We start from the raw sequence: 70,407 nt of genomic DNA, 5'->3' as shown, positions 1-70,407 counted from the left end.
AGATAGTATAGAGCAAGCAAGGGGTCGATCCCACGAGGAAGTTTCAAGTCAGATTTTTATGTTGTATGTTATGTAATTAGGGGGATTTGGTTTGTGATTATCTAAACTATGGCAGCAATTAAACTAGCAAACAAAATCAATTAAAACTGAAATATATCAAGAAAACAAACCTTGGTCGCAAGCACACATCCACCTACAGAAATCAGAACTGATCCTTGAAACGAAACTCCAGTTTATATTCTGAATTTTTATATTTTTTTAATATTGATTAATTAACGGATCCGCCATATAACTAACCCTAACCAACAAACAATCACAATGTCCGCACTAATGATTTAATCCAATGGCAGCCTTAAGATCTAGATAAATTCATTAATCTTCACAACCAAGTTGTCAGCTTGTGTTGCATTTGATTGAATGTTCTCCCTAAGTTTAATAACGTAGTTCCGCTACAATTATCAAGCTTAGTTGCTTCACAAGTTTATATACCACAACTCCGGTTTTGATATCAAACTTAGCAATAGATTGTTCACAATAATAACTTAGAGTCCGCTCTAGCAATTAAGATAAACAATCATAGAAACTATGCATTGGAAAACAAACATACGCATTCATAATACAAACTGAAAATAAATGGAAGAATAAATCTCACAGTTCTTGAAATCTGAAGGTGTTTGCGTCCTTGCAACCAAGAAAACGAACTTAGCCTTGCATATCTATTGAACAACTACTCCTAAAGATGAAAGAATACATGATTTTTTGGGTTGTAGAGGGGAGAGTTTGTGTTTCTTCTCTTATGGCTGCCACCCTTCTTTCTTTGATTCTACTGCACTCTCTCTCCCTCTCTCTTGGCTCTCTTAATATCATGAACTTAGCTGCCTATTTATACACAAATTGTAAGTAAGAAAAATCAAAGTTCAAGTGTGAACATCAAGAGATGGTGGTAGTGTGAAGGCGGCTGGCGGCTGGCGGCTGGTGGCTGGTTTGTGGTTGGTGGTTTGAGGTTGGTGGCTGCCTTCCTTGACCTTCTGGATTGATGTTCTTGAGGAGCTAAATTGCTGAAATTAAAACTTGGATGTCGGTTTTGATGCTTCAGGATGTAATTTGGATTCATTTCTTCACGAAACCTGTTTGCTGGCAGAATTCAGTTGTCATCTTTGAAAACTCATATCTCCCTTATATGACATTTTTTTTGGCTGAAATTTGGAGCGTGGATAGGTCTTTGAATTAGGAATCCAAGAAAATTGAGTTTGCATCAATTGGACTTCTGTAGCTCTAGATATTAAATTTTGAATGGCCAAAGGTCAATACTGGCAGAATGCGAGATTTGACTTTGCAGGATGTGATTTCCATGATCTTTCTCCTTTTATTTTTCTTGCATTACATTTCCAGAAAGGTATGGATGTTAGCGTTTTAGTGCCACTGGAATTACTTCATTTCGATCTCTAGAACTCACGCTCTGCACAAAACATCGACTGAACGTCAAATCTGTCAATTACCTCCAATTTACTCCTTTTTGCATCTTTCATCCAAAAATGCCTTCAAAACATAAAACAAAGAATATCAAGGCATTTTATATATAAAACATAGGCTAAACACTAGTTAAATGTGGGTGAAACTATCGAATAATATGGTTACATCATGCTCCATTATTGTAACATTGAGGTCACCAAACCCTTTGAAGAAGCTTGGCTCTAAATTATTGTACCAAGCACACGCAGACCCTCAGAAGGTTATGGGAAGATTTTTCACATGAAGTCACTATTTTGGATGACCAAATTTCAAGTCAGTTAGGCCATCATAGTTATCCAGACTTATTTTTATAGAAATGTAGTCTTTAGAGAGTCAAGTATTCAATACTAATTTGGACAAAGAAGAACCTTTCTACTGATGGGGTTGTAAACATTCTCTAAGGTATGTTCAGATACAGACCATCTTTTAGTTCTTTGTTTATTAGGCTCTTACGAGCTCGAAGAGTTTATGATGGAATGACAATTACGATAACTAGTGTCCATCCCATGGTAGCTTAGAGGAGTACATTCATAGTACCAACTCTATGCATAGGTATTGCAATGGCACGAGTTGTCAATATCCCATCTTAGTTTTTTTTAATGTTTATTTTGATGTATTAATTTTTTGAATTCATATCATGAATGAAATTATCATCTTTTATTAATAAAAATCAAGACAAAAATAATTAAATAAAAGCTTCCTTCGTTCTCCCTTGTTAATTAGTTCTTCATTTGTTTTTTTTCTTCTTTGTCCATATTTTATTTTCTTTTCTGGTTATTTTTTTAAAATCTAAAATTAAAAAACCTTAGGTCTGTTTTAATAAAACAAATCCAATCTATATTAATTCTACACTAATCATTTATGTGTTTGATATTAGATTGATGTTTATATCAATATTTTTATAAATGTTTTGTTTATGTTTGTCATTTGTAAGACAGTAAGAGGTTTGGTTCTCTCGTAATCAAAGGATAGATATTCCTTTCTTGTCCGAGTTTTAGTCATTTTGGAAAAGGGTTTGACAATTGTATTTAGATAAGTTGACAAATTTTGGTATTGAATGAGGATCTTCTATTAATAAATAAAGTTTGGTATGTTGTTTGTTCCCTCATTGATTTGTAAAGGCTTAATCGTATTTGAGCATGATAACTGATTGTGCATCAAAAGTATCATTAAATATCTTATTTTACATATATATAATTATTGTTTTTATTTAGGTTTTGCATATAATTGATGTGCTTTTAAGGTAATGAAATTTGATTTAGTGTTTTGATAGTTGTTTTAAGCTTAAATGAATTATTTTTAGGGTGTTTTTGGGGCTGAATTTAGGCATCAAATAAGGTTACAAATGTATATATTATTTGGCCTAAAATTATCATTGAAACCTTGAATGTTTGGTGGTTGAAGTTTACACACAACATGAAGCAAGTTTGCGCAACTCAAACTCAACCCATAATTATACAAGTTCACATAACAATAACATTTGACTTGTTTTAGGTAATTTATTTATCAAAAAGGGAAAGCACATGGATAGAAAGCTAGAGGGGGAAATATTACATCATTTTGGGTCTAAAAGAAGAAAAAAAAGTCACAAAGAAGGAAGAAAATGTGCACCAAAGTCTTCTCGAAGCTGACCTGATTTGACTTTCCAGAATAGTTTTTGGTGTTTTGCACAAAACTTTTAATTTAGATGTCCAAATGAGTTGTTCTTTAAGGATTTGGAAAGATAACATAAGTTTTTATAAATATGTATATAATAGACGTCTCCCAAAAAAAGTGAAAATGGTTGAATTGTTGTCCAAAATTAGAGTCGGATTTGTGTTAAAAACTCTGCCAAAATTGTATCGTGTTCTTCTTTGAAGAATTCAGTTCTTTAGTTTGAAAAACTTCTTATTTTAATTTGATTCAAGTTATTTCATATTTATTATAGTGTTTATATACATAATGATGGTTGGATAGTCTCTTTCTTGGTTCTAAATCAAATATCATGTTCAACCAATAACACTTTTCATCTAGCTATCTTACTTGATAGGTAAGGCTTTTCAAAGATGGGAACAACTACTAAAGGAGTCCTTCAATGAAAAAGCAAACTTGTTCAAACTATTTACAATAAATTTATATTTTTTTGTGTAAATCCACTTGTCATAAAAAATTGTCTATGAGGCAAGCAATTTGTATGTAATGTGTAATTGATCGCAACGATGGTAATATAGATATATGTACATGTATATAAACATATATGTGATTGAAATCGATCGCAGTGACGGAAAACTGGTTCTTTAGTTTGAAAAACTTCTTATTTTAATTTGATTCAAGTTATTTCATGTTTATTATAATGTTTATATACATAATGATGGTTGGATAGTCTCTTTCTTGGTTCTAAATCAAAGATGATATTGGTGATTGTGGATGATTTTACCGACGAAATTACAATAGGATTCAAACAGGGATGTCCGTACAGTGTCATGTCTAATACACCAACAAAATCATCGATGGATTTATAGGTAGAATCATTTCATCATTAAATCCATTGGTAATATTTAATATAAGACCTAACCATCGACCCTCCCCTCCCCTATTTCTACTTCTTCTTCCCCACTGCATATAAACAACCCCCCCCAAAACATCCTTCCTCATCTCAACATAACTCATCCATCTTTAACTTTTCTAGTCATATCATCCTTGTTTTATTTATTGTGGATTTTTTATTTTTAGTAAGTAAATTTATTTTTTCTAATTGTAACACAATTTTAAAATGTCAATTTTATTATTGAATATGGATTTATAATTTTGTATATATATTTGTTTGGGTGTTTATTTGTTTTAATATTTTTTCTCAAACAAACTTGCAATATGGATTTATAATTTTGTACTTGTTGTGGTTTGTTTTAGATTTTATAAAATTATATTTGTTTGTAAATTATTGAAACTTATATCGAATTACCGACTTAGGTGTGTTGTGATGAAATAAATAATAGCTTGTTTAACAGGTTCGTTTTAATTTTTGTCAATTTTATTGTCAAGTTGTAATTTTCATAAATTAACGTGTATAAATTTGTATGCACGTAGATAATTGATAATGAATATTTAAAAGAAGTTTGAAAGTAAGTTGGATAATCTTAGCTAAATCAATATTTTTGCATATTTATTTGCTTAACGTAGTTAATTAATACATGTTGTCATCATTATTTTATAGATGTTCAATAGAAGTCATGGATGATCGTTCATAGATATATCAAGATTCACCCCAAAGATTGTAGAGTATTGATTATTGTAATGGAGCTCAGAGTTTTATTAATTTCGCAATATCTATTCTGAGAAATATTAGTGAAAGCGGTATTAGGTGTCCATGTAAAATGTGTAAAAATAAAAAGTTTCTTCATCAAGATGTCGTAAGGATGTATCTTCTACACAAAGGGTTCATGGAGGATTACCTATGTTGGTATGCACACAGAGAACTATTTGTTTATAACGAAAGCATGGTAGAAAGGATGGTTGAGTCAACTTCTGGTGCTAGCAATGTGCATGGTGTTATAAATGACAACAGTGATCCTTACAGGAATATGATTATGGGTGCAACGAGAGTGAATCAAGGTAATGTCAGTCAATGTCCAATCATAGAAGAAGAACCTCATGCAGATGCATCAGGTTTTGTTTTATCTATTGAAAGATTCTGATGAACTTTTATGGGATGGTTGCACAAGGCACAATAAATTATTGGTTGTTATACATGTGTTTACCATCAAGTCGGATTATGGGTTGAGTAAGGTCAGTTATGATAGAATTGTCGAATGGACGAGAAGCGTTTTACCTAAAGGGGACAGGCTGAAAGAGAACTTTTATGCTGCTAAGTCTATGATGAAACCCTTCGGTTTAGTATACTAGAAAATTGACATATATCCAAACTTCTGTATGATGTACTCCTTGAAAATGCTAATCTGACCAAGTGCATGACATGTAGGCATTCCCGTTAAAAACTCAAAACTGGCATGGGAAAGACTATTGTAGCATATAAAAAACTTAGATACTTCCTAATTATACATAGACTGCAGAGGTTATTTATGTCACCAAAAAGACTGTTGAGCACATAAATGACACCAATCACATGATGCGGTGGATGGAGTAATGATGCATTCTTCTGACGGTGAAGCATGAAAACACCTTAACAATGTGCATTCTCACTTTTCAGCTGAATCAAGGAACGTGCGTCTTAAGTTGTATACAGATGGATTCAATTCATTCGGGTTATTTGTTGCTCCTTATTTTTATTGGCACGGTTTACAACTTGCCACTGGGGATGTTATGGATTTTAATGTATCTATCTATTTTTTTTAGTATTTTGAATATATAGAGATAGATATTCAAAAGTATTTGGAGGAAAAAAAAAAGAGAATGATAGATAATCTAACATACAATTCATAATATTTCTGATTTTTAGATTCTCTTAATTTTTTATAAAAAGATTTTATATTGTAGTTGAATTTTTATAATAGGTTCTCACGTGATTGATCGGCACGCCAATAGTGTGAAGTTAAGTTTTGGGTTCAGAAATGTAAATCTTGCAAATGTAAATAATTTAACACGAAAAGACAACACTTGCATTTGTCCATTACAAAATGGACAAAACTGTCACCCCATCTTTCCATGAATTGCTTGCTAGCATTTGTAAATGGTCACCGTCTTCATAGACATGCTAAAGGAAGTATGCGGAGGGATTATTTCATGTGGTTGTCTGTTCTCTTTGCACGCAACGATCAAATTGGAACACCTTACACCTACCATTAAAAATGCGCCGGCCAAGAAAGTTAAGAATGTGTTTGGTAACAGTTTCATCTGAAAAATACTGAATCAATTTTATTTTATATATATATAAGTTTGACATCCTTGTATTAGAACCATCAAAAAAACATTAATTTGAAAATGTACTTTGAAAATCATTTTAAAAAAAAAAACTGCTTTGAAATTTAAATTTTACCTACCAAAAAGAGGGTTTTGAGGGGTCATCATTATCTTCCCTTAAAAATACATGATCAACATAAATTTTACTCTGCGCTAACCCTCTACCAGACATATAATAAACCATGTTTCTATTTTCGTACATTTAAATTTTTTATTAAGATATTTTCAAAATTTCTTTCCTACTTCTGTCTATTCTACCGGGGTGGATCAACAGAGCTGTTTTTTTGCCGTCCATCCGAAAGTCAAAACCCAAATTAATTGAACTAATCACTTCCCAAAAAAAAGACGAACTCTTGAATCGATTGATCAAAGAGAGAAGACAGAAGGAAACAAACTGCAATATCGTCAAACTGCGCGCGCGCGCACCCACACAAAAAACACCACACATTTCTGCTGGTGATGGACACGGATACAGTTTTAAATATGCAATGCAGCTTGCTTGCTTCATACACATGATTTTTTTTAGAATAGAAGTAATTAATGAACTGCTGCATTCATAGGACAAGCTCCACTCGTATGAACGTGATCTATATCACATGCGACTGGCTCTTGACGAGCCCATTGCCTTGGCCATGTCTCGAAGCACAGCCTTTTGGATCTTCCCAGTTGATGTCCTGGGCAGTTTTTCCTTAACAACCACTGTTTTGGGCACCATGTAATGTGGCAACCTACCCCTGCAATGTTCAATGATTTCCTTCTCCGTTGGGATCCTACAACAGGCCTCCTTCAAAGACACAAACGCACAGGGCGTCTCGCCCCAAAACTCATCGGGTCGTGCCACAACCGCCGCCTCGTTAATATCTGGAAATGTGTATAGCACTGACTCAACCTCTACGCTGCTCAAGTTCTCTCCACCGCTAATGATGACATCCTTCGATCGATCTTTGATCTCTAAATAACCATCAGGAAACATCACACCTACATCTCCAGTGCAGAACCAACCATTCTCTGTCATACACTTGGCTGTAGCTACTGGGTCCTTGAGATAACCCAGCATGATGCACCCACCTCTTAGAACAATCTCACCAAGTGTTAATCCATCTCGTTTCACGCTCATTCCTGTCACAGGATCCATCACGTCCACCTCAGTCATTCCAACTGTTCTCACTCCTTGCCTTGCTTTCAGCCTCGCTCTCTCAGTTGCGGGAAAAAGATTCCACTGCCGTTTCCAGGCGCACGAGACAACAATCCCACCAGTTTCTGTCAGCCCATAACCATGTCCCACTACGAACCCCAAGGACTCCGTGCGGGACAGTATGGTGGCCGGTGGTGGAGCCCCGGCTGTTATAATATGGACTGGATTCTTTAAAGGTTCCATATTGGTAGGAGAGTTTGATAGCATGTTGAGAACCACAGGTGCACCACACATGTGAGTCACCCCATGCTTTTTAATCAAACCATAGATGGTGGGTGCATCGAATTTACGGAGACATATGTTGGTTCCACCAACGGCAGCCATGCCCCAGGGATAGCTCCATCCATTGGAATGAAACATGGGCAGGGTCCACAAGAAGACAGGCTGTTTCGGGAATGACCAATCAACAAGCGAATCAAGGGTCACGATGAAGAGACCCCTGTGGCAGTGCACCACGCCTTTAGGAGATGAGGTCGTGCCTGATGTATAGTTCAGTACAATAGGGTCAAAGTCATTCTTGGGACGGGTCCAGTTGAAGGCAGGATCACCCTTCTCCAACAACCCTTCGTAAGTATCGTAGAAGTGAATGGTAGGTGATGGTTGTTGGGGGAGGACCTCATCATCATCGGTTATGAGGACGAGGAGTGGAGGTTTGGCGCTGGATGGAAGCAGGGAGATAGCTTCGTTGACTAAGGAGACAGACATAAGATCTACAAAGAGGAGCTCGGATTCGGCGTGACAGAGGAGGAGGGAGATGGTACGCGCGTCAAGGCGAGTGTTGAGGGTGTTGAGGATGGCGCCGGCCATAGGGACTGCAAAATGGAGCTCGTACATGGCAGGGATATTGGGGGCTAAGATAGAGACGACATGGCCGTTGTTCAGACCGATGGATGATAGAGATGAAGCCAGTTGGAGACATCGACGGTGGGTCTGGGACCAGGTGTAGGATATGTTATTGTAGATGATGGAGGGGCAATCACCATACACTATCGCTGCCCTGTCCAAAAAGCCTACAGGAGTTAGAGCATAGGAGTTTGCTGGTCTTGGTCTCAGCTCATCCATAACTCTGAGTCTCTCTCTCTCTCTCTGTGGAATAGTCTGGAAGTGTTGTGTTATAAAAAGCCACAAGGATCCGACGACATTTACTAAGAGTGAGGAGTGTATTTATGTGGAGGAAGTCTAATTATAATTCTATTGTGATTTATAGAGTACTAAGGGATTCTTTTACGATTTAAATGTCAATGCATGTACTTAACTAGAAAAACGTGACCGGAGAATAACTAAAGATATTAGATATTTTTTAACATCTTTTTTTAAATAAAAAAAATAGACACAAAGATATAAAAAAAATTCATGGTAAAAATATCTCTATATAAGATTTTTTTTTTTTTCTCATGCTTTCTTTGTTTTCAGACATGAAAAAACATAAAAGGAAGGAACCGTACCAAACAGGAGTGAGTTGTTGACTTAAAAAAATAAGATATTGATAATATTTTGATCATTAGAATTCGCAATAAAACTAAATTCTACAGTAATTAAAATGCATTTAATTAATTACATTATAATTATAATCCGAGTACAATTATAAAAAAAAAAAGAAATTAATATTTCATTATGGAGTCCGGCACATCATATTGTAGATGGAATATTTTACTATTCTTAACCAGAAAAAAACAATAGTATCACTATTAAAAGTAATACAATATTTTCATGAGCATCATTAATTATTACTAGATTGTTTAAGGATAATTTGATTTTTTTATATTTTTAAAGTGTGTTAAAATAATTAAATTATCTTTAAAAATAAATAATTAACTAGTAAGAAGAGACTTTTGCGAATTTTTAATTTTTAAATGACTAAATTACCTTTACAATTAAAAAAAATTTAAATTGGTTTTCATGGTCTTTTTCATATTTCTCTTTTTATTTTTTTGTTATAATCAAATTGAATAAAAAAACAATTTAATATTTTGATAAATATAAAATATCATTTAAAAATTAAAAGTGATTAGGGTATTTGTTTGAAGTGAAAGACACCCAAACTCTTTTAATGGTATGTCTGGTGTTTCTCGACAGTCCAACACAACTTTTCACGATTTAAAGGCACTAGTAATTAAATTCGAATCATCGCTGGTAGTGGAACTTGTTTTAAGATGCCCCATGAAGCCGGGAAAAGGTTTTATCTCCTGACTTGGAAGAGTGACAGAGGATATCCTGGGACAACCAGAAAAAAACATTTTTTTCTCCCGAATCAACCATAGTTTTTACAAAACCAATACTAAGATATACTTGTACTACTACTACTTGCGAAAGTATCTCTCTCCTCGCCTCCTGGATCCGGCAATCTGGCCAATATCCCACCAGATCGATCAGAGTTGAATATTGTCAAATATGGCATCGATGGTCACTGCTGCTCAATATTGTTCACCAACTACTTGTATGTCGTGATACGACAATAACTAAACCCATAGCATGTGGAGCAAACTGACAAGAGATACTTTCTTAAATGTGCAATTATCAGATAAAAGATAAAAGATTCATGCTTTTCTTACTGCACTTGGCGAAACAAGAAATTATAACACTTGACTTTGTTTGTTGATTTTAATTTTTAATTTTTTCTTTCTTTATTTGATTTATTTATTTTTTATTTAAATTGGTTTTTATTTTTTGTATTGTTATTTTTTATTTTTATTATTGTTTTCTTGATTTATTTTATTTTTTAATTTTACCTTTTATTTTTTTTATTTTTATATTAGATTTTATCTTCATTCTTTTGATTGTTATTTGTTTTATTTTTTTAATGTTTTTTTAATTGATTTTTTTTTAATTTTATACATCAATATTTGGATGATAGAGAATTTCACTTCGTGATTTTTTTGTGATCGCTTTTTATAGGGTAATTTCAATCTCATGACCCAAGTCACAAGTCTAATTTGACTTCGTTTATTTTTTTAGGTTCTTTTTTTAATTATTTTTTTAATTTATCATTCGACATTAAGTTATCAGACCTTAAGTTTCATAATCTTTTTCTCTTTCCTTTCTATTAGGTTATCCCAATCTCATATCTCAGGTTGCAAGTTTAATCAAGTTAACTCGAGTTTTTTTTATGTTTTTTAATTGATTTTTTTAGTTTCTCCTTTATTATTTAATTTGTTAGAGAGTTGAACTCCATTTTCTTATTCAATTTCTTTTATATATTGTTGTCTCGATCTCATAACCAAGCCATGAATTTAGCATGCTGACTTGAGTTAGGTTTTTATTTATTTATTTTTAGTTCATTCTTCAACATCTAATAATTAAGCTTTGGATTTTTATTTTAATGAGGTTATCCTGTTTTTATTTAATTTTAGTTTTGTTATCAAATAAGTTTGGTAGGCCTTTTAAGAATATTTAGAGGTATTTATTTTATAATATTGACAAGTATTTATTAATTTGTTGATTAGTCATTATCAATTTTTAATATATATTATTGACTTTTTTATAATTATATTATTAAATTAATCAAATTAATTTATTAAATTAATTCATATAAATGATTCGGATCCTAATCCTAGATTCTCTAGCTCAACTTAAAAGTTGCTATCATTGTGTGAATATGAATATTTTATAATGTTTGGAAAGATTTGATGTGATTCAGAGAAAAGGCATCTAGGACAATACAAAGGCCAACAAATCATGGTGGTAGTGCCGCTCGTGAAGCTCGTGAGATGGTGAATGATGAGGAATGCACTTCATGGAGCCCGCACTTCATGTATCCACTTCTTTTTAGTGTGTGATTGGTATTATGATAACACTTCTTTTTAGGGTGTGATTGGTATTATGATAATTTTTATAGTTGTAATTTTAAAAAAATAATTTTATAAAAAATATTTTTAGTTGAGGTTAGTTTGGTATTTATATATATTTGGTTAAAACTATAGTTGAAATTGAGGTTGAACAAAAATTAGTTTAATATGTTTGGTTAAAATAATACTTTTCAAATTGATGTTCAAATTGATGTTATAAAATAATATATATATATATATATATATTGACAGTTTTTAATTTAAATATTGTAGATTTAACTACTGTTATTATATTATGAAATAAATAATACTTATATCAAATATTTTTTATTATTCCATTAAACTATCTATAATTTCATAACGTATAAAATCCATCCAATAAGGACTACAGTTTTATTGGTTTTTTAAGCATGCAACAACATCAGGTAAAATATCATCAGAAATAAAATTGAGATTGCGATCAAATTATGTAAATGCTACGTTATTAAGCGATTTCCTTCTAATTTTTCAAATAAAATACAATTAAAAATTAAAATTAAATTTTTTTTTTAACTGGATCGGACCTTGTTAAATACATTTAGCTTATTAGTTGATGTGCCCAAAAAGAAAAAAGAAATGTCCTTACAGTCTTTTCCATTCCCTCGCCAAAGAGTCTTTTATTAAATAATGGAATGCTACTTGTTACCAAATAGTATTTATTGATCCTTTGGAGTTAGGACTGGCGGATGCCTCGAGGGAAAATTGAAGGGATGAGTTTTTGGGAAACAACTCAGCCAACCCGGAGCTGCATCTTCATCTTCATCATCTTCTTCTTTTTTTTCTTCTTCTTTATTATCTTTTTAATATTGTTATTATTACAAAACTACTTTTGAGTTTCTTCCAAGAATCTTAATTTCTTAAATTAAATTAATTCTTAGATAGGATTTCAAAACTTCATTAACTAAACAGTTACAAATCATGATCTTGCCGTTTCATTCAAAAGTTCAAAACTTCGATTCAAGCCTTTAGACACTATGTTCCAAATCATACATCAAATTTCATGATATCCAGAAAATTAAGGACTTCAGAAGTATTGGTGGTACGTAGTTTACATTTCAATCATCTATGTATATTTTTTCTCGTAGTCAATTCTCTCTTAATATTTATTTAAATATATATTATTTTGAATCCTTCAACTGGTATTTATATCAATTAACATGATGTTCTAGTAAGATCACCGCTCTCAAATATTAATATTGAAAAAGACTTGTTTATTCACAAATAACCAGACTATCAAGATAAATATTAATAAATAATATAAGGTTGTGAGAAAATACACAATTTCGTGTTCGCTATGCTCTGTCATGTACTTATTCAATTAAAAAATCTTTTATCATTTATAAGCTCATTAAATATTAAGAAAAAAACTCACGCTAGTTTTAATGCAGAGGACTGGGGTAGTTGCGTTGTCTATTTGAAAATAAATGTATTACAAAAAAAAAAAAAGGACTTGTGCAGAGGATGACACGAAATGGGACCGAGAAAAGAAGAAAACGGAAGCAGGCAAAAATCTAATAGGTCTTTAGTGGCCCAACTGACGGTCATGAGAACATAGTTTTGAAACCGGATCCGGTTATCGACCCGGTTAAGTGATCGGGTCACGAATTAGATGGGTTGATCCAAATTAACCCAAAAAAAACACAAATTAATAAAAAAAAACACATAACTGTAACTAGTTATAGCACATACATAATCCAATTTTAAATTATAAATCAAATAAATAGAATCCTGGCATCAGAATAAGCATAAAAGGCAGAATAAAAAAATTCTTTGAGTTCTCTCCACACAATAAAAATCCAAAAGAGCAGTCAAAGGCCGGCAAAATCCCTCTCTTCGCCTTCCCCAATCTTTATTTACTCTCTTTGTCAAACTCCATTCATATTTATAACTGTCTTTTCTCTTTGACACTGTCTTTTCTTGGTTATGTTATTCATCACAGAACCATTAGTCTCTCTCAAGAAAAAAAGGACTGGTATTAGACCAAGAAAGGCCATGGGCTGTGTACAGGGAAAGTATTTGGTAAATTCATCACCAACACCAGGAGGGTTAGAGAAGCTCAAAATGGAAAGTGGCTATGTGGGAAAAGGAGATATCGCTCGCCATAGAAGATCCACTGGGCAGAGATACTCTGGCAGGCTCCTTAAGCCTGAACAACCAACGAGGAAATATAATGGTGGTTGTGCTGCTAATGGTGAAGAGAGGAAATTGAGTGACACATGCCAAAACGACGTAGTTTAGTAACTGCCAATATAAAAAAAAATTGATCGGGTCTCACCCGGGTTTGACCGGATGGACCGGGTCCCGGGTCAACCCGCCGGGTCGACCGGGTTTCACCAGGCCAATTCTCAAGTGGGTTTTTGCCTCCACCCGGACCGGTCTCAGGCCCGGGTCGGACGGGTCCCAGGTCGACCCGCTGGGCCGGTCCGGGTTTTAAAACACTGCATGAAATGCTTTATTGGGTGTGTTTGCTTTTTAAAAAGTGATTTTTAAAATTATTTTTATTTTGGATGAAAAATAGTTTTTAGAAATTATAAAAAGATTTAAAAATATCATATTATTTACTGATTATGTCAAATTTGATCCTCAAACTTTGAAATGCTATATATTTTGTTTGAATCTTTTTTTTTCAAATTTATCCTTAAAATTTGATTTAATTTGATTTTTATATTAATTTTGTTTTTTATTTTTATGATTGTTATTTACTTTTCTCTTATCATTTTTTAAATTGAAATTTTTATCTATCATATTTGATTCTCATTCTTTTGATTATTACTTATTTTATTTAAAATAATTAATGAAATTGTAATTATTATTATTTTAATTTCATTATTTTTTAATTTTTTTATCTATTAGATTTGATTTCTATTATTTTTATTATTATTTATTTTATTTGAGATAATTTATGAAATTAGATTTTTTTTTAATTTCATTCTCATTCAACTTTTTAATTTGTAAGATTTGTTTCTTATTATTTTAATAAATTTTTTAAAAAAACATTAATAAATTATTTTCCAACTTATTTTTCATAACATAATAAAAAACTGAAAAGCATTTTCTAACTTACTTTTTATGATACTATCAAATATCAAAAAATAATTTATTTTTCTAAAATTTATTCTCTAAAAATTAAAACAAATTAAAAAAATTAGTTTCATGCAAATAACGAGGCCTTAAGCACAAAATAAAATATATAAAATTAAAGCACACTCTCTGCAGGCCAAGGTGAAGATCCAATAATGGGTCATAAAGGCCGCAGCTTTAACAAAAGTCGTAGAACCCGTTTGGCTACGTGGTGGCGTCCACGTTTCCTGCGGTTAAATTGTGCAAATTATTTGGTTAAGTAACAACTGCTTATTACTGTACATGGGGTCCATGCAATACTGCGTTTGAAACGCAGGAACAAAGGAAGCAGCTAGGAGCTGCTTCTTGCACGTTGCAACAAAAGAACCATGCTTCACTATTCAGTTAACAGTGGATGCATGGCTCCACTGTTCACTGAACAGTTTTTTTTTTTTTTAATAATCAGTGCAGTTAATTAATTTCACTCGCACTGAACATGAACAAAAAAAAAATTTTTGTTTTTTTTTTAAATTAGTTTAAGGTGTATTACATTTACTTGTACTATAATCTCAATTTTATTCCTGATAATATTTTACCTAATTTTGTAGTTTTTGTCGGATGAATTTTGTACGTAATGGAATTGTAGATAGTTTAATGAAACAATAATTTTTTTATATATATAAAGTATGATTTATTTCACGATATAATAACAATAGTTAACTCCATAATATTTAAATTAAAAACCATCAATATTAATATATATTTTGTAAAATTATTTTATAACCTCAATTTCAAAAGCACTTTTAACCAAACACATTAAACTACTTTTTCTTCAACCTCAATTTTAACCACAGTTTTAACCAAATCTATTTTTTCAAACCAACCTCAACTAAAAGTACTTTTTATAAAACAACTTTTTTCAAACCACAACTACAACAGCTACCGCAATACCAAACACACTCGTAGAAAGAAGGTCGCTTTTACTTTTAGAAATGCATTCTGAGCGCAGAAATCCAGAGTATTTGGCTGAGAAAGGTTATCCCATCAAAAGTTCTAAGATATGATTTTATTTTTAAATTAAAATCTGATGAAATAAAGTAAAAAATCCCTGTTTATACTCATTTTAGATCTAATCTTTTTTTATATTATAATTGTGCTGGCAGTGGGTTAATATTAATTTTTTAAAAATATAAAAATTATTTTAAGCGTTTTGGGTTCGGCTGCCATGCCAGATTCAAGTGTCTTAGATCTAGCAGCCAAGCAATATGAGTCTTACTTGTTTATCATATTCAATTAAAACATGGATCCAGCGTAACTTTTTGAATTTAAAAATAATAAAACCAATGTTAGACCCAAGAGCTTCGGCATTGCCGCTAGACTCAAGACACTTGGATCTAACATGATAAAAGGATCCAAGTTGCTTGGGTCTGGTATTATTGTTAGGCCAGGTGCTTGGGTTATGTCAGACCCAAGCATTGAGTTAAAAAAAAATAGTTACAAAAAAGAAAAAAAAAACAGAGAGAATATAGAATTTCTATTGAATGAATAATAAATTAATAAATATAAAAAAATGAATTATTTCAATACGAAGATAAGATTTGAATTTTTAGATCTAAAACATTAAATTATATTATCTTTTATGATTTATTGTTTATAAATAATTTTTTAACTTGGATTTCTGTTTAGGATACTTTAAGGATAGTTTAAATATATTTTTTTATAAAAAATAAAAAAAATTATAAGTCTCAACATTTTAATTATCACCTGTTCAGACTCAAGTCGCTTGAGTTTGGCATGACCGCCAGACCTAGACATTTAGATAAAAAAAAAAGTTAAAAAAGAGGGAAAAAAAGAAGAAGAAGAGAAAAGATAGAATTTTTATTGAAGGACTAACAAATTTATAAATATAAAAAATAAAGTATTTCAATAGGAAGATATAATTTGAATTTTTAGGTCTAAAATGTTAAATTAGATTTTTTTACAATGATTTGTTGTTTATAAATAATTTTTTAATTTGGATTTCTGTTTATGATACTTTAAAAATAATTTAAATATTGAAAAAAATTATAAGTCTCAACATTTTAATTATCACCAGCTCAGACTAAAGTCGCTTATGTTTGGCAAAACCACCAAACCTAAGACTCTTAGATCTGACATGGTTGCGAGACCCAAGTGCAGGTGTTGTAGACCCAGGTGCGCTAGTTTGGCATGGACCTAGGCGTAGGTCTAGCAAACCATGCCAGACCCAAGGTGTGTTGGTCTCGCCTTGGGTCTGGCAGTCACGCCAGACCTAATGTGCTTGGATATGGGAAACACGCCTGATTTGACAAACAACAAATAAAAAGGACAATTAGGCACTTTAGTTGTCATGAAAGTGAAAAGAAAGAAAAAAAATCTAACAATCGATCACCGGCGGCAATCCAACCATTATCTTTCTATATGTGCCACACCATTTGAAAAAGGGCATAACTGCGCATCCAGTGAGATGGCAGATGGCTAGATTTGGCCACCAGAAATCATCACACGCGCCTCCTTAATAGCATGAGCATCACCCACTCGTTAAGGAAGGAAAAAAAAGCCAAAGAAACGTTTCGTGAAAAGATGAAAAATTAAAAGTTAAACTACTATTACAATCCACAGTGAAATGTCTCTTGATCTACAGTGATTTCTCCACACCATTTAACTTTTATTATAATTATAACTAGCATATCCATAAGTGCTTTGCTGCGGGTCAGATTTTTCTTTTTCTAAATTTAAAAACAATGCTAAGAGTATGAAGATTTTTTTTACAATATCATTAAATCCAATCAAGCGATTTGATCTTAAAACCTGCCAACCCGGCTCGTTGGCTAGCTTGAGTTTTAAATCAAATTGCGTGGGAATTGATCCAAAATGATTATTTAATTTAATAGATCCATAGACAACTTGGTTTACTAGTAAAAAAACATGACATGGCTTTTAAAAAACTTTAAGACAACGACTTTTTTTTAATATTGAGACGATGCCGGATTGAATAGACCTTCGTCACCATGAAACCTAAGTTATGGATTTCAATAGATTTAAAAACTTTGTTGTTTTTGTAAATTTTTTTTGTTTAATTTTATGGTAATATTAGATGCTTTCAACCCTAAAAAAATATTTATTCGAGATTGTAATAACCCTATAGAAAGTAGAAAAAAAGAAATCATGAATTTCATTTCTTAACCAATCCAATATTAAATAAGAGTGAAATAAAGAATTAATTAGAAAAATTAAAGGATTAGAAACTAAAAAAAAAAATATCAGGTTTGATAGATAAACCCACTAAACACTGAATTGGGTAACCCGGGTCAACACGTCAAACCCGCAAACTGAGTAATAGACTCTATTGGGATTAATAACTTTTTTTTTTCTAAACTATTGTTTATTTAACTATATAATAACAAAAATAGATAATCGTAAAATCGAGCATCAAATCAATACTAAGACTTTTTTTTTAAGACTATGATAACCTCATAGAAAACAAAAGGAAACAAATTATGAAACTTTATTCTCAATCAGTCCAATATCAAAGGATGAAATCGAAAAAAAAATAATTTATAAACAAAGAAAAGTTAAACTCTCCATATCCGTTAATAGGCCCATGGACTTTCTAAAATTTAACAACATGTTTCTTTTTTTTGCAACTTTTTTTTAACTATATGGTAAAAAGAAAAATAAAAAATCATATAATCAAATTCAATTATATATAAAAAAAAGTACATCGCTAAACTCGCAAATTAAGGCAACCAAAGTTACCTTGCCAAACTAGATTATTGAATCCACAAAGTTTATTTACCTAAATTTTTTAATCATTTTTTATTTAACTAAACTTCTGAAAAAATAGATCATACAGTGATGCTGAGATATTATTTTTTTTAAACCAACCTGAACCTGATATTAGAATATTTTTTTATTACTCCAATAACCATATAAAAGATAAATTAAAATAAATCTAAACCCCATAAACATATTATATAAGAACTAAATTAGAAAAAAATCAATAACCAAAGAAAAAAAGAGAGGTCAAAAAACAACAAAAAAACAACAACAACATAGTGGATTAAATAATCCATAATGCTAATAGGTGCGGGGAAACTTTGTTTCTCAACACCTTTTAGCTTTAGTTATAATAAGAAAGAATCTCAATCAATAATTATAGAATTATTTTATGGATTTATAAACTTAAAAAGAAAAATAAGATTATTAATCTCAATATTTGATTTGTCACACCCGACATCACAATGACCTTTAAAAATTAAATGTCAATATGAAAAGAATAAATATCTGACATCTTATTCTTGAGAGGAGGTCTTATTTAAGGAGTTATAACCTAGTATTATGATCATTAGGAACCCTAATTGATCAATAAAAATTATATGGTACGAGACTGGTTACACAAAAGAAAAGATATTATCACCCCTTAAGCGTCTTACGTGAGGTAGGCTGCATTGCTGGTTTTGTTTTAAATTACTAAGAGTTTGTTGGATTCTACCACAAATGGTCTGCTTGTAATATTCCTGACTCCGGCGTTAGTTAATATTACGTAACACAAAAAAACATGGTATTTCTGACTATAACGCTAGTGAATAAACTAGTAAAATTTGATATATATATATATATATATATATATATATATATATATATATATATATATATGCGCTTTGCTTTCAATTCATATATTGTTATTTTTTTATATAAAAAAACAGGTATGTATCGCATACCAGATTCGCATTTCAAAGTAAAAATCCATAAATCAAATATACAGTGAAATTATCAAAAAAACACAAGAGACTCATAAATAAATTTAAAAGGATCCACAAATTTGTTTTGGAATTTTCTGATATCAAAGTGGGGCTTGTTTGGCTAGATATGAAAATAAAAAGGAATAAAATAAAGAAGATTAACATAACGGTGTGTTTTGTCAAACACACCCTTAGCTAAAAATAAATTGGGCCAGCTGGGCTTGAAATCCAGGTCCGGCTTAACCTATTCTCTCTCTCTTTTTTTTTTGGTTGGGTCTAGTCCAGCCTTACGGGCTGGACCAAGCTAGCGTAGCCTAGTAGCCAGTGACCCGGCTACACAGCAGCACACATGCGTGAATAGTGTAATGCAAACACAAAGAACGCAGGGAAGAAGCTTGCTCGTTTCGGGGGCAAAGGCTGCAACTTAAAGACGAAGACAATGGCGATGAAGACGTGAGGCTGCTGGCCGAACAGGCACTCTCTTCTGTTTCTTCTTATCTTCACTTGTTTTGGTCGCCTGTTTTCTCTTTGTCTCTCCGTTCTTCTTCTTTTTCTCCTCTATTTTCTCTTAACTCTCTCTCTATACTGTCTCTATCTGTTCTTTTTCTTTGCTTTTCTTTTAGTCTGCGTGTTTTCTTTTTGTTTTTGTCGCGTGTGTTCTTCTTCGCCGTCTTGTTTTTCTGGGTTTTTCCTCCTGGTATTCTCTGTTCGTTTGTCCGGGTCTCCCTCCTGTTCTCTGGTTTTTCCCTCTTCGTCCCTATGTTTGCTCTCTCTGGTTTTTCCCCTGGTTTTTTTGTTCTTTCATTCGTTTCGTCCTCCTTGGTTCGTGGCCTTTCTCTGGCTTTTATAAAGCCAGAGAATGCCATGAGGTCGCCTCAGTAATGGCATGCATCGTAGGGGCGAGAGGGATCGTGGGCAGCTGGCTGAGACAAATCACTTCTCCTTCCTGCTCGGTCGGTTTTCCCTGGGGTAACGAAGAAGGTAATGAACAGTTTGAATTGAAACGGTGTCGTTTCATCCGAAATGGCTATTTTCAAATTGCCCCCTTAACTTCTGACATTTAGCAATTAGGCCCCTGTTCAAGGAAAATCTCTTTTGTTTTTTTAACTTTGCCCCTGGATCAATTGCAATTGGACCCATGGATTTTAGCATTATTTACAAAACAATCCCTGGTTTCTAATTTATTCAATTCAGTCCTTAATTGACTCTTCAACTTTTAATTCTTTCAAAATTACCCCTAAAAAAATCAATTAAACTCCTATTGTATCACCTCCTATTCACTTTGGTCCTTGGACTAATTAATTTCAAACCTAATTAAAGAAATCTTCAAACCCATTTCAGTCGTGAAGAAGAGTAGAGGAGCAGAAGACTCTTGAATCCTTGATCACTGTTTCAAATCTGCAAATAAGGTTAGATGAGCTGTTGTTACTTGTTTCTTTTTTCTTTCGCTCTCTTTTTTTTTTCTTCTGTGCTGCTGTTTCAAATCCTTGATCGCTATTTGTTTTGAACTTGCAGCTCTTTATTATAATAGTGGCATCGATTTTTCCCTATTCTCATACCCACAGGTATGTTTCCCACTTTCTCTGTTCTTTTCTTTTCTGCAACTTGACCGCTGTTCTTTTCTTTTCTCATTGTTATTTCTGCAACTGAATAAAGGATTAATTTTTCTTGATTTATTTCTTTGTAAGTTTCATTTTAGTTAATTGTCTCATTTTTTTTTATGTTCTTTTGAATTGCTTGACAAAGAAGATGACTTAGTAGTGCAACTGTGTTTATGTGTTTGTTCTGCTACTTTTGCAATCCTGAATTCTTAATAGTTTTTGTGTGTGTGTTTTTTTTAACAGCTCCCACATGAAATTAGTTAACTAATGTTATTAGCTTTATTAGCAATGAGGAGGAATGAATATTAACAGTAAATTAGTTAGTTGATGTTATCAATTTTTGCTGGAGTTACTGTCATTATAGTTGATTTTATTGACTAATAATTTAACTTTTCTGTTGGCTTTTATTTATATTAATTTTCTATCGGTGTTTTTTTTATCAACTCATTTGATCCGTGACCCAATCGTTAGACCTAGTCAAGTTTTAAAACTATGTTGTTAAATATTACAAAATTATTTATTATTATAGAATTTGTCAGCTATTAACTTTGAAAAAAAAAAACTCAAGGTTCATCCAATTAATTAAATCTTGAACCCCAATAATGAAGGTACATCCAACACAATTAAGCCATCTTTGACATTGCGTTGTTTTATTTGCGATAACTTAGACGTGTCTGTAAAACAATTTGCCCTAACTAATCTTTCCGTTTCCAGAACTGCTGTCCTATTCGTTGTAGAAAAGTCGACGTTCCTATCTAACAAGGCGTTGCATGTGGGCTTGCTCATGCACTGCGATTATTTCTTGAATCATTATTTTTAAAGTATTTTTTATTTAAAAATATATTAAAATAATATATTTTTTGTTTTAAAAAATTATTTTTAACAGTAATATATTAAAATAATTCAGTAATATAAAAAAAAATAATTTTTTATGAAACGCAATTCTAAACTAAGCTCAAGTTAAGTTGTCAATACAATAAATAAATATGCAGCTGATTTGTATTTGTCTTCATAAAATTATAGAGACTGAGACTTTTCAAACCAAGCTCCCAAAACTCGTCGCTAGGCCATGCCACCCCCTTGTGGCTATGCCTTAAACACAAGATATACAATTAAATTTTCCGGGGCTTGGCAAGGAGAACTAGGGATGAACTAAACAACTGAAAACCTCTACCCAATTTCTGCACCTTGGGTTATCTTGGAATGTGATGCGATGTGATAACCAGAGTTTCCAACATGCTGGCAATTAAAGTGCGAATTGCAAATAGGATTGACGTAGTAATTTCGTGTTAATTTTTACTTGAACAATTTCATGTTATTAATTATATATCTTCTAGCAGCTACCCAACCCAAGTACAAGTACGAAAAGGGCTGGCCATATGTATTGGATAATGATAACTTGCTCAAATGGTGACCTTGGATAGTCAATCCTGGTGACAAATTTCCTGCATAGGACTTGAAATTTTCAACATCGGACGGTTATACAACCATCTTGCAGCTTATTCAAACACGGAATCAGCCTGAAGTCTGAGCTGCACATCCTTACGGTGCAAGTAATTGTAGCAATTAAAGGGATAAGACAACAACAGCATGAACTTTTCTCTTGGCATTTTCCTATATATTGCGCTTATTTCTAAGTTGTAGAAGTATAATTAAGCAAAACATAGATCTTATAGCTGATTTTTCTTGTGCGAACACTTACAACCATGACAAGTATCGGAACTACATTAAGCTTCGTTTGGCTAACCATGGCCATATGTAGTTTAGCTCAGCCAGCCGATGACCAGAGCCCTCCAGTGCTCGACACCAGCGGTCAGCCTCTTGAAACCGGTGTTGAATACTACATACTTCCTGGTATAACTGATATTGCAGGTGGTTTAACCTTAGTCAACCGGAACGGAATTAGGTGCCCTTTTTACGTTGGCCAGGAACCCCTGGCAAGCGCTGAACCAAATGGCACTTCAGTCATCTTCACTCCATACACTTCTGGAGAGACCATCATCAGGGAATCCATGGACTTGAGTGTGCAATTCCAAGCATTAACTATTTGTATCCAGTCTACTGCCTGGAGGGTAGGGGAGGAGGATCCAGAAACAGGAAGGCGATTTATCGTGACAGCAGGAGACAAATCATACTTCAGGATTGACAATAATGGAGGCGTCTACAATTTCTCATGGTGTCCTACTGAATCCTGTCCAACTTGTGATAGGCCAAGGTGTGGATCTGCTGGCATTTTGATAGAGGATGACAAAAGATTGCTAGCCTTGGATGGTCCTGCATTTCCTTTTGTATTTACCAGGGCCTAAATGTTAATGTCATCCATAGGCATTCCATATAATTATATAATGGAATAATGTCACAGAAGGGTGTTGTTTTTCAGCAATAAATTAATAATAACGGATGCCTTGAAAACATTACACTGCGTATTGTTTTGTGAAATAAATAATAATGGATGCCTTAATATCACAATATTAGCATTATAATTTTTATAAATCCTTTTGATTTAATTAGTTTATTTTACATGTATATTAATGATACAAGCACGAATCAAAATTTCATGATACCTTCATAAAAAAGAATAAAGATAATATAAAAATAATGTTTTGAAAGGATAAGGTTAGAGTATCATTGATACTATATAATGCAATTAAAATAATCAAGTATATGCTTTTCAAAGATATGATGAATGACCATAATGAAAAAAAAAACAGGGTAATTTTCTTGAAATGGTGGAAATTTTAGCATCATACAATGAAAAAGTTGGTGCTCTTGTTTTGGGTAATACTCCATAAAATACTAAATACACATCACATCATATTCAAAAATAAATTTCATATGTTTTTGCTAAAAATGTTCAATCTTCAGTTCGTCATGAAATTGGTGATGCACAATTTTATTTAATTGTTGATGAAGCTCAAGATGAATCCAAAAGAGAGTGAATAACCTTTGTTATTAGGTTTATTGGTAGAAGTAGATTTATACAAGAATATTTTTTGAATATGGTGCACATCAAAAATACAATTGCTTTAACTCTTAAGGAAGAGATTTCTTCTGTTTTATCTCATCACAATCTTAATATTCAAAATATTAGAGGTCAATGGTATGGTGATACTTGTAATATGCATGGAGAGGGGAATGACTTGCAAGCTTTATTCATTAAAGATTGTCTTTATGCATATTATATACATTGTTTAGCTCATCAATTATAATTGACTCTTATTGTTGCAGACTTGCAGCTAGAGAAGTATCTCATGTTCACACCTTTTTTCAGAACTTGATTTTTATTGTTAACATTGTTAGTTCTTCTTGCAAACACAATGATGAATTGCAGGCTTTTAATCAGCTACAATTGAACATTTAATTGATATTAGTGAGATTGAAACGAGTAAATAAGCTAATCAAGTAGGTGGTTTGTAGTAACTTGAAGATAGTAAATAGAGTTCGCACTGAAAATAATACTCTCAATCCTGGCATTGATGAATATTACACAGAGAAAACTTGATATTCCTGACTCTAAAATCAATAAATATTAAACTGAAAAATAATATTTTTAATTTTAGCATTAGTGAATATTACATAATAGTATTTTAATAATCTTGATTTTAATATAAGTGAATATTAAACTTAAAACCTTATTTGTATAAAAAATTTAAGGAATATACTGCTTCTTTTAATAGCCAAGAAAAAGGTTTGATGTATAATGTAAGTACGTTCATCTTAAATATTAAAGGTGAATAACAATTTTTTTTTATTAGGTTTTGGGAACACCAAGTTGATTTTTGAAGGTTTATGTATGTTGATTCAATAAGCCTTTTAATTTGAGACATGTTTTACTAGGCTTTATAAACTTATTATAAAGTACACAAATACATGCAACAAATTTTATTTTCTTATTTTTTGGTAAAAAATGCTATGAGCTATCGTATTATTTATGAGCTCAGGGAGTCCACGGGTTTAACCCCAAGGACCCTAAACAAGCTATGAAGATCCAAAACTACTCGCTTCAACTCCTTCACGTGCTTTGAAGTTAAAACGCTGGGGAATTATACTTGTTATGGCAATGACCAAAAGCAGCCAACCCTTTGTCCCCATTTTAAGCTAAAAAACCAAAAGCAACCAACCCTAAGGAAACCAAACCAAACTGGTCCGTGAGTGACAGAATGGTTAGTCTTGCATTAAAGTGATAGGAAACAGCTACAAGACCACCTCTTCTATTACAAGAAGTAAACATAACCAGCTTATATGGGAGGCTAAAGACCTATGGATTCAAGTAGGTAAAACAATGGAGGAGGAAAAAAACGAAATTCTCTAAGTCGCTCTCTTAACAATGGCCGGCGGCTTTTAATGGAAAAGGATAAGGATTTCTCTCCATAATTTCAATAATGTCATTCATTTTATATTCTAAATGTTATTTTCATCAAAACTCCAATCCCTCAATATTTTTTTTTATACAGATTCATATTTATTCTTGCCTAGAATTTTAACTAATTTACAGGATTTTTTTTTATTTTTCTCTAGTCATAACAAATTTTCCTTGATTTACAAATACCTATTAACCTGAGCACCTTCATGGTGAGACTTACCGACCCAAAAAATCCAAGGCAAATACAATCCAACCCGAGCATCGACAAGCCGAGACTTACCAATCCAAGAAATCAAAGGCAAATACCTTTAGACCCGAGCACCAATAGGCGAACAACTACCACCTAAAAACTCCAATGAAAATACCTAACAACTTGAGCACAATTGAGTTGAGACCTACCGACTCTTAGACTCAAACAGAAATACCAACCAACTTGAGCTTCGGCACGTCAATACCTTCTAACCTAAGAAATCCAAGGCAAATACCTACAAACACAAGCATCAACAGGTCGAGGCATGTCAATCTCAAAGTCAAATACCTATCAAATCAAGCACCGTCAGGCTGAGACCTATGAACCCAGGAAATCCAAGGCAAATACCTATTAACCCAAGCACTGACGAGTTGAGACTTATCGACCCGAGAACAAGGCAAATGCCTAGGAAATCAACTACGTACTGAGCCGAGAATAACAAGGAAAATACCTACAACCCAAGCATCGTCGAGCCGAGATTTATCAACTCAAGAACTCAAGGCAAATACCTATAGACTCGAGCTCCGATGGGCCGATACCAATCGACAAGAAAACTCTAAGTCAAATACCTATTGACGTGAGCACCATCAGGCCAAGACCTATTTACCATAAAACTCTTAATATTAGGATGCAAATACAAGTGCAGAGGAGCTTCGATGAGCAATTAGAGGTAAATCCAAATAAATTACAGAAAAACTGAGCACTAGTGGCCCACAAAATTTCCAAGTTCTACGTCTGGAAGAAAAAAAGATCCTTGCTTTTACGAATATTTTGTTCTAGAGGATTGATGCACAGACAAAATATATGCAAACAATTCGAGAAAAAATATTACAGAACAGTCTCTGCAGAAACAAGCTTTTTGATGATCAACAAGTAATTTGGGAAATGGGCAACATGGAAGAAATAGTTTCCGCTGCAAACTTTCCAGCCATACAGAACTAACAAATTTATGGGGATCATTCTCATGAGGGATTTCTGCCAACTGATGAGTAGCTGCATGATCCCCGTGATTTGGCATGATAATATGCAGCTACAACATATGGGAACACCAGCACCTTGTCTAGCATCAGAAGAGGAACTTCAAATGGCTTACAGTTGATTGTTGCACGCTCAAAGCTTCATGGGATCGATTATAAAGCAAAAGAGAGACAACGCTCCCAAAATCTTCTCTTCATTCAGTCCAACTCTAGTAATATCATAGTTTAGAACATTCTGGGCACCTTTTTTTCTCACAAAGAACCAGTAGTTCACACATGAAAAAAGAGATCCTTTATGTATTGTTTATATGAGTGTTTTTCCTTCAGCAGAGATCGTATCCTACTACCAGAAACGAATCTAAAAATAACAAGGATCTGATTCTGCAGGTAATGAATTGATGTACGTCAAAAAAGGGATGGGTCTACTGTGAAGTATCATCTGTATCTAGATATCAAAGGCATATTATAATGATATGCACAGTTAATTACTCTCAGTGCGGTAGTGGTTCTCGCATGATAGGTTCGAGTTGTGAAAATAGTTCAGAACTTCTCATCCCACCATTTTCAACTACAACAAATTTCTAGGCAAGCAAACTACTTAGTTGTTCCCCGAATTTTTTTTTTTTTTAATGAATCACAAATTTTCAACATTGATTTCAACTGTCAGACTGACCGATTACCACCATTTTCAACTAAACAACAATGAATTTCCATGGATTGGTCTCATGGCAGACTCTAACGCATAAATGGAGCAATTACTCATGCCTAAAGACAACACAAAGTCGGTATCACCCAAAAGATATTTCTAGCTGCGGCTAGTTAATTATGAAAGCCACCTCAAAACTCACTAGAAATAACGCTTTCTACTGTGACAACATGCTTGCATGATGGAACGATAGCAAGAATTACATGAGATGATGGAGGTACCTTGCATTTGTGCCACCACTTCAATAAAATTGTGAACTCTTCCATAACCAAAGAATTCAGTTGATACATGGCCTTCTCATTCATTCAATAGTAATTAGGAACCACGTTAGTTTCAAAGGAAGCACGACTTTGAATAACCAATTAGAAGTAAAGATGATATGAAGGAAGCACGACTTTGAATAGCCAACGAGAAGTAAAGATGAGCATATCAGGTGATGCAAGGATTTCAGACAACGGACAGAGGCAGAACATCCTCTTGAATCTGGAAGATCCAATACAAGCTAATCTTCTTAATGTCATGGCACTATTTTTTTCATTTGCTAATCATCCTCAAATTAGTTCATCCTCAGATTTGTATAAATTCCAAGCCTACTTGATATTGCAAGATATCCAAGATTGACAAATCTCTGTGTTGACATGCCTCCAAACAACAAGACCAACTTTAACTTGACCTCAAAACCAAACACATTGCATGAGATGCGCCAACTGAAACTGAAAGCACACTGTGCTGTCCCAATCCATCATCCTCCATTAGAAACTTGACTTCGACTGGGCATGATTGAACCTCAGGCAAGCCAGGTATTCCCAATTGAGAATCTTTGGCATTTCCCCACATGTACAGCTTCCCTTTATCTACACAGAAACCACAACAGCACTTTTAAAGACAAAAACATGCGAAGTTAAGACAATTCCAAGCCTCGCTCCAAACAATATGCAGCTGACATTAGTAAGAGCATCTAGCCAAACAGGGGTAACATGTGGCATGCTGATATTGAAAAGCAACCAAGAAATGAAGACAGACACCGTCAACAACTGGCTCAAAAGTTCAAGCAAATTGCTGGGTAGGCTTATATTCTATATGAGGCCATACCAAACTTCATAAAAATCAAATTATGTTTATTCAACAAATTATCAACACCTGGCATTATAATGCCATCAGCTTTTTGATTTACCAGAGGGGCAACTCGTGGCAAGAGTATGTGGCAACCTTGTAGAATCAACCAGATTGTAGGATTGGAGAGTTTCTCTTGCATTAAAAAAAAGGGTACTGAAAATGCATTTTAAGATCATATCTCAACTCACCAGTTATAGCTGCCGAAGATGAACCTCCACAGGCGATATAAATGACACGCTGATCAGCCAAAGCATCAATCACTGCCGGTATTTTCTGACTTCGAATTGAAGAATGGCCCAGCTGACCATGTCCACCAAACCCCCACGAAAGTACTTTACCTTCATCTGCTAATATGATCAAGAATCAGAAATAGTAGAAAATGCTACGCAATCTAAAAGGAGGCAAGGATAAAGAAGAAAAAAGAGAAAAAGTTGCAGTTGTGGCTGTAATCATTAAGTTTTGGTGTCACTTTACCAGTCAAGGCAAGACAGTGATATCCACCACCTGCTATCTGAATGATACGAACATCTTCAAGGCTAGGAATTGGTTTCGGTCTCCAACCACCGACCTTATCACCTCTTCCAAGCTCATAGTTTGAGTTTGCTGAGAAAAAGGGCAAGACACTTTAAATGTGTTGTTTTTGTGCTAGCAAAGTGAAGAAAATGAAAGTTCACTCAAATTTAAAAACATGACAAAAAGCATCGTCTGTCACACCAGTTAACTGCTCAAAAAAGATCTTGACAATTTTATTTCAAAGTCAAGCATAAAAAAGATTCCATAGCATCATGCACATGAAGAGAGACAGCTTACATCTAATATTGAAGCATTCACCTTCGTTTTTCTTTAAGATATAGTCATATTTAACATATCAAATTCATAGATGAAACCTTTATATTATAACAGTGCCCCTAAAATACAGTGCTTTTGCGAGAGATAAAACTCTGTACTCCACTCAAACGTTTCAAAGAAAGTGCATAATACAGTAAGTGACATTGTTTATTAACAGCCAGGATTTTAAAACACACTTCAAGAACAGGAAAGTACATAAATAAATACTTTGTAAGAGCATAGAAGTAGTACTAAAGGGAAAAAAATGTGTGGAGCATTCTCCTATACAATCTTGGCCATGTGCAACATAGGCAACAAAAAAAATGGAATGGCAAATAATTTAATTTAGTGTAAGTTAACACATCATCACAAGGAAGCCCAACAATACAAATGGAATGAAGTAAAAGCAGTGAGAAACGAAAATTTTATATATCCCCGAGTAACCTGGATGGAAAAGGACAGTTCATGAGACAGTGTCCTTCAAACACTGAATGGCAATTAGTACATGATATCACTTCATTAAAGCTCCTTCGCTGCATTTTGGAAAATAATAAAGATACTTGTATCCAAGCAGTAGAACAGAAAAGAAAGAGAACTTCCTGCAAACGAAAGTATCATTCTTACCTCCCCAGTTCCAAATCTGCCCATCCTCTGTCAGCACCATTGTGAAAAATCCACCACAAGACACAGTAGCCATAGGCACGGGCAATGTTTTTACTTTGCAGGGTATACTAAGTCCACCCCCTTCATTTGGACCCCGGCCAGGGCCGAGGCCCAATCGACCATCCCCTTCCTCTCGACCCCAAGTATAAACTTCCCCTGTATCCAAAATAGGAACCAGATATGTGAGAGCAAGCAAAAGACAAACATGAACTAATGTTTATACTCGGCTTTAGGATTTAGATAGAGAAGTGGTCATTGCAGGGTTAGACACACAGAACAATGCGGCATAAAAGGCAAATTTTCAGTTGCAGTTTGCAAACAGGTACGAGGTACATGGAAATGTACCTCCAAGCAATAAATATACAGATATTGCAACTGAGATGTACAAATGGTTGCTACTTGCTTGCATAGATGAAGAAAAGATTGAATAACCTGATTCAGTGACAGCAGCGGTATGTGTGCCACTAGTGGAAATACAGCGTATCTTTCCATCCCAGGAGCCTTCCACCAGTCTAGGGAAGAGTTCTCTATGATAAACAGAGTGTCCCAATGCACCGAAACCGCCATAGCCCCTGTAAACTTTATTTTTAATAAAACAATATCAAGAAAGACTGATTCTTTTTCTTTCTTTTTTTTCAACAAGAAATGTCTCTTAAAAATATTGCTATTGAAGGAAATAGATAGAAGGGGTGCAGTAATGACCAGGTAAAAATGTGGCCAAGGGAAGTGATTGCAGCAGAATGAACGCCGCCCAAAGCAATAGAGCGAACGGAATCCAAAAAAGGGTTTAAAGTAGGTAGAAAAGCAGGATTCTCGTGTCCAAAGCCAAGACGGCCTCCATCTCCTTTGCCCCACATCCAAAAATGACCATCAGCAAGAATTGCAGAATGGAACAGCCCACAAGAAATGCCCACCTCAGTCACTCCCTTTTTGTTGTTATTGTCAACAAGTTGGCCTGGGGTTGGAGAAAGAGTGAAGGAGGAAGGCGGTAGCTGAAGGTTGGCCACTGGAGCTGGATAAAGCCTTACTTCTTCGATGCCGCCACCAAGTTGACCAGAGGCGCCTCTGCCCCATGAAAAGAGCTGGAGAGTTATGGTATCGTTGTGGTTTGATTCGTTGATTTGCGGGCTCTTGTAGAGGACAGGCACTTTGGTTGTGTTGGACAGGGAGGAGAAGTGGCGGTTGAGAGTGAGGCGTTGCCGAATAAGACATCTAGGCAACATCGTCTTCGTCATGAGATCATCACCTTCACTTTCCTCCCGCTACTCTAATGTATTCACTCACTTGTTTGCTGCTGGCTTCGATCGCAAATGAAATGAAAAGGGGTTTAAGCACAGAGATGGATGGATTTTATAATTGGGAAAACCCAATTTAGTCTCAAAACATGGACTCACTGTCAATTAATTCTCAAACCTCTTCATTAGTTCATTTTATTAATTTTATCTCAAACATAATTAGAATTAAACAATATCACCCTCTTTTTTTTATTAAACGTGCTCGTTAATCCTCATCAATTCCTCCCAAACAAGTGTGTAAATGAAAAGCCTTGATGTATAATTTTAGCTCAATGAATACAGAATTTATGTATTTTTTACTCAGGGTAATCAGGCTTTCTAATCAAAATGTTTAGAACAAATCTGAATCAATGCAAAAGCTCAAGTATTACATAAATTTGGCATATGGGCTCATATCAAGTGTGAAGGTTAAAACGCCTGTCTATGAGTGGCGGCTTGCCTTCCTAATTTCTATCTTTTTTAACCTCCAAATCCAAATGGGTTTTGTTGAAGATCCCACTTAAGGATCTTCCTTCCTTAACAAACTAATGTTTAGAAGAAATTCAGGGAAAAAGTAGAAGAAACTCAAGGGATAGTCCGTGAATCTTATTGTCTACTTAGTTTTTGTACAACTTCTCTTATTTATACAATTTGCACTTGCTTCCTAAATAGCAACTGTAACTAAACTCCCTAGCCATTAGCTAAGGTTAGCTGGTTGTTGCCTTATTTTTGAAACTCTTATCACTAATCAACCAAGGTTTATAACAATATTCTCCCTTTGCGGGATTCTTATCCTCAAGAATCAAGCCACGAAAAATTGATTATTGAGTCTTTCCAGATAAACTTGATTTTGTTCATCCTTGTATCAGTGTCAAACAAATTAAATTGAGTTTTCTTTGGACATGTATTCAGTTTCCATCTCGGAATCATGTGAAATCTGTAATTTTTCCAAATCATCCAAGTTTTCGTTCAATAATTCTATTATACATGTAACTCATGCATTTTAACTTATACACATGCATGGGGACCTTTCGATATGGTTATAAATATTTTGTAATCTTTATTGACGATTTTTCTAGAATTACATGAGTGTATTTATTAAAGTTTAAGAGTAATATATTTTCCTGTTTTTAAGATTTTCATACATTAATTACAAATTAATTTTTTGGTCATCTTAAAATATTCTGATTATATAATGGCTCAAAATACATGTCCAAAAATATAACACATTATTTATATTATAATGATATATTACATCAGACTAGTTGTGTTATTACATTATAACAAAATAGAGTCTCTAAATAGAAAAATCATGATTTATTTGAAAAAACCCATGCTATAATGTTGCAAATACACGTTTCATAGAGGCTTTGGTTATATAGTATTTTTACAGCTATCCATCTTATAAATCATTTACCCATTGGCATGTTAGATTTTAAATCTTCTCTTGAAGTTTTGCAGATTACAAGTTTCAAAGTGGCACATCTAAAGGTATTTGGATGTTCATGTTTTGCGTATTTACTCTCATTAAAACAGGACAAGCTTGATTTTAGAGCTGTCAAATGCATTTTTTAGGGTATTTTTAAACACAAAGGGATACAGATGTTATAATCCCTCACACAAGAAAATATATGTATCAAGAGATATTATATTTACTGAAGATACTTCTTATTACCCTGCCACGTGTCAAGAAGAGGATGATTTTAACTTGTTTCCACTGTCTAGTTCCAGTTATTATGATCAGAATATATGTTCTCTGCCACAACAAGTTTCTAAAGTTAGAGTCCAGCCTGTTTTTGATCAATCTCCTTCCACCGCTGCTGAGGATCTTCCGGGTGCATGTCCAGCACTTGATGTTCTTCAGCCAATTATAGAAGCCCTTGTTATTCAAGGTGATGAAGTTCCAAGAAGAATGTCTCACAGAACCCGTTAACCTCCTTCCAGATTACAAGAGTATATAACATATACTATCAATGACAATGTGGTTTCCTTGTTAGCAAGTTGCTTACAAGCCACAATCTTTTCAACAATATTTCCCTTTTCATTTGTGAATGAACTACCAGATAATATATGGGGCCTCAAAAGTGGCATAAAAGATCGAAGCTTGAAAATTTGTTTCAATTTTTTCTGTGACCAGATAAAAGAAAGTTAACAGTGGTGGTTGATAGGATTTGACATGTTGTGAAGGCATCATTGGGTGAAAGGTGGGCTAAGTGCATTTGTTTTGGTTCGAGGCATAAACAGCTGACTATGATTCTAATTTATTGTGCTACTAGGTGCCCAATATAATAGGTGAACTGTAATTGTTTTCTCGAGAATCAAGAGAATGAAAAGGAGGAACGAGAAGTAGGGTTTAGAGTGGGATAATAAAAGAGTAATATAATAATAGAAGCAGGAATGAAGAGGTGGATGTAAAAAGAGCAGGCGCACTAGTTACATTATAGTGTTTCTTCATTTTCGTGGGACTAACCTTGTTACCTCTGAAGGCCTTTTTCTATGCTTTTTAGTTCTTACACTTCAAACATGCTTAATCAATTGTACATTCATGGAACATATTTTTCAATCATCTATGCAATCCTTTATAAGTTGCCGATGAGTGGTGCTTATTTAATTTTGTTTTTGAATAACATAGTTTTCCCTCTTTCTGAATAGGTGCGCTTGAGTGAGAGAGAGAAGCAGAAAATGCAGATCTGGTCTCTTATTATGCCTTACAAAGAATCCTTTGCCTGGGCTATTGTTCCGTTATTTGATAACAGTATTGCTGTAATTTCTAGGGGAAGCAGCCCTCTTGCTCCAAGTGTATCTGGCTCAAGCTCCCATGACGGTGTTTTTGAGCCTGCAGCAAAGATCACATTGGATGGAAAGTTGGGCTATTCAAGTGGAATCTCTGTTGTGGTTGAAATATCAAATTTAAATAAAGTTAAGGAAAGCGATACCTGGGACTCGCTTCAGGTGTGGTTGAGATGTAATTCATTTATATTGATTTCTTTCACTTTATCTTTGTATAAATTATTTATGAACACTCTCTCGCTTCAGGTGCCTATAAACGTTCTTTCCGGTAAATATACCACTTCATTTGTAGTGTTCTCTCATATCTTTCATCTCCAGTATCTCTAAGGAACCTAGTTGTGCCTGTTTTCTGTAGTATTCGTGTTTCTTTTACCCTTAACCAGTGCAAATGTTTGAATTTGTTCGTATTTGATTCTTGTTGTATTCAATATTTTTTGATTGATTTACATTTTTGCTGCTTCTCTTCCATGTGCTTCTATATTTAAAAAAAAAAAAATTGCTGCTTATTTTCCATATTAAGCTCAAAGTTGAGACAAAGAAGAAAAGAGCATTAGAGTGACACATCATTAACACATAAATAATAGGGGAAGGGTTGTAAAATTTTCTAGAGAATGTAGGTGTTGTGCTATTTTGCTTGTGATCTTGAATACTTGTATGATGCGGAGCTGTAGAATATGTGGATAACATTCCCATTCAAAGCATTTCTTATAATAAATAATGGCTTTCCTAGCTTTCCAACTGTGTACTACCTTGGGGTGGGGGGGTTGGTGTTTGGGGAATGTTTTTAGACATTGCTATTTTTTGAAGATCATCTTGTTCCTTTTGTCTATCGAAATATTCAGTAGGATTGTAAGGCTCATTCTCTTTCGAGTTCTCTCTTTTTAGGATGCTATATCCTTGTTCTATTATGTCCTTTTCTCTGTTCTAACAAATCATTCGTATTTTTTTTTTAAAAAAAAAAGACACCTTTTGAGCTCCCAGTTCTTTATGAGTCAATTTTGGAGCAAGAATCAAGCCCGATTCCATTCACTGATGCCACATATTAAAGGGTGGGATTCCATGGTGAAAGATTTGGGAAACTAGATAGGAAGGAATATGTATACTGAGAGGCCCGTGATGTGTAACAGCTAGGTGATGTAATGGAGAAACTCAATCATATTTATGAGTCTAAGATGGATGGCAATCACACACTGCATATTATCCCAGATTCTAGGCAAGTGAAGGCAGATGAGCTGCAGCCTGGAATCTGCTACCTGCAGATGACCGCTGTCAATCCAGTCATGGAAGATGAAGATTTAGGAAGCAAATGAGAAAGAATCTTTTCTCTTTCCACAGGAACTGTCCGTGCACGTGCACACATATTTGACCACTTCTTGTTTAACACTCCAATTACAAAAAATGGTAAAACCCAAGGCAGATTGGAAGATCAGTGGAAGAGGAGGTCTGGTCTGTTCTTCAGACTGAAGGGTCATTCCCTGCTCTGGTGAACAGGCTTTTGGTAATAAAATCTGAATCTCTTGAGTTCTCACCTGTCGAGAATGCAATTGGAATGATTGAAACTCGCACAGCTGCCTTACAAAATGAGCTCGAGGAGCCCCGCAGCTCTGAAGGTGATCAACTTCCACATCTCCAAAGTTTGCAGAGAATTCTCCAAGGCAGTGTTGCAGTTCAAGTGAGTTGCCTTTGGATTTGTTTGTGATGTTCCTCTATATTTTCCATTCAAAATTGATACATATATAGATGCTCGGTCAAAATCAAGCCGAATTTCATGTTTTTCAAACATTTGTTGTCATGGCCAAGCAAAATTTTCTTTTCTGATGGCAGACTGCATTGTTACAGGTAAACAGTGGAGTTTTGAGTGTCTGCACGGCATTCCTGTCAGGTGAACCTGCTGCAAGGTTGTCTTTGCAAGAACTGCAGCAACTCATCGCTGCACTACTTGAATTTATGGCCGTTTGCAAGCGTGCTATTCGGGTACACTTTAGATTGATTGGAGAGGAAGGCCAAGATTTCCACACGCAGCTTTTGAATGGATTTCAGTCCCTCACTGCAGTGTTATCTCATTACATCCCCGCCATTCTTGCTGAACTCTGATGTTGTTGCTGTAACATGATCTGTTTCATTGCTTGCAAGGCATCCTGTTCATATGTCAGTAGTGATATTTTGTGCAAACTGTTCATGGCTCGAACATATAAACAATGTGTTCAGTTAACCAAAACACTCTCTTTTGTACTTGGTCTACTTGCTAATTCAAAAGGTGCCTAGCACATGTTGTGTGGTCCCGCACCATGTGATGGGAGGACCATCACATTAATTAGCAAAGCTGTCTCTTTAAATTAAATGAGCTGCCACTGTAGATGGCATCAGCAAAATTTGAGAAGAAACAGAAGAGAAAAACGTGAGAAAGAAAGAAGAGGAGGTAGCAGAACAGTCTGTCTTCTTTCTTCGATTTCCAGTTCGTTCACCGTTGGATCGGGCTGAGATTTGACAGCAGCTTCTAGACACGTTCCTCTTCATTCTGAACGGTTGGATTGAAGATTGGTGGTGTGGAAGCTGGTCGTTTTGACAGAAAACAGGGCTGTCAGTGTTGTGAGTTTTTCTCTAATATTACTCTCTTTAATCTTGTTGTAATCCGAGAATAAGTTGTTCTTGATGATATATATGTTGTAGCCCTTAGTTGAATATGAGGAAGAACAGTTATGAACCCATTATTTGTGATAGTGGAAGTTTTTAGGTGGACTCCGGTCCCGTGGTTTTTCTAGCATCGGGTTTTCCGTGTAAAAATCTTGGTATTGATTTGTGTGATTATTTGCATTATATTTGATCATTGTTTGGTTCTGTTTTTTACTGCACAAAGAGGGAAAAAGGATTGGGACTTGTGAATTGTGAATTGTATTCCGCTGAATTGATCCGGTTAGTTGTCCCTAGTTTTCCCAACAGAGTGGTATCAGAGCATTTGGTTGTGTAGATTGAGTTCTTGTGCAGTTAAAATGGAAAAGGAAGATTCAGGCATGATAAAGCTCACTTCCTCAAATTATTTTATGTGGAAAACAATGATGGAGGATCACTTATATTGCAATGATTTGTCTTTGCAGATTGAATGTAAAGGAATAAAGCCTGATGATATGGATGATGCAAAATGAAATGGACTTAATAGAAAGGTTACCGCTAATGTTAGAAAATGGGTATCTTCTAAGTCCATTAATCATATTTCTCAAGAACATGATTGCTATAAAGTTTGGAAGATGTTGGAAGAAACATTTGCCAAGGAGAGTGCACAAAACAAGGTTTTTGTAATTAGAGACCTTGTGAATTTGAAGTATAGAGATGGCGAAGATGCTTCAGTGCATATAAATGTATTTCGAGGGTTCTTGAATCAGATGTCATTGATGAACCTTGAGTTAGCCGATGAAATGCAAGCATTAATCCTATTGAGTTCATTGCCGAATAGTTGGGAGACTTTGGTAGTGTCACTTAGCAATTCTATTCCGAATGGAAAGCTCACTTTGAAAACAGTGAAGGATTGTATCCTCAATGAAGAGAAGAGGAGGAAAGGGACAAGCACTTCCGAGTCTCATGCACTTGTTACAGAAAGTCGAGGGAGAAGTCAAAGCAGGTTCTCTCACGGCAAGCAAGATGGAGAATCCAGCAATAGAAAAGGCAAATGGAAGCTAAGAGGAAGATCTCAGTCAAGGAAGGGTTTTAAGTGTTATTACTGTGACAAGCCTGGGCATATGCAAAAAGATTGCAAAAAGTATAAAAGAGATAAAAAGGGTAGAGATGAAGACAAGAATGAAGAGAATGGTACAACTGCAGTTGTATCTGATGGTGATGTTGCCATTGTGTGTGATGATGGCTGTGTTAATCTTGCATGTCAAGATACCACCGGGTTGCAGATTCAGCAGCTTCTTACCATGTTACACCCCGACATGATTTTTATACATCCTACACTGCTGGTGACTTTGGTCAAGTTAGGATGGGAAATCAAGGGATGGCTAGTGTTGTGGGCATTGGAGATATTTGGTTAGAAACCAATACTGGGTGCAAGTTGCTACTCAAAGATGTTAGGCATGTGCCTGATATGCACCTATATTTGATCTCTACTGGTACTCTTGATGAAGAAGGCTATCACAGTTACTTTGGAGATGGTAAATGGAAGCTCTCCAGAAATTCCCTAATTGTTGCTAAAGGGAAGAAGATGGGTCTTTACATGTCACAAGCCAAGGTGATCAAAGGGGAGGTGAATGCAATTGAAAATTGCTCTACTGATCTATGGCATAAGCGGCTTGGGCATTTGAGTGAGAAAGGCCTTGACATCCTTGCCAAGAAGAACTACCTTCCTTTAAAAGGTATGAACTTGAACATATGTACTCATTGTTTAGTTGGTAAACAACATAGAGTTGCATTTCAAAGATCACCTTCACATGGAAGGTCACATGTTTTTGATTTAGTTCATACTGATGTTTGCTCTATGATTGATAAGTCTCTTGGAGGTGCATTGTACTTTGTTAGTTTTATTGATGATCACTCCAGGAAGATTTGGGCTATTTGTTTGAAATCCAAAGATCAGGTGCTTGATGTCTTTAAGGATTTCCATGCCAGAGTTGAAAGAGAAACTGGTAGAAAGCTGAAATGTGTTCGAGCAGACAATGGTGGTGAATACATGGATCCTTTTGAGAAGTACTGCAGGGAACATGGTATCAAGTTGGAGAAGACAGTTCCTAAGACTCCACAGCAGAATGGAGTGGCTGAGAGAATGAACAGAACCATTGTTGAAAGAATTAGATGTATGCTCTCTCATGCAAAGCTGCCTAAGTCCTTTTTGGGTGAGGCAATGAACACTGCAGTTGCCATGATCAACCTTTCTCCATCAGTTCCTCTTGAGTTTGATGTTCCAGATAGAGTTTGGAAAGGAAAGGATGTTTCCTATGCACACTTAAGAGTGTTTGGATGCAGAGCATTTGTACATGTTCCAAGGGATGAAAGGTCTAAGCTTGACAGCAAGACAAAGCAGTGTATTTTCTTGGGCTCTGAAGATGATGAGTTTGGTTATAGGTTATGGGATCCAAAGGAGAAGAAAATTGTGAGAAGCAGAGATGTTATCTTCTTTGAAAATCAAACTATTGAAGACTTTGAACTAAAAGAGATAACAAAGTCTACTATTTTTATTCAATCTAATTCAAATCTAGCACCTACTCCACAGTTATCTTTGATGCCTGCTAATCATGGGGGAGACTTGCAAAATGATGAAAATGGTGGTTTTCTTAATGAGCCATTAGTTGGTGATCCTGAATCAGCTAATGATGATATTGATGTTATTCTTGAACAGGTTATGCAGGAAGCTCCAGATGAGCCACAATTGAGAAGGTCAACCAGACCTCGCCAACGTTCCACCAAATACTCTCCTCATGAGTATGTGCTAGTTACTGACGGGGGAGAGCCTGAATGCTTTGATGAAGCTATGTCACATGAGAAGAAAAATGAGTGGTTGAAAGCAATGCAAGAAGAGATGAAATCCTTGCATGAAAACCATACTTTTGAGTTAGTGAAGCTTCCTAAAGGTAAGAGAGCACTCAAGAACAAATGGGTGTTCAGGTTGAAGATTGATGAACATTGCTCACAGCAAAGGTACAAGGCAAGATTGGTTATGAAAGGTTTCAGTCAGAAGAAGGGTATTGATTTTGAAGAAATCTTTTCACCAGTGGTCAAGATGTCTTCAATCCGAGTTGTGCTTGGCATAGCTGCTAGTTTGAACCTTGAGGTTGAGCAACTTGATGTGAAAACTGCCTTTCTCCATGGTGATTTAGATGAGGAGATCTACATGAAACAGCCTGAAGGGTTTGAAGCAAAAGGTAAAGAGCAGTTAGTTTGCAAGTTGAAAAAGAGCCTATATGGGTTAAAGTAAGCTCCAAGACAATGGTACAAGAAGTTTGATTCTTTCATGGTGGATCATGGTTATGACAGGACCACTTCTGATAATTGTGTATTTATGAAAAGGTTTCCAGATGGAAACTTTATTATTCTCTTGTTGTATGTGGATGATATGTTGATTGTTGGCCATGATGCTAAGAAGATTCAGATGTTGAAGGAAGAGTTAAGCAAGTCTTTTGCAATGAAAGACTTAGGACCGGCAAAACAGATTCTTGGCATGAAGATCACACGTGACAGGAAGAAGAAGAAACTTTGGTTATCTCAAGAGAGATATGTTCAAAAGGTACTTGAGAGATTCAATATGAGCAACTCCAAACCGGTTTGTTCTCCACTTGCAAGCCACTTTAAACTAAGTTCTAAGCAGTGTCCTTTAAGTGATGAAGAAAGAGATGAGATGAAAAAGGTTCCTTATGCATCCGCAGTTGGTAGCTTGATGTATGCCATGGTTTACACAAGGCCGGATATAGCTCATGCAGTTGGTGTGGTTAGTCGGTTCCTCTCTAATCCTGGTAAAGAACACTGGTCAGTAGTGAAATGGATACTCAGGTATCTCAAAGGTACTTCTAGTTTCAGCTTATGTTTTGGTAATGATAAACCTGTGTTGGATGGATACACAGATGCAGATATGACTGGTGATGTTGATTCTAGAAAGTCCACATCAGGATACTTGATGAAGTTTGCAGGGGGAGCAGTCTCATGGCAATCAAGGTTGCAAAAATGTGTGACATTATCCACTACAGAGGCTAAATATATTGCTCTTACTGAAGGGGGCAAAAAGTTGTTATGGATGAAGAAGTTCTTACACGAACTTGGCTTAGTTCAAGAGAACTTTGTGTTGCACTGTGATAGTCAAAGTGCAATCCATCTCAGTAAGCATCCTACTTTTCACTCTCGGTCAAAGCATATTGAGGTTAAATATCAATGGATTCGAGATGCTATGGAGATGAAGTCATTTGTTGTTGAGAAGATCCATACCGATGACAACGTGTCAGACATGATGATCAAACCTCTACCAAGAGAGAAGTTTGAGTTTTGTAGAAAAAAGCAGGCTTGTCAGAGCCTCCTAAATTGAAGCTTACATGTTGATCGCCAGTATGACGAATTCCTCACATGGTGCGTGAAGGGGAGATTTGTTGTGTGGTTTCGCACCATGTGATGGGGGGACCATCACATTAATTAGTAAGAGACAGCTTTGCTGTCTCTTTAAATTAAATGAACTGCCACTATAGATGGCAGCAGCAAAATTTGAGAAGAAATAGAGGAGAAAAACGTGAGAAAGAAAGAAAAGGAGATAGCAGAGCAGTCTGTCTTCTTTCTTCGATTTCCAGTTCGTTCACCGTTGGATCGGGCTGAGATTTTGACAGCAGCTTCTAGACACGTTCCTCTTCATTCTGAACGGTTGGATTGAAGATTGGTGGTGTGGAAGCTGATCGTTTTGACAGAAAACGGGGCTGTCAGTGTTGTGAACTTTTCTCTAATATTACTCTCTTTAATCTTGTTGTATTCCGAGAATAAGTTGTTCTTGATGATATATATGTTGTAGCCCTTAGTTGAATATGAGGAAGAACAGTTGTGAACCCATTATTTGTGATAGTGGAAGTTTTTAGGTGGACTCCGGTCCCGTGGTTTTTCCCGCATCGGGTTTTCCACGTAAAAATCTTGGTGTTGATTTGTGTGATTATTTGCATTATATTTGATCATTGTTTGGTTCTGTTTTTTACTGCACAAAGAGGGAAAAAGGATTGAGACTTGTGAATTGTGAATTGTATTCCGCTGAATTGATCCGGTTAGTTGTCCCTAGTTTTCCCAACAGCAAATGCTAATTGCTATAGCACGAGTGACAGCTTGCTGTTCTGGTCTGTCAACCCATGGTCTTGTATTCTTTTATTGCACTAGAGCCTGAGGGTTTATCGATCGACCTTTTTCTTCTCCATAAAACATCATGTTGTGAGTTTACAAGTTTAATAATTTTGGCGCAATTTTGAATCATTTAAAGTTTTAATTACTACTGCATTTGTTAGGTTCCAAAGGCAACAAAATCTGCAATGCCTTGAAGGCATTTATGATTTTTCCTTCTTTCTTTCTTTTTTTTTTTTTATAATTGAACCCTGCCTTTTACAGAACATGAAAAATGTTTTCCACAGAATACTTTCTGTTCTATATTAGACTTCCGAATTAGCATGCTGTGGCCGAAATCACCAATCAAGGAATCTCTGAATAAGTTTATCTGCATGTGGTAGCGAGGAAAGTACCCTGCCCCTGGGTCAATTTTTTTTATTTTATTATTTGCTCGCTGCTTCTCCTTTTTATTTCCTTGGATTCCAAGTTAGTATACTAGACAGGGGGGTGAAGAAAAAGCTGCTTGGCAATATAACTTGGGAGGATGAAATTATAAGAGAAATAAAGTTCTGTGACTGAAATGAAAGAACAATCATCGTGGAGTGCAATGAATAACAAAACTAAGTTTGAATAAACAATGATTGACATTGTTCGTTTTGCCCGATGAAAGTTAGAAAGGGATGTTTCTTTTCTTAATGAATGAACAAGTGAAACTGCTTTCAGTCATTGATAGAACCTGAAGCGGAACAGAAACCGAAGGTTCTGTGGTGTTTAGAAGCTTGAGGATTCACATGCATTTTACCTTGACAATTAGCACCTCCACCTCATCGCCTCCTACGATATCCTTGAGCGAAACAAAACTAGGAATGTGAATACTTGCTCCAAAATTTGATTGAATCCCACAAATTTTATGACGCCTGAGTTTCATACGCAAGTGATTGTAAGAAACCATGGCGTTCAAACCTCGAATCATCAAAATCTCCTCATTATTCATAATTCTTATAGGCTGATGAACCTTTCCATGCAACATATGAATACGATAATCTTTGCTCCAGATTTTCTTCTTGCCTCCAAAATCTTTCAGGAGCCAAATGTCGAAATACTCAGCACAAGAAAAGTCGCATACACTGATACACCCTCCAAGTCCTTGCATTCTTAAATCACTTATACTCTTGTGATTTGCAGCAGAGTAAGGAGGCAGCGAAACAAATTCGAACTGCTCTTTGTCAAAGTTGAAAGAAATTATGAAATCAAAATTTATCATTAATATCGTTAGCGCAAGCCCAAGAAATGGTTCCTTTCAAATAAGTCCAAACGAGAAAGAGTGTGGGATTCGTGGGGGAAATTGATCGATCACTCTCCATGATCCTTTGCCAAGGGTCTATATCTCAGCCTGCCTTCCATGTGACCGTAGATTATCAAAACCATGACCATATCCCACATCAAATATCCTCAGCAACTTATACTGATTACTCTTTAGACTAAAGCCAAGCCCAGAAGCCACGGCCAGCTGCAGCCTTTCTTGTTGTTGATCTGTGTGAGTTGCTGGAATGTTGATGTACTCTCTCGTAATTGGGTTGCATACAAGAACTGGGTTCTTGTCAAGGTAACTGGACAAGCACAGCAGGCCATTGCATGAATTCACAATTTCAATCCCGGAAAAAGGAAGCTGATCATTTAGGGGGAGAGAAAACTGTGCATAAGGCTTTAACCGATCAAGATCAATCAAGATGAGGGTTCTTGAGAGGGATCCAGGACCATCTGGACGAAGCACAACCTCCTCCTGATCATGATCTCTTTCAAAGTGGCGATTAGCGAATTCCGGGTCAGAGATTAAAGTGCGCCAGCTTTTGCAAACGCTGCAGCATGTCAAAATAGTTTTGGCGGTGAGTCGCGATAAAATATTGATGAGGTCGTTCTTTGAAAGTTTTCCTATCCCTCCTGGCCTGGAAATATTTCTTCTTTTTTTACTACGTCGTTCTTTAGCTAACAAGAAAGCTTTGCTGGGCTTTCTTGTCATGGTGCTAGCAAGGTAGCAGGGCTGTAGCAGGGCTTTCACTTCAGATTTATATTGTCCCACTCCATGCAAGCGACTCATTGAAGAACAAAGGAGATAATTTTTCCTTTTTGAGAGGAGAGAGATGTAACTTAGCGAGAACAATGTGGAGTAAATATATAGGTATTGGACTAACATTTTATCTTATAAGAAAATATTAACCATTATTGGCAAGTAGGAATATTATTAAACATAAATTAAGTTCATTATTCCTGCTAAAAGAGAGAGGAGAAATTAGGGTGTACTAATTACAAAAAAAAAAAACCCTAAGATATTTACCGTGGGTTCTAAGGGAAAGCACTGTGGACTGGAACAATTCTTCTCGTGTGAGGAGGTTTGTTTCTCGCATGAAGTTGGGTTTACAAGGGATTTGGTTGCATACTGGTTTCTTCGCACAAGATGGGGGGGTTCTGGTCAGTTAGCTCTTAGTTGTGGGTGTATCTGTGGCCTTGGGAGCAACTTTTGACCTGTTTGAGAGTGTGGTTGTGATTGCTTTTCAAAGTGTTTTTCATTCCGAAATGCATCAAAATGATTTTTTTCATTTTAAAAAAAATATTTTTGAGATCAGCATATCAAAATGATCCAAAACATACAAAAAAATTAATTTTTAGCAAAAAACAAATTTTAAATTTTTTAAAAACACGGATTGGATTGCATTTCCAAATGCTCTCTTTGAGGCTAAGTGCGTTGGTGGCTCTGTGTAGGGGAGGAGCTGTCTTGGCTTAATGGATGGATCTAGTTCGCTTGTGGGGTTTTGGCTTGGCTCTGGTTGTTGGTTTGTAGCTGGTCAATGGGTGTTTAGTGGACTGTCATTCTTCTAGTTTGTTGAGTATGGAGGGGAGGTTGGGTATGCTAGTGGCTCTGTATAATGGAGGGTGTTGTCTTGGCTTGATGGATCTGGTTTATTTGTGGGGTTTTGGTTTGGCTTTGAAGGCTGGTTTGTGGCTGATCAATGGGTGTTTGGCGGGCTGTCATTCTTCTGATTTGTTGAGTGTGGAAGGGTTGGGCATTAAATGCAAGCCTTACCCGCAATGTACCCGGTTGCTTGGTGATTGTTGAGGTAGTGTATGGCTGGTGCAATAGAATTTGATTTTGGTTGGTTTTGCACATGATATCTATGTTTTCTTTCGGTCTTTGAGGCTTGAAGGGTTGTTGTTTAGCTTCTTTCTTGGTAGTTTAGCTAACTATCATTGTGCTTAATTGATTCTTTCACTTATTTCTTTTAGATTTTGCTTGATTATAGGGATCTCAATTGGATTTGGCTACCGGGGTTGGTTAGGGCAGTCATTTTTTTTTGTTCTTGTATGGTTTAAAAGGGAATTGCTTTCTTCTCTCTCTTGGATAGTCACGCAGTCTTTATATAATTTCAGTGGAAACAATTATTTTTTTTCCTGAAACATTTTCCAGAGCTCTAGTTGTTTGGGTCGGGAGGGTTATTTTTGTTCTAGGGAGTTTGGGGTTTTAGGCTGTTAGCATCTCTGTGATCTGGTTGCATTCTTGAAGGTTATTGATGTTGTTTTGGGTGTTTATCTGTTTTGCAGTTTGTCATGGGGTGTGTTTGGGCTCAAGTGGTTCCTACAGTGCTTTTTTGGGTAAAGTTCTCTTTACTAACTAGGTTTTGTTGCCTATGTATTTGCATTAATAGTTGCTTTGTTGTGTTTTTGTTTGATTCGTTTTGTTTTTTTCTAAACTTAGATGTTGTTTTGTGATTAGGGAGCATGTTTACTGTTCTGGGATTAGGCAAGCCTCATAGAGTTCCTGGCAGCCTTTGATTGCTATGTTTTTTGTGTTGTTTTCCTTATCTTTCTGGTTTTGATTGCTTTGTGTTTGCTTTTTTTTAAAAAAAAAAAGTAATGGATTTGTTTTAGCTAGTGTCTCAAGTTATTTAATCATTATTTGGTTGATTTTGTGATATCTTTTGCATATGGCATATTGTTGTCTTGGATTTTTTTATTTCAGCTTATGTCTTGGATCTGCTAATGTTAGGGGTTCTTGGGTCTGCTACTATGGCAATTTCATCACTTAAAAAGTCATCAGTTTCGCACAGCTCTAATTTTTTGAGACTTTTTCCAAAGATATGATTGTCTAGATTGGGTGGGTCATTTTCATTTTAGGTGGTTTGAGACATGTGACTGCCTTTGTTAGCCATGTTTTGGGAGTTGTTTAAGGTTGTTGATGTTGTCTTGGTTACTTATTTGTTTTACGGTTTATTGTAGGGTGTGTTTGGGTTGTGATGGTTGTTGCAGTGCTTTTTTGGGCAAGGATCTCTTTGATGACCAGGTTGGTTACTTGTGCATTTACATAGGTTGTTGCTTTGTTATGGTTTTGTTTTATTTGTTTTGGTTTTTTTTTTCTAAGCTTAGAGTTGTTTTGTGGTTGGGGAACATTTTATTGTTCTTGGATTGGACATCCCTCTTGGAGTTCCTAGCAGCTGCTTTTGTTTGCTATGTTTTGGGGGTTGTTTCTCTTATCTTTTTGGTTTCCATTGTTTTATGTTTGCTTTTAAAAAAAAACATTATAGGTTGTTTTAGCCAATTTCTTAGGTTATTAGGTCATTGTTTGGTTGGTTTTGTGGTATCTTTTGCGTATGACATGTTGTTGTCTTGGAAGTTTATTGTTTTGGCATTTTTATTTTATCTTGCGTCTTGGATCTAAGGGTTTTTTGTTCTATTGTTGGGGCAAGTTCAGCGCTTGGAAGGTCATTCTGTTATTACATCGCATAGACCTCATCACTTAGCTGGTTAGTTTATAATGTGTTTGATATTCGTTTTGTTAGCTTGGTCATTAAATGTCCTCTTGTTTTTCAGTGACTACAATGCTTATTTTTTCCCTGATTATTTTGTTCATGGTTAGATTAAGAGATCTCTATTTAGTTACCTGTTGCATGTCCATTCTGATTTGAATATGTTGCTTGCGTAAAATACATTGGTTGTCCTTTGATTTTTTCCATGTTTATTTGGTTTCTATAATGATTGCAGCTCTATATTTACTCTTTTTTTTAGAATTTTAGTTTATTTTATCATTATTTTGAGGATTTTGTTTTGATCTATGTTGTGTTTTTAATTGGTAAGGATTGTCATGTAGGGTTGCTAGTTTTTGTTTTAGTAACTATGATCGCTCTCAAATTTTTGTTTGCCTCTGCATTTTTTTGCTTAGTTTTTTGTTAGCTTGTGATCTCAACTTTATGGACTTGCATGAGTTTTGTTTTTCTTTTTTAAAAGGTTGTTGGGTGTTGTGTTGTCTTTTAGATCTATGTACTCTTTTCAGCTTTTGGTTAGGTATTTATGTTTTTCAAACATATTCTTAGGCTAGGCTTGGTGAAAGAAATAAGAGGGGTTATGGATATAAATAAAGGACATAGTCCTTGATATTTCTTTTCATGCATGCTAAGCCTTTTTTTTTAAGTTATTTTGATGGTTAGTTTTTTGGATTATTTTTCTTGCACATTCCAGGCTAGAGTTAGGAAGGAAATAATTTGAAACTTAAATTGTTTTTACTGCCTTTCTTATAGTGTTTTGCACTTTGAATTGCTTTGTCATTACTTGTTGATGTTTATTGATTTTTCTCAATGTGTTAGGCTTCTACGTATTTAGCAGTTTTGAATGTCTAATTCTTTTAATTTTAAATTGTTAGCGTACATGTGGGTGTGGTGGTTTGGATCTGAAATTGATGAGGAACAAATAAGAAATTGGATTGTTTGAGTAGCCTTCCTTGGATTTCTCACATCCTTTTAATGGCTTGGTCTTTTTTTATTGTTATTTCTTTGTTCTGCTTTTAGCACTAGCCTGCTGCAACTTTAATAGCCACTACATGTTTATTCTTTGTTGGATTGCCCAATAAAACAATGTTGGGAGTGACTATAACAATAATTACTGTGGCTAATGACAGTTGTTATGGCTATTAAACATGGAGGGGTGCCATCTAATTCTATTCATTCATATGATTGTCTTAGTGTTTCTTTTTTTTATATATGTTTATTGCTTGCCAGCAAACCTGTTATGCGATGTTTTAGGTTATACCATTCATGTTTGTCTAAATTTTTTGTTTCTTTGATAATGTTCAATCTAACATGTTTCTGAGATGTTTTAAGTTATGTCATGTTATGTTTGTGCCAATGCTTTGTTTCTTTAGTGATGTTCAATCAAACATGTCATTTTTCAACAAATCACTTTTGTCTATTATGTTTCTATGTGTGCTTCCCTCTATATTATTTTATTTTTTTATTTTTTTAGCTAAAAAAAACTATAAACTGGCCTTGTTTAATGAAGCGAGTTTTATAGCGTCTTCTATGTTTATGCAGGGTTAATGCAAGTTTTTTTTAGTAGCTCTACATTTCCTTTGGCTTTTGATCCATTTATACAAGCTATTGCAGGTTTCAACAAATCGATCGACATAATTGTATGAAAAGTTTTTGATAATGTCCCTCAAAGTCACCTTAGGGAGCATAACCAATAAGTAGCTTCGTAGGTGTCATAACCCATTTTTGAGTTATTCTTCAAATTCAATTTTTTTTTCCAAAAAAATCAAAAATATATATTCAGACTAAAAAAATCCAAAAAATAATAACAGTGAGAAGATGATGTCAAAATGCCTAGAAAATAACTAAAAATTAGTTGAGGAGGTTTAAAAATACAAAGATTAAAATTTAACAGTATATCGTTGACTGATGAGAGCCTGATTGACAAAGAAAATTCAATTTGAGAAAGAAAAGTCCAAAATCAAATGTTTATGGACTCAATTAAATTTTATTGAAGGTTTAATCGAATTTATGGAGGGTTTAACTACAAGAAAAATTAATTTTAAAGTCAATTGGGGCTTTAATTGAAAGAAATTAAAGTTCTAAGGTCAAATTATAATTTTTTTAGAGTTAATTTGGTCAAATCAAGGGCTTAATTGCATAAATATTGAAGTTTGATGGTCAATTAGGGACTTAATTGAAGAAATCTGAAACCAATGACCAAACTAAAAAACACGTGTAAATAGAGGGGTGGTAATTGACCAAATCAGGGACTAAATTGAAGAAATTGGAAGTTTATTGATTAACTAAGGGTTCAATTGCATAAATTCGAGATCAAGGACCAATGTGAAAAAGGCAGCCAACTTCAGGGTCGGCAATTGAATTTAGCGGGGATGCAGTTTAATTGATTTTTAAAAGCAAAATTACAATTGAGGACTAAATTGAATAAATCACAAATTGAGGATTAATTTGGATGTTGACATGTTTTTGGCGCCATTTCTTTCAAATGAAACGACGTATTTTGTCCAAAATGACGTCGTTTCATCCACTGTTTAAAAAAAATCCAAACGGTGCCATTTTGAATGGCATTATAGGTCTTCTTCTTCCTCTGGACGCGCGAGGCAGGGGAAGAAGAAGAATTTTTCTCCCCTTCTTTTCTCTCCCTCTTTCTTCGAAAGCATCAAAAAGATGTCGACCATAACCCCACTTGCATAAACTCTGACCCATGGCCTACCATGGGGCGGTGAAAAACATAGGGGGCGCACCCCTTAGGTGGTCTTGGGGTGGCTGCAAAGTGGCCGCCCTACCCCTGCGCCATGATTGAGCAGGGGTAGTAGGCCTCTCTCCCCTTGTTTTTTGCCTATAAATACAGAAGAGAGAAATTAGCGAAGAAAAAAAAAGGACAAAAAAATCGAGAGAGAGAAAGAAAAGAAAAAACAAAGGAAAAAGAGAAGGAAAACAGAAAGAGAAAAGGAAAAAAAAAGGAATAGAGAGAAAGAAGAGAGGAGTAGAAGAGGGACAGAGAGGAGAGAACCGAGAGGAAAAAGAAAAAGAAAAAGAAGGAAAATAGAGAAAAAAAACAAGGGAAGAAACAATGAGAACCGTTTTCGTCGGCACCTCCATCACCTCCAGCAACACCGTGAGCCACCGCAGGTCAGCCTTCTTCCCTTTCCTCCTCCACCTCTTTCTTCTTCATTTATGTCTTCCTCTCCACTGTTCACACTGCATGTGAACAACGGAGAGGCCCACTGTTTAATGGGTTGGCAACGCCGGCCCAACCTAAAATGGTGGGCCGGGTCCAGCCCAATTCAAAAAAAGTTTTGAAAATTGTATTTTTTTCAAATTTTTTTCCTACTAAATTTTACTTAATATTGGTTTGTATTTTTATACTGTAAAGATACAAATTTGATATTAAAATACTTGATTTTCATCAAAACATTAAAAACTTTTAAAAAAATATTTTTGTTTTCATGCACATGGCCAAGTCTCTCAAAGCTAAAAAAAATCATATTGTATTGTCATATAGCAAAGAAAACTTCAAAAAATATGTTTTAGCATGCATTTCGACTTTAATAATCAGTTTATTAAAGTCACCAGAATTTGGCCAATATTTCAAAAATTTCAAAAAATATTTTATTTTGTTTTAGTATCAGGGATTACAAATTTATATGTAAAATATATGCCCGAATTAAAAAGATATTTCTTTTGAAAACATAGAATAGTTAGGTTTTTACCCAATAAGATAAGTATCTCCTTATAGAGAAGGATTTTTTTAAAACCGTAGACAGGCTGGCGATTAGAAATCACAACAAGACCTTATATTTTATCAAACAACAAAACAATGCAGCTTACATTAGGTAGGGCGTAGTTGAGGTGCTAATACTTTTTCTTTACGCAATTAGTCTCCATACGCAATCTCTAAGACCAGTTAAGGTTTCTAGTGACCAGAATACTAGATGACAACTCCCATTCTAATTTTTCACTGATACGAGACAAAAATTCCTTGTCTCCTCGCATTTTCCATATCGACAGAATCCAAAACCTTGAGGGTGGAACAATCGCCGCATATGTGCAATAGTCGGCATCATCTGCCTTGGTTGTTGTTTCTTCAACCTCAACGCCACCACCTCCACATAACTTTGTCACTCCAGCAAGTGTGGTGCCTCAGCAATCAACAACAACATTAGCTACTTCCACATAATCAGTGATTAGTACTTAAAAGTGTATTTTTATCAAGGTTTTATATCATTATTTTTGCACTTGAAGTATCAATAACTCCTTAACTAAAGCATGTTTTATAATAACATATCTAATTATATAAGATACCTTTAATTTATGGTAAATATTCATCTTAAATGCAGGCCTATCACATAAATGAAAGAATTGATTGATGAGTTGAAGTACTGAAATTGAAAGAACAAAGAGATGGCCAAACTTAGAAAAGAGATGTTGATGCAGTCCAAACTGAAACACTGTTCAGTAATTGGGTCATATCTAGAGCTGTAGATCTTGGATTTAGGTCCATTTTATATGAATGGAAAGATAAGACATAGGCCTACAACTTTAATATGGAGCCCAAGATTTAAAAAGGCCGTTTTCAAGTCCCAATTGTAGCAACAACGAAGAAGTCTGAATCTATCCTGCAGCCCAGACACTGTTCAGTGTTCAGCCCATATCTCGAGTTCTAGAAGTTCAAATGATCTCAAATTTTTACCCTGGAAAGATGAGACAATTTCCTAGAACTTTCATGATTTAAGTTTGTTCAAATTATGACGTCATCAATGATGTTTTTGGCAGACAAGAAGATAAGAATTATCACCAAGTCAAGATGTGGCCACCCACTCATCAATTAGTCAACAAATCAATAGTTCCGAATTTTGGCCTATAAAAGGAGGCATTTGCCATGTATTTAGGCATCTTGGTTTTCAGATCAAGATCATGCTCTTGCTCTCTCTTTATATTTTGTAATGCTTAAGTTTTGCTTATAATTAATCTCTTGCTTATGCTTTTCATTTCCTTTCCTTGTTTATTTATGTTTCTTTCTTTCATTATGTTTAGTTAAGTTAATTATGTCAAGGTGAAAAGGGTACACTAATGGTGTAAGAATAAGTATAATATAAACTTAACATGGACCTTAAAATTGGATACTAACATGCTTTATATTTGCTATCTTGTTCACTTTTAATACTTTGCTTGTTAAATGGTTAATCTAGATTTATGTTGTATAACACTTGGTACAACAAATACTTGGCACTTTCATAGCCCATACTGTATGGTATAACCGACACCTGAGCTATGAAAGGAACTTGACTTGTTGTTAACATAAGTTATAATCATGAATGCCTGACAACATTTACAAGTATTAGCATTATTCGAATAAAATAACTAATGTAATCATGTTAACAATTTATAATCTGATTGGAACCTCCTTTGTGTGTGGTTTCCAATTAAATAATAAGAGTTTATACTATACTTGTTTGAAGTACCATTAGTGGATCCTCTAACCTTGACATTTGTTGTTATCATTGTTTAATCCTTACGTTAATCTTTCATCTCAAAGTTCTTATCAATTTCTTCTTCTTCATCATCTTTATTATTATCATTATTAATAGTATTATTGGTATTATTATTATTATTACTACTACTATTACTACTACTATTATTAGTATTATTACTACTACTACTACTACCATTATTATTGTTGTTGTTGTTGTTGTTGTTGTTGTAGTAGTAGTAGTATTATTGTTGCTTATAATTTATACAAGTAACCTCCCTGTGGTTCGACCCCGGTCTTGCCGGGTTATTTATTACTTCGACACTCATGCACTTGGAAAAAGACATCAATCTTTTGATCGTGTCAATCAGCAACGAGGCCATCAAACTTCCTAGTTAAAGCAGAGAGAAGAATGCATTTAAATAGTGACGCAGCACCATCAAGGCAAGGCTTTCTTTGTTCTCTGCCTTCAGATCCTCTTTTTATGTTGATTTCATTGTTTATTAATCATTTTTCAAGTTTCTTGATCATTTTTTTTTATTTTTAATGCATCAAACCTCAACAAGATCCAAATGATGCAAAGAATAGTCAACAACTTACAGCACAACGCACTTCACCTCCACTGGTGAAGAAACCACACATGCCAAGCTTCTCAAACTTGGAGGTGTTGTCACTCTCATTTACCATATTGTTTTATTGCTTAATAAAGGCAGCTAGCCATGTTAGTTTCGCATTGCCTTTGATATGCATTTGGATTACTTTCATAAGCATGGCTCGAATACATCATGTTCTTATATTCAACGTGTTCTTTATTTTATTTTTTGGACTTTTATATCATAGGAAAAAAAACAAACTATTTTCTTCAATCTTGCTCATGGTTAGTTATTTACCATACAAATTCTAACAATATAAAAAAATACAAGATCACTAGCTTTCCTAAGTTTCAATGCAGATTATGTACAGATACGCTGATCATTGCTTATACCAACATGTATCATTTTGTTTTAGTACTTTAATATCGCAATCTTAGAAAATATTTGAAGTTTTAATTTATTTTATTGGAAATTACTTTATTTTTTGGATTGATTTTATATTTCTAATGTAGATCCACCGCAATCTTACATGTTCTTCTATATATTGTTATTATGCATGGCAGTCACACTACATTTCTTTTCTTTTGAACCTATCAACTGTATGTTTATCTGTTTTTTGCAATGTCTTGTATTAGAATATTCACAAATTTAATAGCCGATTGTTATTTCATATTATTTAAAAATTAGCTTGCATTAACGCGCGGATCGCCTATCTAATATGTTTCTATAACTAAATTGTGCAAAAACCACCACCTCCACCACGTCGATCTTTGTAATATTTTATTGATCATGGTCCGTATTTTATTGATCATGGTCCGTATAAAGACAGAATGTGGAGCCTCGTGCATGTGTGTGGTGGTGAAGAGGGAGGGAAGATCACAAGCTAGCTTGGAATAACAAAGAGGAACTGTTGGGTGCGTAACGTCCAAGATATATACGTAATTTATTAGTTTCATTCATTTTTTGGTGTTACTATCTTGATGGATTCACAGTTTTCTCGTACACAATATTTATTGACTTCCTGCGTTTATGAAACCAAAAGCTTGAAATAAAAACTAACTGCTAAAAACCAAAACATTATCATCCAACGATATCTGGCCTTCCCCTTTAATTATAACACGCCAAAACCAAAGCAAACCATTTACTAGAAGAAATAAAACTATTACTATGACTTATCGTCAATAGTTTGGCCTTAAATTGATTTAATTTGTTGCTCCTATTTAATTATAGCAGCACTGTACGTACTATATACTAATAGCCAATAATGCAGTAGATTCATGGACGTAGCAATAGTATGTATAAACGACAAGAAATTATTGCTATATATATATATATATATATATATATATATATATGTATGTATACACTGAAACTATATGTATGATTTGATGATCATCAATCAATGTTATTATTGTTAAGGTATAGGCCTTCCATGGTTGAACACCACACATTGTGACCGTGGCCTCGATAGCTGCCCACCGGCACTGGCGGGACACCCCATCAACCCCACAGACGGAACCATGCAGTTATACGTCAAGCATAACGACAACGTATCAGGCAATGCCAGACCCGCTTCCAACGGAAACCCTGTTATGTAATTATGTTGCAAGTACAGTGTTTTTGTGCTGCCTCCATACACGCTCTTCACGTACTCCTCAGGAACCCTACCCATCAGATGGTTGTTATTCAAGAACAATGTCTCCACCGCAGCCAGAACCGGTGACAAGTCACCAGTCAGGAAATTGTGGCTCAGGTCCACGATCGACCCCTCACCGTACATTGATGATGGTGGTGGTGACGGTGATGGGACTCCACCCGATAAATTGTTCCGTTGCAAAAACAAGGAAGAGAGAGTGGGCCTCAGGAGAGAGGAAGGTATGGGCCCACTGAATTGGTTCATGCTTAAGTCGAGAAACTCTAACTCCGATAACGATTGTAGGCCGTTGAGTGGGCCCCCCATCATGTTCTTCGATGCTGACAAGTAACGGATCGTTGACGGCAGCCTTAACGGCAATGTCCCTGTTAATTTGTTGTCTTTCAAATCTAAATGCAGAATCTCTGCTGACACCATTCTTGGCAACTCGCCGGATAACTGGTTTGAAGCCAGAATCATGACTTTCAACTGGGCCAACTCGATGAAGAGACCTGCCGGGATTGACCCGGTGAGCTGGTTGTAACTCAGATCGAGAGTGTGCAGGTTGGGGAGTGAGGACAATGAACTGGGAATGGGACCTTTTAACCGATTGTTGGTTAATGAGAGGACTCGGAGGTTGCTGAGTCGACCCAGTTGAGGAGGGATAGGACCGGTGACGATGCCGGGGTAGAGGATGAGTTGGGTTAATTCTGTGAGGTTGGAGAGGGAAGGGGAGAGGAAACCAGCCAGTCCAGGTGTGCTAGAGAGACCAGTGCCGAGTGTGAGGATGGTGACTCGGTTGAGAGAGCAAGTAATGCCAGAGAAGGTGGAGCAGGGATCTGGTGAGGTGAAGTCCCAGGTGGAGAAGAAGTTTGAGCCTGGAATGTCCGTAAGGCTGTCTTTTATGGCTGCTAGAGCCGCGAGATCGTTGAGGCTTATCTTGTTTTGGTTTTGGTGGGAGGGATGGCATGCATTGACAAGAAGCAGCAGCAGAAACAGGAAGAGAGCGTGAGATTGTGGTTTGGCCATGAAGAGAGAGATATGTTAATGCGAGGGAATGAAAGAAAGAAAAGGAGGCTAGAGGTGGTACTGAAACACCACCGAGGACTATCTTGATGGAAGAAAGGAGAAAAAGTTATGGCGGGTTTGCAGGAAGTTTAGAGATTGCCTTCTCATGAGGGCTCTGATTCAAGAGTCTCAATTAAGAGGACTGCTCATGGAAGCGTGTGCTTATAGGAGTGGAGTAAAAGGGGAAAAAAGGAGGAAAGAGTTAAGGGGGGCGGGTAAGAGGTGTAATAGATTTTGCTGTGATTCAAGACAACTTTTGCAGCTTTTCAACACAGGGAGAAATTCTCGGTGTAGTGGGGTGGAGGTGATGTGTGAGATTTTAAGGATAGGGATAAGAGGGAGGTATGGGCGTGGGAGTCTACATTTGTGTTCCAAGTTTCACGTTTGGTAACTGGTGGTGACCAGCTTGACAGTTGACCGAGCAGGGGATTGGATCCAATTACCTATTTACAGATGTGCAGGAACAGTTTGCTTAGGGAGTGCGATTTATTAAATATTTTTAGCTTTAAATTATGTGAAAAACAAAAACAAAAAATATATTAAACAGTCTAATATTAATCAAAGTGTTTGTGTTGCTCTGTGGTTTTGACGCATCGTAATTTCACATGACGCTGATGTGTACTGTTTTTGTAACCGGAGATTTTCAATCCAGCATAATTCATAACCCTCGTGACGCCATCACTTTTTTAACAAAATAAATATTTTTTATTTTTATTCTTTATTGAGATGTTACCTTTCGTTTTTTTTTCTATTTGAAAAAAAATATTTCTCCTTGCTTATGTTTTTTATTCACAATTATTAGAGTTTTCTATATTGTTTTCAATGGTTTTTTTTTACAAGTTCAGTTATAAATGAATAAAAATTGAATATTTAAATTGTATTTCTATATTTATGACATTTTTTTTAATCTTTAAGCGTTTTATCACACCTTTATTTGCATTAAATATTGGCCGTCCGAAGATCCTTTGTGATTGTTTTGTTTTACATTGTAGTGTAAAATAAGTATGGTTGAAAAAAGTTGCAGGTGTGTAATGCCATGAGGAGGTTTTTTTTAAGGAAAAAAACATCTAGCAAATAGCGTGCAATTATTTTTGTATATGTCAGTTGTTATTTAAAATACTAGTAGTGATGGGGGTAACTCTCACAAAAATCTTGTATTAAAGATCTATAATGTGGTACCCCACACAAAAATGTTACGGAACCACAATAGGTGGTTTGTGTATAAAAAAATAATTTTAATAGAGGATAATTTTTAACTAAAAACTATACTCGAGTACGAGTTTTTTTAACCTTAAAAGGTTTTTTAAAAGAAAATAGATACTTTTCTATTTTTTATTATGATGCTTTTCTTTTTTTTCCTATTTGAAGAGAATTTTTTTTAGTTTATTTTTTTCTATACAATATTATTATTTAATTTTTTTTATATAAAGGGTTATAATATTCTCTTGTCAAGTGGAGATGTAGATGAATAAAAATTGAATATTTTGATTGTATTTTTATATTTAAAGTGTTTTTGATCTTTTAAAGTTTTGACTTGTAATGGTATATATTGTCTGCTTGGCATCGCTACTGACAGATTTTATCAATTTAATTAACAAAACATACAAATTTTTATCATATGCTATGTTCGGGTTTTTAAAATTTTTAATGAAAATGTACATATATTGATTTCAGTAGTATAACTAGATTTGTAGTTCGTTGCGGGTCAAACAAGTTTTTTTTCAACATAAAACAAATGCTAAGGAAAGAAAAATTGAGACCGGAATCATTGATTCATCTTGTAATTTCAATAATATGACTAAAATATACAACGACAATAAATAAAAAAGAAAAAAAATAACAATGAGGTTTAAAAGAACTGGATTTAAGCCATCCTGAAATATCAAACAACTCAATGATAAATAATAAAATTAAAATAGACAATAAAAAAGGAGAACGACCAAATGTTAAGGGAAAATAAATTGTAGGGGTTGGTTTGATTTTTTTAAGGTGCTGACATAGAATTCGTTTGATTTTTTTAAGGTGCTGACATAGAATTCGAGGGTGGGAGAGAGAAAAAGAAAAAAAATAATAAATTAATGGTTGTCGACATCAAACACAATGCGTGTTAGGGATATACGTCGTCCAAGGCGTCAGGAGCTTTAAGAACTTTCAAACGTTGCGAGGGTTGTCCACACACACTATTTTTTTTTCTAATTATATATAATAAATATAATTTATAACAATACCCCTAAGTACTTTTTGGAATTTACAATAAAACCAATGTAAAATGTAAAAAAAACCTCTTGATTTAGAATTTCTTTGGTTGTCTTTAAGGTTATCAATGTAATTATATTATTTTAAAAAAATTAAAAGAAACAAAGAATATTCCTGAGTTATATGCATCAAATTAATTTATTTTAAGGTTAAATTAATAATTTTAGTGTATAAAAAAATGAAATTACCAATCTAATTATGTATAATTTATAAGAGATAATTATACCATACTGGAATCTTATTCCCCAATGTCCACTTCAAATTAAGATTGTTTTGTCCAAGAGCAATTTCGTAATTACATCAATAAAAAGATTAATTCCCAGTAACTTTCGTAGAAGATTTAGTTTTTTCTTATCATATAATTTAATCTCTAAAGAGATATATATTTTTTCCCTTACCAGCGCATGCATGAAATTGATAGTTACATGCATCCATAACCAAAAACAAGGCAAAGCAAGTTTTATATATATATATATATATATATATATAAAATCCATGTAGAGAATATTCCTCATCCGTACTCGGGCCACTTCCTGAAAAGTTTCTTCGTTTCTTTTTCTCTGAAAGAGGTTTCTTTAGGAGTATTCAAACTTTAAAGTTTTGGTCGTGGTCTCCGTGCTGCCACCTCAAATATCAATCAAAGTAGTAAAAGTGCCATAACTATCCACCTATTCACCTGCTGTATTTTAATGCATTAATTAATTGTAAAGAATGCTCCTGATCATCTCTTAATCCACTCTTTTTCTTGAGAAGGAAATGCTTCTTAATTAAGTGCCTACCTAAGTAGCTATACCATTTGCATAGCACTAATTAAGATGTGTTTCTGCTTTTCAACCGTCCCTTGCTTTCGTTCTTTCATTAGAGAAATGCTTTCTTAATACATAGCTTCAAGAACGTATATGTACGTACAGTATTTTATTCTAAAAAGAAAACCTGAGAACAATGTTATATTCGTGCACTAATCAATCAGTTTAATGCTGTTCTGTATGCAGAGAGGAGTTATATTATATATAAGAGGTGGGCAGTGAGTAATTAATCTGAAAATTACCATCTCAATTGCAGCTTGCAGACAAGAGGACGCCCCCTGCTGATCAACTGAGAGGTTTCTGGGTTTGTAATTAATTAAAAAAATCAAAGGAGACAAAGGGGATTCGGACATAAGTTTTACCACGAAATATTATAATAAATCAACAAAAGATATATCGAGAAGACAATGGTCTAAACTCCTTAAATTCATTAGGCGGGACTTAATAATTCAAAAATAGATGGCGGGCCATTGGATTCATGTATAAATTATACATGGTTTGTAGTATGTGGGATTGCGCGGAGGAGAAAGAAAAAGGAGGTGGGCTGGCAGCACATGGAAGAGAGGAGTGGTGGGCATACAAAAATGTCCATGCATGCAAAATGGTTGGACAAAGGTAGATAAGAGTATACGAGCAATGGGGGGGGTTGTATGCGCATGCGTAGGTTAATAATATATAGGACAAGAAGACAATTGAGATTTGCTTATATTTCAAGGCAAATAGGCAGTGCCTGTGGATCTGTGCATGCACTACCAAGCCCTAGTGTGTGAAACACTCCTACAGAGATGGATTGCGTTGCGTGATGTTACAGACATACAGTTGGGAAGATTCCCCCCAGCCTCCTGCTGTTCCTTAACTAGAATTAATGGCGGAAAGATGAAAATTACTGCTACTGTCTATTGACGATGAGTGGACTGGTAGAGATCGAGTCTTCATAGTTCATACTCCGATCCCCTCGCATGCATGCCTGTACGCTTCTTTTCTTCTGTTCATCAAATAAAATAGTCAATAGTCCTCCTGATCCGATCATCCTTGTTATTAATTACTGTATAGTATATCGAGAATCTCTCTTTTTTTGTCCGAGAATTATACAGTACTACTCGGTTTATACCAACGAAGTATACAGTACTACTAGATGGACCCATGACGTGTGTGGATCCATAAATGTCCCTCACTTCATGGCCTCCTCCCTCGTGGCTCTTTGTTCATCATCATCAACGCTTTCTTGATCTCCTCTCTCTACTGCGGTGCCAAGCGTAGCGAAGTTTTGGACCAATGAAATAAACGGAGCAACTTTTGCTTCAGCTCAGTGGTGGTCCTGCTGCTGCTGCCGCCTTCAGTTGATGTTCATGGAAAGCACACTGGGCCGCGTGTTTTCTCTTAGTACAGTACGATACAATACGGGAGCAAAGGCCCAAGATGAAAATAACAAGACATATTCAAAACAGGCAAGGCCTGCCCCCCTCTTTAACACCAAACGGCCCCTAAACCCAATTATTGAACAAGTAGGGATTACTTTTTAAATTGGAAAGATAAGGCATTAATAATATTGCGTGGAAGGTCCAAGAATCATCCACGTGTAAACAAGAAGACTAAAGCGTGAATCTAACGCCCGCCCCCTTTGGAGGAGAGGAGAGTACACTAGTGCGTGTGTTGGTTGAAATTTCCAAGGCCGAATCTTTTTTATTTTATTTTCGAAAAACAAAAAAGGGGAAGAAGAATTCTAGTGTAGTAGTGTCGTTTGTAAGCAGTCCTTTCCTGAAAGTCTGTAACTCTTAACGACACGACCTCTCCCTGCCTATCTCACCGCTTCTTTGCTTTGCTTGCCTGCCTTCCCTTCCTTTTATTCTCAGATTCTCTATAATCTCATCTTTGCTTCATTATTGGTGTTATCATCATTGAAATTGAAACATTCTCTCTTTGTCTCTGCCTATCGTCACTGCTGCGACCTGCAACTCCTAATTACAGGTGCTTTCAAATCCCTTTCCTCCTTCATTTCGTCTGCATGTTCTTCTTCTTCTTCTTTACGATGTATAGATCCCTTAGCTTCAGTTTTTGTTCAATTCTTTTTTCTCTCTCTCTCTCAATAATAATAGTAGTAGCAACACTTCTGATATGGATTCAACCGAGAATCTCTCTGTTTTTTTTTTGTCTTGATTTTTAAGTTTAATTAATGGGTAAATTAACCCGATTTAGCTCTGAGCGAGTAAACCGATAGAAGAATTTGTTTTTGCGAAAATCTTCAATTATATCTTTTAATCCGATTAGGTTAGGTTATGCAAATGCAAATCTGAGGCGAGAAAGCTTTCTCTATGTACTACAAATTAGCTAGTTGCTTTCCGCTTTTTCAGAGTGTATTTCTGATTAGTAATTGATCAATAATTATATTTTTTTTTGATATTCTGGTTATAACTGGTTGTTATGCTTCAAAATAACACTTTGAATGTTTTACTCAATACAAAGATTGTGGTGCTCTTTGATTGCATACTGCAGCATATGTTTGATTGGTGCGAAAACACAACTTCAGAATTAACTGCGGTTTCTAACAATTGTAATGTGCAAATTTGATGGATGGTTAGGTGACGGTTTCTTGCACACTGCATATGCATGCGGTTTTCTAGTTTTTGATTGGGTAAAAGTGAATCAGTTATGCACAAGGATAATAACAACACCAGTGCATCATCAACGCCTATTGCTAGGCTCCGGCATCGTAAGCGTTCCAGTGAGGTTCGTTGCTCAAAGTTTGATATATTTTTGTTTATTTAGAGGACTGCTTCTCAACAACATAGATGTGCTGGATAGCTAGAGTGGTTTCCTTAAAAAAAAAAATGAAAAACATGGATTTCTATGATGACTCTTCTGTTTGGTCTCTTAGGCTGTTGGAGACGCTAGTAAAGAAAATGGTGACCGTTTACTTGTTAATGATCAGAGCAAATACAAGTCAATGTGGATCCGTGCTCAATCCACAATTTGGATGATTGGGAGCTTCGCGTTTGTTGTCTATATGGGACATCTCTATATCACTGCCATGGTGGTTGTCATCCAAATCTATATGGCAAAAGAGCTCTTCAATTTACTTAGGAAAGCAAATGAAGAAAGGCAACTTCCAGGATTTCGACTATTAAATTGGTAGGCAGACTAAATTTTATTTTCAAGTTAAAAATTTCTTTTTTTATGCTGTTATTTTATCAGGATTAAGTTGCATTACAATCCTGTGTCAGGCACTTCTTCTTCACTGCTATGCTATTTGTGTATGGTCGGATACTCAATCAACGTCTTTACAACACTGTAACCTCAGGGAAATTCTTGTATCAGCTAGTGATCAGCCTAATCAAGTATCACATGGCTATCTGCTATTCCTTGTACATTGCAGGTTTGTCATATATGTTACGTTTGTGCTTTATGTAAGAGCCTATTCCTGGCATTGCAAATTTGTTCCCTTTGCAGCGGCAGTTTGTTCTTGGCATTCTTCTGGCATTGATATTATAACTTGTAAAATCAACTCAGGTTTTATGTGGTTCATTCTTACACTGAAGAAGAAGATGTACAAGTATCAATTCGGCCAGTATGCTTGGACACATATGATTCTAATTGTGGTGTTTACACAGTCATCTTTCACTGTAGCCAATATTTTTGAAGGAATTTTCTGGTAATTTTTAAACTCTGACTGGAAGAGCTTTTTTAGCTTCCTCATTTGGTTATATTGGCATGCATCTTGTTTCCATTTTGTGGCATGATCCTGTCACTTTATTCTCCCAATGTCTGATGAAATCCTTTCCAACTTATTTTAACAATGTCTGGCTTTTCCATTGCTCATTTGAATGAGTTTGGAACTCCTGTTTGCTGAATACCTAGAGGGCAGAATTATGGAATCCTTTCAGAACTAAAATCCAATTGTTTCATGTCCTAGGGCGGGAAAAGAAGGGATAAAGAGCTATATGGTAATCCTTGTTACTAAGTTCAATGACACATATAAAGGACAATGAATGCCGGATACTAAACGAAAACCTTGTCCATGGAAAAGTTGTGTTAGTCAATGAGAGCATGTGGATTGTGGCGTCATGAAGTCATCTGCTGCTATTTTGTCCTTTCATTTTTCATGTTTTGTTTCATATTTGTTTTTTGTGGTACAAAAATCTTCTTTCTTGTGTGTGTTTAACAAGCTTAGTTTTCAAACATATGGTAAACACTAATGACAATCCACAGTTGCCAATTTAAGCATGTTAGTGTACCATTTGATCTCATATGCTATTCTTTATCTTATGTTACTGACTGCTTTTTTATTTTGTTCAAAATTTGTCTGCCTCTTGTGCTATCGATTCTTTGGTGCTCATGCATAGATTTTCTTTGTGCAATGTAGGTTTCTTCTTCCAGCAACCCTTATTGTCATCAATGACATTTTTGCTTATATATGTGGTTTCTTCTTTGGAAAAACCCCTCTGATCAAGTTATCCCCAAAGAAAACTTGGGAGGGATTCATTGGAGCATCTATCACAACAATGATCTCTGCATTTGTGGTGAGTATGGCTTCGCCTTCCTTTTTGCTGGACAACTTTTTGGGAATAAAATTAATTCTAATCACATTTTTCTGTGAGGATATACAAGAGTTATAGATGGATGTGGCTATGCTCACTGCATCATCTTGTGCTTTTATTTTATCTGAACTATGTGAGGGTTGCAACCATCGTAGTCACATATGATTCCTTTAGTTTTGCTTATTCTGTTTATTTCAAATCTGGAGCTTTCCCAATTTTTATTCATGTGATTTTATGATGTCCATAATTTGTATCTCAAAGTTTACCAGGTTTATTGACATTTTTCTATTGTATTGATTTTTGAATGCATTAAATAAATATAAAATCAGCAAAAAAAATTGAAAAAGAAAAAATTCCAGCGGTAAATAAATAAAATATTAGCAAAAAAAAAACTAATGTTTTATTGTTTGAACCTTTTTTTTTCGAATTTTTAATCAATTTTTATTTTTTGAAAATTGTAATAACAGAAATCTGACACTGTGTCCGACTCTCCCTTTAAAAGTCAAAATTAATTGACAAATGCTGCAAATGGATCAAACCTCAAGCATCCAATTGCCCATATTGTAACCTCAAGGCTGCCTTTGTCAGAAATTTGTCATTAAATCATGTGTACTACAATAAATGATGCGTTTAATTGTAAATAGAAGAGACCATTCCTTATTGCTATTTTTAACTAACAATTATTGGGGAAATGATCACGTTTTATTTTTTAGTTCCTTTTTGCTGTTAGAATTGTCATGGCCATGCTCATCACCTCATAAGTATTCTCGGACTCTTAACTGATTCTATGGTTGTTTATGCAGCTTGCAAACATCATGGGGCGTTTTCAGTGGCAAACATGTCCAAGGAAGGTAAATTGTTTTGACCAAATGTAAGTTATTACTGCATAATAGCCTAATAGGTGCGTTGTTCACTGTAAAAGAAACTTGTGGCTTTGCAGGATTTATCAACTGGTTGGCTGCAATGTGATCCTGGGCCTTTGTTTAAGCCAGAGTATTTCACTCTACCTGGATGGATTCCTCAATGGGTGAGTAAGCTGACATTCAATTAGGCCTCAGATAGTTTTGAGCTATGGACTTATCACACACCAGAGGCAATCAACCTCAAAAATATTGATACATTCTTGGTACAGCTTGAACGGTGTTGAACTTGGGCCTTGAATAGGAATGCATCTAGCATCTTATTTTGTTCTGATCAAAACTTTTTACATGTTATCTTGTTATTGTGTTTTTCTTTCTGAAAATTGATGCGATTACCTTGTCCTAGAGCCTTAGATCTGTTACCTGATAATTCCTCCACTATAAACCGGCACCACTAATTTAGCTATCAACGGTTTTGAATGCTAATTTTGTTCATCCATTTCAGCATATCAAAAGCAGTTTCAGAAAGAAATTTGGAAGTTACTGGACTGTGTTTATGTATATAACATGTTCTTGTACTTATTTAGTTCCCCTGGAAGGAGATCTCCATTCTACCTGTTCAATGGCACGCTCTATGTCTTGGTTTGTTTGCATCAATAATAGCACCTTTCGGAGGCTTTTTTGCAAGTGGCTTTAAAAGAGCTTTTAAAGTAAAGGTGTGCTCTTGTTCTTTTTGGCTCCAGAATTGAGGGGGAAAATGATGTTGCTATGCGTGACAGGCATTGCAGATGTTTATATAATCTTCTAACTTGTTATCTTTCATTTGCAACAGGATTTTGGCGATAGTATTCCTGGTCATGGAGGGATTACAGATAGAATGGATTGCCAGGTGAGATATAATGAAGTTTTAATTGTTTATACAAATGGTAGTTTGTTTATCTGGGAGCTCTTCTCAACTTCCATGTTACACTCATTGAACAATTGACTGGCAATGCCCAAAAAACAACATTATGTGCATTTTACTACCCTCTCAGTGATTACAAGTGATTGTCACATGATGTATTTAAGTTTGCTTGCTGCATAATTGTAGCAGCTTTAACAACAGATAAATGGCTACTGATTCTATGGAGCCATGCATCCATGTACATCGTCTTCATATTGAAAAATCATTTGATCTGATAATGTATGGATGTACTCACGGGATATGATTACTTGGAACCTTGATTAGACCAAAGCTTGTACTTTTGCCATAAACAGAGAGATACTAAATAGCAGAGATCACTTCTCAACCAAGAACTACAAAATTAAAGGTGTTGTAAGTTTATTGAAGAGTAGATGCCTGTTCTGTACTTTTTGTTTATCTATCGAGGCAGATTTGAAAATAAAACATGTAAATCAATAGAGTGCACTTCAAGTTCAGTGTTGATGTGTCATACATGCCACAGCCACACGTTTTCTTAACTGATTAATTTGATACTTTGGTATAGATGGTGATGGCCGTGTTTGCATACATCTATCATCAATCATTTGTTGTGCCTCAAAGCGTCTCTGTTGACATGCTCATGGAACAGGTGAACTTTTAAAAGTTGTTCATATTATTGGTTCATATTTCTATATATGTTCTTGTAGATCAATGAATATCTGTGTGCACTGTGTTACTGTTTTGTAGATACTGAGAAGCCTCGCATACGAGGAGCAGTATACTCTGTACACGAGGCTTGGGGAATTGATCCAAGGAAGGCCGACTTGACATCCTTAGATTTGCATAGTCTGCATCCATAGCATGCTTTAACTCCTGCCAGCATGTTTCGTACAAGGTGGCCTTGCACTGAAAGGAAGAAATGTTTGTATATGGTCTCATCTTTCCTATTTCCGGTGGACACATTCTTTAGGACATGCACTCTGTATAGTTTTAGCAGATTATTATGCAGTAACACTTAGGGATGGCAACGGATATTGACGGGTCGAGTTTTCACTGTATTCATACTCTATTCATTACTTATCGGGTAAGAATTTTAGATATTTAATACCTGATAGGGTATCTTTTTTGGGTATTCATTGATTGAGTACTATTTATTATTTCTTATAAAATAAAATAATATATACTTAAAAAATATAAATAATCATGCATGTATATGTATATAAATAATATCTATATTATATCCATTCATTTGGGCTGGTTTAGACAGTATTTATCGGGGGTTTGTGTAAAATTGTCATCGCCGGAAACACAATGAAATGTATTGGTGCTGTTGCTTCTTCTCAGCGTTACAGACAACTCCTACTTTTCTACCAAGATGAAGGAAGTGCTGATAGTGTTTTGAGGCAGCATTCATACAAGCCTAGAGATACGACTTTGTTGAAGTCAATTTTACAGTGCTCCATGAATCTGTTAGCGCACTTCAAATGAAGTTAAGAAAATCGCGAATGTCAATGACATCTTGGATGCCCGATGAGCTGATGGTGTTAATGCGAGTTGTGACTTTTCAGAACATCCTTAAAAATTTGAGCAGACCTTGATTTTACATCGTATGATTTTTCACTCTATTGCATTTAGATGACTACCAATGAGTAGTCGGAAAGCATATTTTTTGTTTCCTTTGGCACTCCAAGACTAAAGCTGACAGTATGCGTGGTGAGGACAGCACAATCTCACCATCCACACCACCGTCTTCATTACCCAAGTATAGAGCTAAACATTATAATGATAAGAACAACAAAGAAAATAAAAGAAGACGCAAAGCCTTCATAATCTTCAGCATTTTTGTTAGTTGAAACATGATTGTCTTCTATGCATCACCACCCAAAATTAACGATAATATTGAGTGCCTTGTGTCAGCAGCAGACTATTTATTTGATTGATAAAGCATGCCGTCCTCCCGCTTTTCAGCTGAAATATTGAGGGATTGCCTTCTTCGTACTCCAGGGCAAACAAAGGAAGCAGAAAAAATCACCCGTTTTCCTTCAATGGAAAACAGCTCTAACCGAGCTCACTATCAAAACTCTCATCGCCAACCACCTCAGTAATGCCGCCATAGGAGAAGTTACTTGGAAGGAAAAAGGATCCCATAGGAAGAATGATCAGGGTGATTAATGACTAAGTTCGCAACTTTCCAATCAGAAACGAGTCAAGTCCCTCAAAAGGAACGGGCAAAGTCAAGACTCTTTTAACCAAAATTCATGATTTCTCACGAGTTCAAAACAAATTCATCACAGTATTGTAGGTTTCTAGGACAGAAAAGGAAGCTATCAAAACCCAAACAATCTAACCTGAAACTTCCAGCAAAGCATACAAGTATTGTACATATTCTACTCAAACAAGAAAGATTTTCATGTTTGATTTTTATCCACCAGGTCCGTTTAGTTGAACACAATAGTGAATGATCCTTGCTTTCTTGTCTGCCAAAACTCCCAAGTGCCTCAAACAATGAGCAAAGACTAATAATTTCATTGTTTCACTTCTTTCATTGAGCCTTCGGTTTCTCAATCTTCACATATGGAAGAACGCCCATAAAATGGACCACTTTGGGGGACCATCCCCGTTGCTGAGCACGGCAGAACATCAAGAACGTGTTTGCAAAGTATGAATTAAAACCCATAAAGACATGCCACAAAGCATGACCCTGTGGGTTTATGGGCCAACTTGATATCTCCTTGCAGAAAATACGATCAAAAAGCCAACACAAAGTACCAATGAGAAGGGTAGCCACATACATCTTTGCAAGCCGCTTAGCAGTGACATCCTGTGTATAAATGTAGTACTTGTACATTCGAGGGATGCAGAGGATGCAGAGGATCGCATAATGCACCTTGAAGCCAATTCCAAAACGCACCACTGAATGGACAGCAGCAAAAACAGCACCATACAGAAAGAGGAAGGTCGGCATTGTACTGCGATAATGCCAATCCGGTGAGTGGAGGATGTACATATATAGGAGCATTTCCCATACCATGGGGGTTTCATCACTCTGTTGTTGCCTGGAAATAAATTTCAACTATCATCTTCTGGCGTGAATCTCAACAATAAAAAACATTCATGGAAGTTCAATATACTCACTCCATATAGGTAAGCATAAAAAAGTAGAGAGAGAGAGAGAGATCTTGTTGATTGAGGGGCGTCATTTCTAAGTGTCAGTGGATTGTATTTCGACAAGAATACGAATGTATTGCACTAAGCCTGCAGCAATGGCGGATGTAGAAGAAAATACATCATGAAGCTGAGCCGTTTTTATCTTTTCAGGCATGCAAACTCTTTTAACCAGACATGTATACTATTGAGAAAGCTATCTGTTGGATGACTGCCAAATGCCTCCATGTGGACTTGAGGCCGCAGCAAAAACAGATCTTTCCAAGTACTCTCTTTCGCTCCCTGAAGTCAACTCCTAATATGAACCCTGTACCACTCTATTCATGTATGTAACTCATGTAAAAAAGGATGATTAGATTTTCACACATCCCGAAAAATTCCCTTATCTGCCATTCCTAATCATGTACCTTTTTGGGCATTGAGCCATCCAACATCATCAATGCCTTTAAATGAGAGAGGGTGGGATAGCCGGATAGGAGTTGACTCCAGGATATAGAAAATAACACAAACATGGAATCTAAATCAACTTTTTGAAGAAAAAAGATATCATCTTTTCTAATAACCGCTGAAAGAAAGCAGTGATGCAATTTTGAATTTCCTTGCCTTCAGAGGGCAGAATAAGAAGTTTGCACTGTGATGTAACACAAACATTTCTCAGAGGATAAGTCATACAAAAGTTCACAACCATTATGGCTCGATGAGCTTAGCCTATTTAAATGTTTTCTCCACGACCTATGCACCAGCAACCCTACTTATGTATACAAATGATAATCACTAACATCAATCTTTTTAGAGCACACCATAGATACAGAACCAGGAAGAAGCCTATCCCAAATGAAAGGCAAGAGCAATGGTTCAAACTGCATCTAATGACCATCTACCGATGATGATGATGATTTGTGATAAGGACAATTTATTTGTGACTTGAAGACAAAAAAGTAGTAACGGAGCTGCCCGATAAAGACCGCATTGCCAATGTAAACCAGCAGAAAATTCAAACTAAAGGATTTTTATTTAGTTGGGAAATTCAGAATAAATTATCACAACTGCCAGCATATGATGCATTCTATTCAAATTTTCATTCATCAAGCTATCAGGTGTTCTACCAGCAAACATGAGAGACCTATCCATAGATAAAAAATTGTAAAATAAGAGATCATCGGTGTAAAAGATGAAGGGGAAAAAAAACAGAGAGTAATGCTTACACATGTTGCAAGGTGGCGTGGAAAATCATGCTTCCAATAGCAAGTATCATGTTAGATATGTGGAGAACACTAAATCTCTTCTCAAACCGCTGCCTCAATGCGTTTATAAGGCCAATGAGTGCCAAAAGAATGCATGGTATATTAGAAAGGGTGTTGTAGAATTCTGCAATATAAGAAGAATATGCATAATTCTTCTCACAGCACTCGGTTGTAGACGTGACAGGACCCCAGAAGCTCGATATTCCTCCCTCAGCCATTCTCGCTGAAGTATGCTTAAACTTTGAAAAGATTGGACAAATTCTCTAATCTCAGTAGGGTGTAAACAGAATAGATCAAGTGTCTGCAGTTTCAGCAACCCAAAAATCCAGTTAGACAACGTAACAATGGAGAAGATTATTCATGAAAAAATCGAGAGCACGGCCGAACAATCGCAGGTTTTTCTTTTTCGTTTTGTTCATGTAAAAAATTCATTTAATTTGCGCTCGAAATGTGAAAAAGCGTGCATCTTTGCCGTGCAAAGGTGAAGAAAACAGGCAGGAGCTCAGGGCTCGTAGTGATATACAAACAGGAAGAGATGAGATAGAACTGGGGTTGAGCCCAACTCCAATGATGATCAAATCTAGTAAATAAATAATCAAGATTTAAGAAAAACAACGATAAGATCCAATCCAAACCATCCCTCGTAATTTGCTTTTAACAAGAATGAATGAATCAAGCAAGCAAGATTTTACCTTGAGGTAGTTGAAATAAAAAAGAGAGGATATGGTGATGAAACTGATTGTCTGTGGTGGGCTTAAGAATACATGTCTCCGTCTCCGTCTCTGTCTGAAATGAAAGCTAACAGACAAATAACTTAATTAATTAATAATCTGGCGAAGAAAGCAGGGCAGGGAAGAGGAGGAGGAAGGTAGGAGAGGAGAGGAGATTCTGTTTTCGGCATTTCGAGAGGCAAGGCAGCAGCTGCAGCACGCACGATCCGAAGAACCAGAGAAACAGTAAAATCTTTCCTCTTTTTTAATTTAGCGAGGCTACTTTTGACTTTTTCTCGATTGCTTTCGTCGTCGTTGTCTACGCGTTCGCTCTTCCCTCTATGTTCTGCGAGTCAAAAATCAAAAGTGGCCTCTCTCTCTCTCTTGATGCTGATGCTTTACAGCTTTTAGTCGGCAAGTTCCCGGGCCTCTATATCATGCAGCATCCCATTTAACACCCCAGCTCAAGCCCATTTAATTTAACACCCCAGATCAAGCCCATTTAACACCCCAGCTCAAGCCCATTTAACACTTCTCTGCCTGCCCTAACATCTTGGGTCAGAATTTACCATTAAATTAAGGTGAAGTCACCAAGCATTAAAATTGAAGCCGAAAGCTCTCTTTTTTTCTTTTCTATTTAATGTTTTTTTAAACCAAATATATTTTCAAATCGCATCTAAATATGCGTACATATGCAAAATAATAGGTGAGGAGAGTCTCCTGTAAAAAGGTTGTTGTTG

The 70,407-nt window shown here is 35.3% G+C and overlaps 8 protein-coding genes across 12 annotated transcripts; 3 read left to right on the top strand and 5 right to left on the bottom strand.

Annotated features, from left to right (window-relative positions):
- Positions 1–6,739: 6,739 nt before the first annotated feature.
- LOC133698598 (2-methylpropanoate--CoA ligase CCL4-like) lies at positions 6,740–8,774 on the bottom strand. Its single transcript, XM_062121577.1, has one exon. The coding sequence runs from the start codon at positions 8,663–8,665 to the stop codon at positions 7,001–7,003; it is 1,665 nt and encodes a 554-aa protein (XP_061977561.1). The 5' UTR covers positions 8,666–8,774; the 3' UTR covers positions 6,740–7,000.
- A 13,735-nt stretch (positions 8,775–22,509) lies between these two features.
- On the top strand, positions 22,510–23,268 carry LOC133698256 (kunitz type trypsin inhibitor 111-like). Its single transcript, XM_062121127.1, has one exon. It carries the CDS (start codon positions 22,558–22,560, stop codon positions 23,155–23,157), a length of 600 nt encoding a protein of 199 aa, XP_061977111.1. The 5' UTR covers positions 22,510–22,557; the 3' UTR covers positions 23,158–23,268.
- A 4,119-nt stretch (positions 23,269–27,387) lies between these two features.
- LOC133698490 (RCC1 domain-containing protein RUG3, mitochondrial) lies at positions 27,388–31,158 on the bottom strand. The gene is made up of 6 exons (XM_062121431.1): positions 30,457–31,158; positions 30,187–30,326; positions 29,716–29,910; positions 28,738–28,866; positions 28,452–28,607; positions 27,388–28,001 (listed from the first exon to the last, which is right to left on the bottom strand). Exons 1-6 carry the CDS (start codon positions 30,987–30,989, stop codon positions 27,811–27,813), a joined length of 1,344 nt encoding a protein of 447 aa, XP_061977415.1. The 5' UTR covers positions 30,990–31,158; the 3' UTR covers positions 27,388–27,810.
- A 2,087-nt stretch (positions 31,159–33,245) lies between these two features.
- LOC133699171 (guanine nucleotide exchange factor SPIKE 1-like) lies at positions 33,246–36,674 on the top strand. Of its 2 annotated transcripts, XR_009843243.1 has the most exons (3): positions 33,246–33,980; positions 34,781–35,490; positions 35,658–36,674. XR_009843243.1 is itself a non-coding variant. In XM_062122329.1 (2 exons), the coding sequence occupies exons 1-2, from the start codon at positions 35,368–35,370 to the stop codon at positions 35,910–35,912; spliced, it is 378 nt and encodes a 125-aa protein (XP_061978313.1). In that variant the 5' UTR covers positions 33,246–35,367; the 3' UTR covers positions 35,913–36,674. The 2 variants fall into 2 exon arrangements, 1 of the variants encoding a protein (XP_061978313.1); XM_062122329.1 differs by having other exon boundaries at positions 33,246–35,490.
- Positions 36,675–42,375: 5,701 nt separating this feature from the next.
- On the bottom strand, positions 42,376–52,562 carry LOC133700185 (uncharacterized). The gene is made up of 4 exons (XM_062123728.1): positions 52,493–52,562; positions 50,424–50,544; positions 42,982–43,435; positions 42,376–42,804 (listed from the first exon to the last, which is right to left on the bottom strand). Exons 1-4 carry the CDS (start codon positions 52,560–52,562, stop codon positions 42,376–42,378), a joined length of 1,074 nt encoding a protein of 357 aa, XP_061979712.1.
- A 1,283-nt stretch (positions 52,563–53,845) lies between these two features.
- LOC133698888 (MDIS1-interacting receptor like kinase 2-like) lies at positions 53,846–55,582 on the bottom strand. Its single transcript, XM_062121992.1, has one exon. The coding sequence runs from the start codon at positions 55,128–55,130 to the stop codon at positions 53,883–53,885; it is 1,248 nt and encodes a 415-aa protein (XP_061977976.1). The 5' UTR covers positions 55,131–55,582; the 3' UTR covers positions 53,846–53,882.
- A 4,356-nt stretch (positions 55,583–59,938) lies between these two features.
- On the top strand, positions 59,939–65,684 carry LOC133700217 (phosphatidate cytidylyltransferase 2-like). 4 transcript variants are annotated; one of them, XM_062123760.1, is made up of 12 exons: positions 59,939–60,199; positions 60,879–60,958; positions 61,161–61,360; positions 61,453–61,604; positions 61,739–61,880; positions 62,592–62,748; positions 63,570–63,617; positions 63,707–63,793; positions 64,214–64,342; positions 64,459–64,515; positions 65,114–65,197; positions 65,296–65,684. In XM_062123760.1, the coding sequence occupies exons 2-12, from the start codon at positions 60,881–60,883 to the stop codon at positions 65,374–65,376; spliced, it is 1,215 nt and encodes a 404-aa protein (XP_061979744.1). In that variant the 5' UTR covers positions 59,939–60,199; positions 60,879–60,880; the 3' UTR covers positions 65,377–65,684. The 4 variants fall into 4 exon arrangements, with proteins under 4 accessions (XP_061979744.1, XP_061979743.1, XP_061979742.1 ...); XM_062123759.1 differs by having other exon boundaries at positions 60,811–60,958; XM_062123758.1 differs by having other exon boundaries at positions 59,940–60,199; positions 61,107–61,360.
- Positions 65,685–66,791: 1,107 nt separating this feature from the next.
- Positions 66,792–70,054, bottom strand: LOC133700218 (alkaline ceramidase). Its single transcript, XM_062123761.1, has 3 exons — positions 69,650–70,054; positions 68,919–69,258; positions 66,792–67,604 (listed from the first exon to the last, which is right to left on the bottom strand). The coding sequence occupies exons 2-3, from the start codon at positions 69,173–69,175 to the stop codon at positions 67,091–67,093; spliced, it is 771 nt and encodes a 256-aa protein (XP_061979745.1). The 5' UTR covers positions 69,176–69,258; positions 69,650–70,054; the 3' UTR covers positions 66,792–67,090.
- Positions 70,055–70,407: the final 353 nt, after the last annotated feature.

The sequence above is a fragment of the Populus nigra genome, chromosome 7 (assembly GCF_951802175.1).
Source record: "Populus nigra chromosome 7, ddPopNigr1.1, whole genome shotgun sequence".
In the NCBI taxonomy this organism is placed as follows: domain Eukaryota; kingdom Viridiplantae; phylum Streptophyta; class Magnoliopsida; order Malpighiales; family Salicaceae; genus Populus; species Populus nigra.
This window is presented reverse-complemented; position numbering and strand designations above follow the sequence as displayed.

Bases quoted from the DNA above. Each gene is read 5' to 3' on its own strand.
- LOC133698888 (XM_062121992.1), bottom strand. From the start codon at position 55,130: ATGGCCAAACCACAATCTCACGCTCTCTTCCTGTTTCTGCTGCTGCTT.
- LOC133700218 (XM_062123761.1), bottom strand. From the start codon at position 69,175: ATGGCTGAGGGAGGAATATCGAGCTTCTGGGGTCCTGTCACGTCTACA. The intron at 67,605-68,918 runs GTAAGCATTACT...ATTTATTTCCAG, and splicing joins CACGCCACCTTGCAACATGT to GCAACAACAGAGTGATGAAA.
- LOC133699171 (XM_062122329.1), top strand. From the start codon at position 35,368: ATGATTGAAACTCGCACAGCTGCCTTACAAAATGAGCTCGAGGAGCCC. The intron at 35,491-35,657 runs GTGAGTTGCCTT...GCATTGTTACAG, and splicing joins AAGGCAGTGTTGCAGTTCAA to GTAAACAGTGGAGTTTTGAG.
- LOC133700185 (XM_062123728.1), bottom strand. From the start codon at position 52,562: ATGGTAAATGAGAGTGACAACACCTCCAAGTTTGAGAAGCTTGGCATG. The intron at 50,545-52,492 runs GTGAAGTGCGTT...TTGATTGCTGAG, and splicing joins TGGTTTCTTCACCAGTGGAG to GCACCACACTTGCTGGAGTG. The intron at 43,436-50,423 runs GTTTTGGATTCT...CGTTTGCAAAAG, and splicing joins GCGATTGTTCCACCCTCAAG to CTGGCGCACTTTAATCTCTG.
- LOC133698598 (XM_062121577.1), bottom strand. From the start codon at position 8,665: ATGGATGAGCTGAGACCAAGACCAGCAAACTCCTATGCTCTAACTCCT.
- LOC133700217 (XM_062123758.1), top strand. From the start codon at position 60,881: ATGCACAAGGATAATAACAACACCAGTGCATCATCAACGCCTATTGCT. The intron at 60,959-61,106 runs GTTCGTTGCTCA...TTGGTCTCTTAG, and splicing joins ATCGTAAGCGTTCCAGTGAG to GCTGTTGGAGACGCTAGTAA. The intron at 63,618-63,706 runs GTAAATTGTTTT...GTGGCTTTGCAG, and splicing joins GGCAAACATGTCCAAGGAAG to GATTTATCAACTGGTTGGCT.
- LOC133698490 (XM_062121431.1), bottom strand. From the start codon at position 30,989: ATGACGAAGACGATGTTGCCTAGATGTCTTATTCGGCAACGCCTCACT. The intron at 29,911-30,186 runs GTTATTCAATCT...TTTTGGATACAG, and splicing joins CGCTGCTGTCACTGAATCAG to GGGAAGTTTATACTTGGGGT. The intron at 28,002-28,451 runs GTGAGTTGAGAT...GTTTCTGTGTAG, and splicing joins ATCTTCGGCAGCTATAACTG to ATAAAGGGAAGCTGTACATG.
- LOC133698256 (XM_062121127.1), top strand. From the start codon at position 22,558: ATGACAAGTATCGGAACTACATTAAGCTTCGTTTGGCTAACCATGGCC.